The 72,089-nt window shown below is 42.9% G+C and overlaps 1 protein-coding gene and 1 pseudogene across 1 annotated transcript; both read right to left on the bottom strand.

Annotated features, from left to right (window-relative positions):
• Window positions 1-5,421: 5,421 nt before the first annotated feature.
• LOC141133918 (protein NYNRIN-like) lies at window positions 5,422-9,078 on the bottom strand. The gene has a single exon (XM_073623533.1). It carries the CDS (start codon window positions 9,076-9,078, stop codon window positions 5,422-5,424), a length of 3,657 nt encoding a protein of 1,218 aa, XP_073479634.1.
• A 20,961-nt stretch (window positions 9,079-30,039) lies between these two features.
• On the bottom strand, window positions 30,040-43,379 carry LOC141133917 (uncharacterized; annotated as a pseudogene).
• Window positions 43,380-72,089: the final 28,710 nt, after the last annotated feature.

Genomic DNA, 72,089 nt, shown 5'->3' with positions numbered 1-72,089 from the left:
CATGCACGGCGCCACACCACACTCTTCAAATCTGTTGCACACCCGCTTCAGTTCAATGCGAACCCAGTCGCACGGTCACTGTCGCAAGTAGTATTCGTTACCGTGTTTGTCATGTCAAAATTCGTGGCCACTCACAGTGTCGCCTGTACCATGTGTTTGGTTCCCGCAGTGGAACTTACGAATCATTCGTACACACTTCCCACGTTCTAGTTTTCTACACCAAAACTTGTTGTTTTGCCTCGTGCACGGCATCACGCCACATCTTCCCGATATGTTGCACTCCCTCTACAGTCCACCGCGAACAACTCGCATGGCCCACTGTTGCAAGTAAGATTTGTTACCATATTCCTTATGTCCTATCAATTCGTTACCATTCCTTGTCTCCCATATCGTTTGTTAGTTCCCCCTACGGAACCTACGAATCAAACGGACATTGTCCTTATCCCTTATACTGCTTGCTTAAGGGTACGGTAAGCTGCCAAACAAACCAGGTGTTTCTATCCTTTTTCTCAGTAATTCAATTCTCTTTTGTTGAGACCCTCGCAGCCATGAAAAACCATCCCAGCAGCCTGTCACTCTTGTTGAGACCCTTGCAAAACACAATATTGTCTCAGCAACCTCTACCTCAAAAAAAAAAAAACCCTTTGCCACCACGCAATTTTGGCCCAGCAACCTGACACCTGTTGAGACCTTTGTAACCATACAAATCATCTCAGCAGCCCGACACCCTGTTGAGACCCTTGCAAAACGCAACATCATCTCAGAAAACCTCTCACTCATCAAAAAACCTTTGCCACCAGGCAATCTCGGCCTAGCAGCCTCACACCTGTTGAGACCCTTGCAACCATGCAAATCGTCTCAGCAGCCTGACACCCTTGTTAAGACCCTTGCAAAACGCAACATCGTCACAGCAACCTCTCACGTGTCAAAAAAAAAAATGAAAATAAATAAATAAAACGCCCTTTGTCACCACGCATTCTTGGCCCAGCCACCTGACACCTGTTGAGACCCTTGCAACCACGCAAAATTGTCTCAGCAGCCTGACACTCTTGTTGGGATGCTTGCAAATGCAATACCGTCTCAGCAGCCTAACACTCATTGAGACCCTTGCAACCACGCAATACCGTCTCAAGCAACCTCCCACTCATCAAGACCTTTTGTGACCACGCAGTCTCGCCCCAGCAACCTTACATTCATTGAGACCCTTGCAGCGAGACAAATCATCTTAGCAGCCTGACACTCTTGTTGAGACCCTTGCAAACGCAATATCATCTCAGCAGCCTCACACTCATCGAGACTCTTGCAAACGCAATATTATCTCTGCAAACCCAACACCCATTGAGACCCTTGCAGTCATGCAATATTGTCTCAGCAGCCTGACACTTATTTGAGACTCTTGCAAAATGCAATATCGTCTCAGCAACCTCACACTCATCTAAACCTTTGTGAACACGCAATCTCATCTCAGCAACCTGACACCCGTACAGACCCTTGCAGCCATACAAAATCGTCTCAGCAGCCTGACACTCATTTGAGACCCTTGCAAAACGCAATATCGTCTCTGCAGCCCCTCACTCATCGAGACCCTTGCAACCATGCAATATCATCATAAAGAAAAAAGTATATAAAGAAAAAACCTCAATACTCACTGAGACCCTTGCAACCACGCAATACAGTCTCAGCAAACCTGACTGAGACCCTTGCAACCAAGCAATATCATCTCAGCAACCTGACTGAGACCCTTGCAACCACGTAATATCATCTCACACAACCTCATACTCATTGAGACCCTTGCAACCACGCAATACAGTCTCAGCAACCTGACTGAGACCCTTGCAACCACGCAATGCCATCTCAAAACAAACCTCATACTCATCGAAGCCCTTGCAACCACACAATATCGTCTCAGCAAACCAGACTGAGACCCTTGCAAGCACGTAATGTCATCTCAAAAACAAACCTTCATACTCATCGAGACCCCTGCAACCATGCAATATCGTCCCAGCAACCTGACACTCACTGACACCCTTTCAACCACGCAATATCGTCTCCAGTAGTATAAAACACTTTGCGACACCCCTCTTGACGTTCTAAACGTACATTTATGAATTATTAACCATAAGATATGAGGTTGGTTAAATAAGGATTCTCATAGCCAGAAGTGAAAGCTTAAATATAATAACATTTATTAAAGAAGTGTTAAAAGTCTACCTAATACACAGACAATATCTATAGTCTTAAGGGAGAAAATATTAGGTTATAGTACAAGAAGACAAAGTATAATCATTACAATACAAAGGGTAAACAAACAAGCATGACAAGCAGGTATACCTTTAAGTGCTGGAAGATGTTCTGATAATTACCTATATTATGAATGTTCCGGGGCCCAGGTCAGCTTTCATCTCCTCCACTACTCTCTTTGGAATACCTTCTTATAGGCCCATCTCTCATTGAATTGAATAGGGCCAATATGATTGGTTTATTCTGTTAGCCCTCTATTCCCACCAGGCATATCTCCTAATTTGGGCAACTTCCTCCTGTTGTGGTAACGAGCTGGGGATAAGTTGTTTGAAGAGGGATTAAGGTGAGAGTCATCACCTTCTCTTGAAAGGGGTACTTAACTTATGCATGGCCTTAGCCAGGGCAAAACCTCCTTTCCTGAACAGATGAAAGAAATATTTGTCATCCTCTCAAACACCCCTTTGAAATGGACAAATGGTTGATTAGCATGGAGGAATACAAAGGCCTTTATTGACCTAATGAATTTGGCCCTTTAACAATTAAACTTCAGATGGTATCTGTCCTTGACCCTTTGAACATCAAATATACGTAATCAGCTGATTGTCTTCCCAGCACATCCTTCTCGCATACTACAAGTAGCTGTTAAATGCATTAGCTCTTTTCAGCCAGATCCTGTCGCGTATCCACATCTAGCTAAATTACCCCTTTACTGAAACCCTGTCACATACACACAACTATTATTTCTTATCCAAAAATATATATACACATCTATATACAGATATTCTCAGTTGCTAATGGAGATTACTCATAAACTCCTCATAAGGCAACAGATGACCCCTTGTGGCAAGTTGAGACAGATGAGACGAGGCCACACTTAACTGAGTAATTGTTTATGTCTAATCTCCATTAGTGAGTTGAGTTTCTCCCTCTGCCATTTTAGAAGTCGGCCCAGATATATTACCATGCCCGTCATAAATAACAGTACCCCACACTGCAATATGAGAAGACCTTTTATCCCCATTTCCACCCAGGTCCTAGTGGTGACTAAGCTGAAATCCCCATCATGTAAAAGTTCATTTAACCTTTTCTCTGTTTTCACCATATCATTACTGATTTGAATTATATGGGTATCCTTCCTTGCAAGCAGATTGTGAAGGTTTACTGACAGAGTATCAATTTTTATATCAAAATGGGGTATGTAGTTTCTAGGATCTGGGACATCAGGGGGACTCTCAATGATATAGTCTTCTGTTAGCACTGGTATGGGAGTTACTACAGTTTCCCCAATAATAGAGTACTCATGTGGAATGAAGCAGAAATTTGGATAGGGTATCGGACATGACTGACCCCCATAGAGAAATGTCTGGTGGTTGGTAACGACACAGTACAGTCCATCCATGTGGTAGGTGACCCTTGTGCTGGGTGTTCTCCATTTTGACAACTTCACGGGGCAGTTAGCTTCCATCTTACTTGGACTAGTTTCTTGAGGTGGTTGGCGTGGACTTTCCAGTTGGGGGTCCCTGGCTACTTTGGCTGTGGGATCCGGGTCATTGCTTAGACCACAGACTGGAGTGTCAATTTCGAACACATCACAACGGCATAAGTACCTATTGTCTTTGACAGTGCAGCAGGCAGTGTGTGGTGCTTTCCATCGCCCTTGAACTTGAATGAGCATTTCGGGGAGGTGCAACCTTTCCTTGTACACGTCGTTTTCGAGGTACCCGAGGGAGTGTATGGACGCCATCGTGTTAAAGTAGTCGTCTTGGGGATGGAACACTGGCAGTGACATGGTGAAGGACACATACATTAGGTCACGGTAGGCGCACAGCGACTGGCTCTTCTTGCAAGCAAATGGCCCTCTATTGGGGTGTGGTGTCACTATCCCTATGTTTCGAATTGTGGAAACCGGCAAAGGTTTGCACTTGTCTCCAGAATGTACATTCATTCCACCACTAATATTAGTGTGAGTACAATACCATTGGGTAAGGTCTGTATCTTTTAATATATCAGGGATTTTACCTGCTTGAATATCTCTGATAACATTAGTGACTTTGGTTAAAACAAAATTCCCATATGCCGTGCATATCACCTCTTTGCCCATACCATCCTCTCTAGCTTTCTTATTATTTATATTTATGATTTCGTTTATTTTCTGTTGTGTTTTTTCAAACAACTGGGCAATGTCTTTCATGTTATAGACCGTAAACCTTTCCTCCTCTGCAAGCCCCTCAACACCCTGCAGAACCGGTTTCAGCACTTGCCGACCCTCTTTCTGTTCAAAATTTCCGATATGCCTGCGAATCGCTGACAAATCGGCTCGGTTCCAAATTGACATGCCAGATCCAAAAAGTCCTGGGATGGACCCAAGTATGTTGTCCAAGCCCTTTAACTTTCTGGATCTGAAAATGCCCCTGTGCGGAGTGAGGTTTGGTTCTGCAAATGGATCATGAGTTCGGCTTGCATGGGAGGCAATCAAATCTACCAGCAAGGAAGAATAAAACAAAGACACATTTGTCCGGGCACATGAGCCGAATTCAGCCATGTTCCACTGGGACAAATTAAGTACCACAGGTACATGAATGAACTTCACATTATTGAACAATATTCCCGGGATTGATGTTGCCGTTAGGCCACTAGGTGGTCCCTCTTGCAGTGATGGGCATTCCAATGATGTTGGTTTGTAATACGGGATTGCAGCTGTAGTTTTGGGCAAATTTGTAGAAGCAGGGGTGGTGTTACTCTTTGGGGACACATGCAAAGTAACTTTTCCTGGGACGTACTGAAGAGTGGATGCATGTGTGTTGCTGGCCAAGGGGATGGAGATAACAAAAGAATATTTCCACTCTCCGGCATCACTCAACCGTGTCTCTTGAATCAACAAGGATCCGTTTTGAAAGCTCATGACTCTATCCCGGTAGTCAGTGATATTCCCAGCAACGCCATTAACCCAGACTAAATGATTATCAATGGGACTCCACCAATAAACTTGCTTCCCCACAGTTCCTACAATGGCCACAGGCAATAAGACAGGTTCCCCCTCTATGCAGTAGACCGGATTCTTCTCCACGATCACGCTGATGAGTGGTCCAGTCTCCTCTCCCTTGGTATGTCCGAACAGATGGAGCAGGATAACAATCCACATTGACTTCATGGCTCTAAAAGGGAAGAAAGCAGCACATTTTAGTTGATTTCTTTGGCTCCATGGAACTGTTTCAGTTGGTTCGCATGAACCCATTTATCTTGTGTCTTTTTGCCCGCTTCTATTCTGATTTTATATACAGACGGACTTAATTTATCAATAATGTAAAATGGGCCTCTCCATTTTTGACATAAACTGTTATCCAGGGGACGTAGCTCCAAGAACATAACTCGGTCTCCTATGGCCCAAGTGCATTCTCGAACCCCTTTGTCAAAATACGCCTTGGCTTTCTTTTGACTTTTACCCATTTGTGCTGCTGCAAATACATGGATCTCTTTTAACGCTTTTTGGAGTTTAAGGAGGTATTGGTCCATTGACAGTCTGTCTATTGTAGGGGTATGCATCTCTAGCCAGAGATGTTCAGGGAGTCTCATCTGTCTACCTGTCAGCACTTCAAAGGGTGTCAACCGGGTAGCATATGAGGGAGTTGCTCGGATGGCCATGGCCAGTAATGGCAACAGATTATCCCAGTTCTTACCATTGATGTGGACAAATTTTTTTAGCATTGTCTTAATCTGCCGATTGGCTCTTTCAACCTGACCTGAAGATTCTGGGTGATATGGAATGTGAAACTTTTGCTCCACCCCTAACATCTCTAGGCAGGTTTTTACCATCTTTCCCGTAAAATGGGTCCCCTGATCTGACTCTATTGATGCTGGGAGCCCCCATCTACTGAACACCTGTTCCACCAAAATCTTAGCCGTAGTTTGTGCAGTGTTACTTTTGGTTGGGAAAATCTCTACCCATTTCGAAAATAAATCTGTGACTACCAAAATGTATCGGTTGTTTCTAGAAGTGACTGGCAAGGGTCCCATGTAATCCATTTGTAAGGCATTCCATGGCCCTTCTTTCAGTCGGATTCGTAAAGGGGCATTGATCTTCCTTGGTGCGGGGTTAACCTGTGCACAGACAATACAATTGTCACAATACTGCTTCACATCTGTCATCATGGAAGGCCACCAACCTATGTTCTTGAGCCGCTCACCTGTTTTCTCTGACCCTTGATGACCCCCAGTAGGCAGGTCATGCACTATGTAAATCATTTCATTCTGGTATTTTTCAGGAACCACCCACGTTACTTCATCTCCCTGATGCAACAATACCTTTTTATCTTCTGATAATTTGAGGTGTTTTATGTACTTTGCCAAAGTATTCCCCTCAGAGAGTTCCCCAGTCTCATTTTGCAGTTTTTGCATGATTTCCTTAATGTTATCATACTGCCTTTGTATGTCCGAAATATCCGGAACTTCTATGCAGGATTTTGTGAGGGCACAAACAATGGGGCACAAGACTGGGTCTGGCAAATTCGAAGGAATTTCCCAGATCTCCCCTCCCTGTGCTCCTTGTTTGGCCAAGCAATCCGCCACCTCATTTTGTTCCCAGTATGGGGCAGTACCTGAATGACCTTTTACTTTGCACACCCATGGTTTGACTGGCAACTTTTGCACCAATGATACAATATATTTCAACAGGGATGCATGTTTAAGTGGAGACCCATCTGAGGACATGTACTGGTGGGTGTGCCAGAAGGGCAGAAATTCTGTAAGAGCATTACAGACCCACGCAGAATCTGAGTATAAAACAATTTCTTGGTCCCCTTTCATCAGTTCTAGGGCATGAGCGATTGCAGCCATCTCAGCAAATTGTGCTGATTTGACTTGACATGACCGAAAGATTGATGTTTGGGTTTTTGCTTGTGGATTGATAAAGTATATTCCAAATCCTGCATGTGGGGACCCCTCCACGTAAAAACATGATCCATCTGTGAAAATTTGGACTGCGTTTTCAGGGACTGTTTCCTTTGCTGACAAAGGTCTAAAGAATTGTTGCGCAGATGATTGGGGGGTGATCTCACATTCATGTGGTACTCCCTGGTAAAGGAGGCCATGGGCCCTAGTGGACGGATTATTTGTGTGTTGGACTTTAATGTCTCGGTCTTGAAGCAACAGTGCCCAGTGGGCTAATCTGGCATTAGATACATTGCCATCCTTCACTCGGTCTGTAAGTAAAAATTTAGTGGGAGTGTGCGTTGTGTGCAGGATGACTGGGTTAAGCCCTATGATGTACGTGAAGTATTTCACTGCCCAAAACGTAACTAGGAGGTGTTTTTCACATAGAGAGTACTTCATTTCCACAGGAGACAAAAGTTTAGATGCATATGAAATGGGTCTCTGTTGCCCATGGATTTCCTGTGACAGAACAGCTGACATGGCTGTCTCTGATATGGCAGTCTCAATGTGAAAGGGCAGTTGGTACTCTGGGTTGGCTAACGCTGGCGCTTGCGCTAAAGCTTTTTTAAGCTCCTGCACTGCATTGGTGTGTTGCTCAGTCCAGTGCCATTGGGTATCCTTTTTTAACAAATCATACAGAGGTGCAGACTTTTGGGCAAAATCAGGGACGAAAGCCCGTGAATAATTTACCAATCCTAGAAAAGATCTCAGAGTAGGGATGCTCACTGGCAGAGGTAATTGTAGAATGGCTTTTACCTTTTCGGTTGCTATCTTACGCCCGTTTGCTGTCACTGTAATCCCAAGAAAAGACACAGATTCCTTCAACAATTGTGCCTTGATGGGATTACACTTCAGTCCCGCCTTTCCTAGGATCTGCAGAAGTTCCTCCAATAACCGCAAATGCTCTTCTTTGTCGCATGTGGCTAGCAACAAATCATCAACGTACTGGAAAAGATTCTTTGGAGAAGAAAAATCAATTAAAATATCTCTCATGGTTGCATGAAATAACGTAGGAGAGTTATGGAATCCTTGAGGGACAGAATTGAACGTATACTGTTTTCCCAGAAACGTGAATGCAAATTTGTATTGACATTCTTCTGACAAAGGTAATGACCAAAAACCGTTCGATATATCCAATACGGTGAAATATTTGTGTTTGGGATTCAACATGCTCAAGACATCCGGGACAGATGCAACTGTGGGGGCGCAATTGTTTGTAACACTGTTCAATTTGCGGTAATCAATTGTTAATCTCCACGAATTGTCAGTACTTTTGCGAATTGGCCATATTGGCGCATTTGTTGTGGATACACATGGCCTGATGACCTTTTGGTCAAGCAGTGAATCTATGGTTTCCTGTATGTAGCTGATAGCTTCCTGTGGAAAGGGGTATTGTTTTTGCGGAGGTGGGTCTGGCCCACTGATGTGTATTACCGTATTTACCTTTCCACAGTCATGTTTATGTGTTGCAAAGGATCCCTGCTGTCTTTCTATCACCGGCTGTAGAAGCTGATGTTCTGGGTGATCTTTAATGATCTCCAGTATGTTATATTTTGAATCATTGAGTTTGATGGCTGCAATTGTGTGAGAATCAGGTATCACTATGGTGCTACCCTGATCAGTCGGAGCCCCTTGCAATAGTAAAAGGTTGGTCAGATCTAACATACATCCATTTGGAATTAAGAAGTCTGAACCCAGGAGGCTGGTTTCATTTGGCAAACACATTAATGCTACTGGCTGTTTTAGGGATAACTCACCAATTTGGATTGTCAGTGGCTTGGACAAGGCAGACTCAACATTATGTCCAGCAAAGCTCTGGAGATTCAACGGCTTTCCTGAAGATAGTGATGAGTTTAAGGGATCTTTGTCATGAATAATTGAAATGGCCGCACCCGTATCTAGAAGCATAGTACATTGACGGCCCCTAATCAATGCTGACACTACAGGGCGCCCACACCTATCCAGAGAAATAGGTGCTAAAATTTTGGGGCCTTGTGGTTGTCACCATTGACGACGGTCAGCCTCTGTCTGAGAAGCTACCTGTACTTCCTTTCCAGGGCCTCCTTGAAAGGCCTGTAATTGTTGTCGTAACTCTGCATAAGTAGGAGCTCTTTGTGTCTCACTGACATGCTTGCCCTCTGATGGGTGGCTATAAGAGTTTCCTCTTCCTCTGCCTCTGCCTCTGTAACCTGACTTCCCCCTATATCCCCTACCCCTCCCTTGTAAACTTTTGTCCCAGTTAGGGTTGTATGGAGGATTTGATTCTCCAGGGGCGTGGGGGCCTTCTATGGTGGTAGTCCTGCATTGTAATGCAGCCACATTCTTAAACAGCTGTTTCTCTTCTCTTTCCTTAAGCCTGTGCTGTTTATATGCTTGAATGGCATGGAATGATCTATGTATTAATCCAATGACCTCCTCATAGCTGTGTTTTCTTGGATCTATCAAATGCTCACATTTTATGCGAATAGCTGGATGGGCATTATGAATCAATAAATTCTTATATTCCATGTCCTCTCTAGTGGTATTACCATTGTTAGTGTTATATGCTGCCCACAATCTATTGGCATACACTAAAGGGTTTTCCTCATTACTTTGTGTAATTTGATAGGCCACCATCAAACCTATAGCTGCGGGGTTTATGACTTTTTGCAATTCTGCTACGGTTGCTTGGTAGCTACCTTTGCCCTCCTTAATTTGATCTGGGAGTGCATTCCAGGTGTGGGCGTCAAGGGTTAATTGTAACACCTTAACCTGGTCACTAGGACTTTCCACACCTAAAAGCGCACACCTCTGTTGTACATTGTTCGCATGTGAAGTAATGTGTTCATTCGTTTTAATTTTGCCGATGAAATCAGCCACACTCATGAGGGTTTTTACAGGTTGAATTGGATATACTTTAGAGCTTACCTCATTCCCTTCACTATCAAACCCCAAAAGTGTTTGATTTCCTTCAGGAGAGGAGAAGATCTGGGTCCTACCCATGATGGGGAACTTGTCTTGCTCCTCACTTGTGGATAGCTGGTCCCCATTGTCTGGTGGGTCTGTGCCCATGGTGGCTTCTCGATTTTCCTGTGGCTCTGCGATTTCTCCCATCGCCACAGGAAAAGTAGAATTAGGACCCATATCTTCCTCTCCCCAGTACTCTTCATATTCCTCTGTGTCCCCAATCTCATAGGCACAAGTAGGTGCTGTAGCATTAGTATGTTCACATCTGCTAGCCACAGCCGCCTGTCCTTTAAGCATAGAAATTGTTTGTAGCAACTGTGACTCTGTTTGCGTGCAATGTGTGTGATCTATACTTTTTCCTTGCTTAGCTTCATGTAACTGATTTTGGACTACTTTGTATGCAATCGTTATGTGGTCCAGTTCAGTCTCAACTTTAGTCAGCATGTTTTTATATTGTACCACTTCGTTTTGAGCCAATTTGTAATTTTTAACATTTTCCTCCTGTGAGGCATTAACCATTTGATTAAGAGTGGTTAAGGTTTGTATTTGGTTATGTAAAGCTGTATTCTCCTTTCCCTCACTGAAATTGTAATATTTTTATTATTGACTATATCTTCCAATTGCTGTATTTTAGCATTCATAGCCATACAAGCCGCATACATGCCTGCTACAGCTAAACTTTTGAGTTTTTTACTCTTTTTGGTTGTTTTAAATTGTTCTTCAAATAATTCCTGCACGTATACCCAAGGGGATAAATGCAGTTTAGCATCACAGGCAAATTCATTGCTTTTATGTTTTAGAGTATACGTTGCTACAAACTTTTCTAGACAGGACATGGCTGCCATTATTACCAATTAATATGCACAAATTGTAAGGTAAATTACGTTAACTGTTCCCTTGTACTATACAGTCAATTTTGAGATTACCGTATAGAAGGAGGGAGAAAAAGACAATAAACAGAAACTCAAATACAATTCAGAAAATATAGTAAAGTTAGGAAAATAGCATATATTTTCAGATCTCTATAAAACAATCTTTTAGCTTAATGGAGACACGCTAACAATAGCCTGTAGCCTACACAGCATAGACAATAGCAACAATAGAATGGTAAACACAGCCGTGTTTACATCAATCTCTGTTAAAGGCAACTTAGTTTAAAGAGAAAAAAAAACAAGAAACTGCCAAATAAACAAAAAAAAACCAAGAAACAACAATTTGAGTTTGTCAAACTATTGAACAATAGCGCATGCTATACTATATTAATAATCTTTATCAGATATTAGATTCAGTACCAAGACGTCCACCGTTTTGTACTTTAACTGACAACAATGAGAATGTTACTTCTTATAAATTCCCACAGTTAAAACAACTAGCAAGGCAAACAAACAAATTAAAAAAAAAAAATGCAAAACAAAGCAAAAAAAAAAAAAAAACGCAAAATCAAAGCAAGAATAAAAAAAAAAAAAATTCCTTAGTAGGTTAGTTCAATGTCCATAAACCAATATCATTTCTTTTAGTGGACATACAATTTGACTACCGACCAAACCTATGAACCTGTTTCAAACTACCCACAACAGAAAACAAGCACGTTTTTGCACGTTTTTGTGTCTTAGACCTAAAGCATCAAACTAAACCAGTTCAAAAAAAAAAATTCAAAAACCAAATTAATACAAAAAATTATTAATTATGAGGAAAAAAAAAATTATTATATTTTTTTTTTTCACAAAACGAAGGACCACTCTTTCAGCGTCCTCTTTCCATAAAACAACAATATTAAAAAAAAATCAAAACAGAATATTTCCCAATCTGTACTTCCTCCCCCTCAAATTTTACCGGTTTCTAAGGGTACATCCAAAGTACTATTTTCAAGTATAATTTTGGGATATTAAACAAAAAAAAAAAAAAAAAAAAAATTCACAAAATATCTGTGGTGTATATTCTCTCCTTAGAGTTACCCACTAATAAAAACACAAAAAATATTTACGTATATTTTTCCCTAGATAGATTGGATAAGCTGACTCAGCTTCAATTCCCCCTCATAACGTTAATCTCCAATACAAAAATTTTGGTATTATATTAAATACTTTCAGTCCTGTGCTGGCTTTGTGGTCGCCACTCTTGACGTTCTAAACGTACATTTATGAATTATTAACCATAAGATATGAGGTTGGTTAAATAAGGATTCTCATAGCCAGAAGTGAAAGCTTAAATATAATAACATTTATTAAAGAAGTGTTAAAAGTCTACCTAATACACAGACAATATCTATAGTCTTAAGGGAGAAAATATTAGGTTATAGTACAAGAAGACAAAGTATAATCATTACAATACAAAGGGTAAACAAACAAGCATGACAAGCAGGTATACCTTTAAGTGCTGGAAGATGTTCTGATAATTACCTATATTATGAATGTTCCGGGGCCCAGGTCAGCTTTCATCTCCTCCACTACTCTCTTTGGAATACCTTCTTATAGGCCCATCTCTCATTGAATTGAATAGGGCCAATATGATTGGTTTATTCTGTTAGCCCTCTATTCCCACCAGGCATATCTCCTAATTTGGGCAACTTCCTCCTGTTGTGGTAACGAGCTGGGGATAAGTTGTTTGAAGAGGGATTAAGGTGAGAGTCATCACCTTCTCTTGAAAGGGGTACTTAACTTATGCATGGCCTTAGCCAGGGCAAAACCTCCTTTCCTGAACAGATGAAAGAAATATTTGTCATCCTCTCAAACACCCCTTTGAAATGGACAAATGGTTGATTAGCATGGAGGAATACAAAGGCCTTTATTGACCTAATGAATTTGGCCCTTTAACAATTAAACTTCAGATGGTATCTGTCCTTGACCCTTTGAACATCAAATATACGTAATCAGCTGATTGTCTTCCCAGCACATCCTTCTCGCATACTACAAGTAGCTGTTAAATGCATTAGCTCTTTTCAGCCAGATCCTGTCGCGTATTCACATCTAGCTAAATTACCCCTTTACTGAAACCCTGTCACATACACACAACTATTATTTCTTATCCAAAAATATATATACACATCTATATACAGATATTCTCAGTTGCTAATGGAGATTACTCATAAACTCCTCATAAGGCAACACCCCCGTGCAAACCCGCATACAAACTAACTTGCAAACACACCTCAGTGGCAAACAATCAGCCACACAAAAACGCAGTGGCACCCAGTTGGCCATTCATCCCCAGTGGCACGCGGGCCACTCATCTTTTCTCTGTCTTTCTCCCTGAGGTTAGTTCAGGTTTCCATTCATCATCAGGTTGGACTTTATCTCCACAGGTAAAAAAAAAAAAAATAGGAGGGGAAGAATGTACAGTTCATATCTTCACCAGGGTCAGTCACATGACAGGGGTGAGCAAGTTAATTTCAGGTAAAGTCACACCCGGCCCACCATCAGACGGTTATCCACCACCTCAATGAGTTCCTACTCATCGAACAACCAGGCACACCACCGGCAAATCTAGACAGGTTGAGAATGGTCTTTAGCAATCTCAATGTGCCCATAGCTGAGCATAAAGTGGAAGGCCCGGCACACTATCACCTCCCTAGGTGTCACCCTGGACACGCTTGCCATACAGGCTAGTATGCCTCCCGACAAACTAGCCATACCAGGACAGTTATCCACGACTTCACCCGGTCACAAGGGTGCACCATGAGGCAGTCGCAGTCCTTACTAGTGATGCTGAACTTCGCGCTGAGGATTATTCCTCAAGGACGGTCCTTTATATCACAGATTTTTAGTTTTTCTCACACCAGTGCAAGAACCAGACCAAGTTCTCAAACTAGACCAAGCAGCAGTAGCAGACTTAGCTATGTGGGACAAGTTCCTCACCAGCTGTAACAGCATTTCAAAGTTCATCCCGGCAGTGTCAGCAGAGAAACCACGGGTGGTCACCGATGTTGCTTCCACTGGCTTCGCGGCCATTTCCGTCCGCCACTGGTTCACTGAACCTTGGCCCACAGAAATTCTCTTAAATTTCTGCTTTCACCCAGTCTTCATCACTTTTCGAGCTGTATCCCATTGTGGCAGCTCCCAGGTCTGGGGCCACACTAGGACAGGACAGACCTTGCTCTTCACCACAGACAATCAGACCACGGCCAACATCATCAATAATGGTAGATCCAAGTCACTCCCCATCATGTCCTTCCTGCGCAGGCTCGCGCTGCTGTCACCAGTTTAATATCTTCTGTAGACATATTCCAGGCAAAAAAAAAAAATTGTAAAGAAATATTGGAATGTGTTGAAACAAGACATTCATCTCAAAGACCATCTGTCAGACACGCCCAGGATTATATATAAGAGGGCTCCGAATTTACGGGACCTACTAGTGCATAAAGTGGTGGAACCTCCCCCGTGCGACACTGTAGGGGTCGTCTATGTAATTAAGTGTCCATGCGATTTTCTCTATGTTGGCCGTACCATCAGAGCCCTAAAAGATCGGATGGAGGAACACGTTAGAAACATCTGAAAAGGCTTTGATAGGCATCACCTATTTGTACACTTTGGGGATGTGCATAACCAAAGTACAGCTGGTGTGCGTTTTTGGGGCATTGAAGCACCTAAACGCCATTGGAGGGGCTCCAATTATGTTAGAGACATCAGCAAGCGTGAATCTTGGTGGATACACCAATTGGGTTCACTAGCACCTGGGGGATTAAACAAAGATTTCGATTTAAAATGTATTTTAAGCAATTGCTAATGTATTTTAAAGCAACGATTGACCCTGCGTTTATTTAACTGTAAAAAAAACACAAATTCCGTTCTCTCTTTTTTTCTGCAATGAGATCAAACAGATCGAAGAGTACACATATATACATAAGCTTCTATTCCTGTAGCCTAGTTTACGGCTCTGATATTACCGTATATACTCAAGTATAAGTCGTTCCGAGTATAAGTCGAGGCCCCTAATTTACCACAAAAAACTGGGAAAAATGTATTGACCCGAGTATAAGACGAGGGTGAGAAATGCAGAGGGTCAACAATGCCCATCTGCAGCTGCCTGCCTCCCTGTGTCCTGTGCAGCCTACCTGTACCCTGTGCATGTGTCCTGTACATGTGTGTCCTGTACATGTGTGTCCTGTACCTGTGTGTCCTGTACCTGTGTCCTGTGCAGCCTCCCTGTGGCGATTTCCAGCCTTCCTGTGGAGATCTCCAGCCTCCCTGTGGCGATCTCCACCCTCAAACGGCAGCCGGCGTGTGATGATAGTGTTCGGCGGCCATTCCACAGTTCAAAAGCCGCGCCTCCTCCTCGTCTGTGATAGGCTGACCGCTGACTGCCTATCACGGACATTCTCTCATTCTCATACCACGGACGAGGATGAGAAAATTTCCGTGATAGGCTGTACACTGACAGCTGTTCAGCCTATCACAGACGAGCAGGAGGCGCGGCTTTTGAATGCTGGAATAGCCGCCGAACACTATCATCACACGCCGGCCGCCGTCTGCCTGCATGACACGCTGATCATGCAGACAGACGGCGGTGACTCGAGTATAAGTTGAAGGGGACACTTTCAGCCCACAAAAAAGGGCTGAAAAATTCGACTTATACTCGAGTATATATGGTATATATATTTTTTAATTAAAAAAATCTTTTTAACATTTTATTTTTATTATAAAATAACATTGCATTTTATATATATATATATATATATATATATATATATATATATATATATATATACACATTTTATTTTTTTCTCAAATGCTTGTAGGATACAGCTTGTAGTGGAATCTCTATGAAATTTAGTGCCTCTAATGAATTTTATATATATGTGTGCGTACCTATACACACGCATGTCTACATGCGTTTTATGCGTATTTTAATCTCTATTTTGGATCTAATGTTATCTTTGATTTTTTGTCATATTCATCTCTAATGTATTTTGGGGGGTGCATATAGGTCTTTGTAATGGGATGTTCCCATTTTGTAACAGATTGTTGCTACCACATTAGAACGTTGATTTTAAATATATCCATAGTACACACTATTATTAAGTGACACTACATATAATCAACATGGTATTAGGGATATGCTTAGAAGTCATTCATTACACATGAGATTTGATTGTGCATATTTACTGTTAGATTGCCTTGTCATAGGTCATACAGTAGCATTGGTATATATTGTATGTTTGGGATAATATGTGCTGAACATCGGTCTCCGTCCTGCACAAACATCACATTGGCTGTCTATATATTTCTATATATGTGGATATTTCCTTTGGGCTATGAGTTGGACTATATTAACTCGTTCCCCATATACACAGCTATAAATCCTAGTTTTGCAGATGCTTGTTGCTTTCTGCGGCGTCGTTCAATACACTGAGCAATAACACATGGAGCCTGGCACTAGAGTGTCTGCAAATCCGCGGCAAAATGGCCACGATGACTATATTTAGGCTGCAGAGCGTCCGTCCAATCAAATTCCCCTGATGAAGACACGTGACCCTGTGTCGAACACGTGTAGGGGAGGGGCCAGGATGGAGCACGGAGCCTTTCCCTCCACTGGAGATGCGATGCACAGCTTATCCCTCCTGACAGACAAACTTTGAGGCAAACTTTGGAGACTGTTATCAGATTGGTGCACTCACGCACCTTGCAAATGTGAGTACCCTAATGTGGGGAGCTTTTATCCTAATAAATATTTATGAATGATATCACACTATCCAGTTTTTCTTTTCCTTTATTCCTAACTGTGGAGTTGCTGTTGAAAACTGTGTATCTGGATTCCATCACTGAGCCGTGGGATGGCTCATAAGCGTGTTTAGATTCAGTCTCACAGCTGAGTCGCATGCTCTGAGGTGAGCGGCTTTCCCCGGGGGTCACTGGATGGCACTTGAGCATGGAATTCTGAGCACTAAGCACTAAGATTAATGCACGCACGTTGGATTTTTTATGAACTGTTTTTAATGGACTTTATGTGCATTTCTTTCATAAATTGGACTTTAATAATCATGGATCACATCTTGGATTTGATATTCACACTCATTGTGTGGCACTTGGCACGTTGTTGTAATTTCGCACTTATCACTGTGATATATTTATATATTTTCGTAAATTTAAGATTATATAAATTATTTTTTCATTCATTATATATACAGTTAGTAGTTTGAAAAAAGAGGGGAACCAGGGGAAGACGGGGCAGTTGGGACTTTATATGAAACACAACACTAGGGCAGGCTGAGTCATCAAGTATAGATAAAATACATTTATTTATTGATACCTCATGAGAGCAAAGTGCAATGGATGATACACACATTGAATCAATAAATATGGTACAAAGTAAATAAAACATGATAATTGTATCACATTATAGTAACATAGTAATATATTAAACATTGTAGCACATGATAAATGGTAGTAACAACAGCATTACACCCAATATGAGTATACATAATCAGTAGTTGTATTTAAAATAAAGTTGATGACTTAGACATTGAGATGCCCATGGTAGATGCATATTTTTTCTCTTTTCAAATATACAGGGATGGAAACACACACTATTTATTATATCTACTTCATTATTGCTGTTGTCCTGCATCAAGTGCCATTACATGCCACTTGCTATTTTGGTAGACCTTTGTTTCATTTGATTCATTCTTGTTCGGATAACCTCTGGTGGGTGGATCGCATCCAATCCCAGGAGCTGCGTCGCGCACCGTTGCTGTCCCCCTGTCCCCTGTATCCTTTGGGTACGGGATTGGGGGCCCGCTCCCGCTGCGCGTCGACACCACGCCCAACAAGCCGGCACGTCTGACGTCATATTGACGCAACGTGCTGACGTGTTGTTTGTCTACCTGCCGTGCAAATTGACAGAGGGGGAGGTTGCCTATATAGGTGCTAGTTGCCTGTATGTAGCTGCTTCCGGTTCCTCCCTCATAGCACAACCCAGCATGACATTGGCGGTACCTCGCTGGCTGACCAGCTGGTACTCTGCATTTCCAGGTAATCACGTACCTTTCATTCTATGCACTATGGCACTATCATCCCTCACTCCACTAGTTTTTCTTCATACCCTGGGATATTCACCTTGTCTTTACCTCTGTCTATTGGTGTTCTTGGTGGGTTGTCCTTTTCTTCTATTTCCCTCTTTGATGCACTGCTTTCCTTTGCTTACCTTGGATGGGTTCCACATGTTTTTTCAACTGTCCTTCCACCTCATTCCCACACTTTATCCTCCACTTTGTGGTCTTCCAACACATTACCCAATCTGTTTTACCACTATACACCCATATAATTTATATATTACAGTTACCCTGGGGTTCGGATTCTACACTACAATGTTGGAAGGGGGATTCTCTTGCTACCTATCCTTCTACGTGGGTCCTGGTTTGCCCCGCCTTGCCGCCGTTTGGTTACTTCCTCAGCTCCCGGGGGGATGCTATACTCACCCCTTATATTCTCCTACCACCATGAACATCATCATATATGTTTTACTTTCATTATACTACACATCCATAGGTAAGAATGTTAGGACTAGAGATTCTGCTCCCTCTCTTCCTGGTGTAATTAATTACCATTAATTACTATTTTATACCATACTCTAGGTACTTCCAGTTAGCTGCTCCTGATGAGTGGACAAACGTCCATGAAACGCGTCGAGCATTTACAATTGAGCATTTACAATTGATGTTATGTCACAGCAATCATGCATCTACCATGGGTATCTCAATGTCTAAGTCATCAACCTTATTTTAAATACAATTACTGATTATGTATACTCATGTTGGGTGTAATGCTGTTGTTACTACCATTTATCATGTGCTACAATGTTTAATATATTACTATGTTACTATAATGTGATACAATTATCATGTTTTATTTACTTTGTACCATATTTATTGATTCAATGTGTGTGTATCATCCATTGCACTTTGCTCTCATGAGGTATCAATAAATACATTTATTTTATCTATACTTGATGACTCAGCCTGCCCTAGTGTTGTGTTACATATAAAGTCCCAACTGCCCCGTCTTCCCCTGGTTCCCCTCTTTTTTCATATACAGTGGGGACGGAAGGTATTCAGACCCCCTTACATTTTTCACGCTTTGTTATATTGCAGCCATTTGCTAAAATCATTTAAGTTCATTTTTTTTCCTCATTAATGTACGCAGAGCACCCCATATTGACAGAAAAACACAGAATTGTTGACATTTTTGCAGATTTATTAAAAAAGAAAAACTGAAATATCACATGGTCCCAAGTATTCAGACCCTTTGCTCAGTATTTAGTAGAAGCACCCTTTTGATCTAATACAGCCATGAGTCTTTTCGGGTAAGATGTGTAAGGAGATTCCATATTACAATTCATTATTGATTAATTGATTAATTGTTGATATCACTCTGTTCATGATTCATGATTTCACATTGCTTATTTTGCTTTAATAATCAGAAACATATCTTAGTATATTTTTGATTAAGATCAGACTGTCTTATGATTTACTGAAATATCTCATATATGTCTTTTCCTCTTTTTCTGTGTTCATCTGAGGAAACATCTGCTTGTGGTTTTGTCTCTGTACTTTTTAGGGAAGCTGCGGTTGTCCAGCAGACAAGTGACAGAGGATGAGGAATGTTTTGACCTATTAACTTGAACTACAGGGGTCACCCTTTTTGATATCACAAGATGTAGACACTATTAATGTTTGGAAAATCACAAGATTGGGATATGTTTGGAAATTACCGAATATGCTAATATGTATTATCATTTTGATTGGCCCCCAAATTGTGGGCAGAGTCTTGTAAAGACAGCATAAAAAAGCGAATCTAAAAATAAAGAATTGTAATCATTTCAGCATACCTAGTGTGTGTATGTGTTATTGATTAACCGCCGGCGAGGACCTCCACTGAGCCATCTCCAAGAGCCTAGGCCACAAGGAGAAGACGAAGCACCTAACAGTTTTTGGTACCAGGAAGTGGTGGGGTGTTTTGAACAGGTAAGACATTCTGCTCCTTTTTACCTATTTTTGGTAACTGGTGTTGATGCTTGCCTTGTTCAAATAACCTTGTATATCCACCCACTTACATAACTGTGCCTTCGCAACGGGCTAGGGCTGTAGCCCCTTGGAGGGTTAAAGGGCTCGCAGGTTTTTTGGTTTTTTATAGTCTGACTAGGTTGGTCTGACTGCTGTGTTGAGTAGATATATGTGTGTTTAAAACTCGGGAAGTATAGAATACGCCCGTAGTATAAGGAGTGGCTAAGTGGACGCCCAATTTTTGGGGAAAATATTGAAAAGTGCACTTATTATACTTATTATAACATGTTCATATAATGTAACTTTATCTTGCCACTGTATATATAAGATTTTGCTTGTTTTTTCTTTTAAGGTACCACCGTAAGTATTTAGAGTGTATAGAGTATTAGAGAATTAGAGATAAGTGTATGATATATGTGTATGACAACTGAATGTAAAGTACTGTATTGATTTAGGGGATTTTTTTTTTTGTTAAAGTATTACACATATATGCACTAAATGAACGACCTAAGACAGGAGCCTGACTGTAGTGAGATAGCGCCCGCCTGCCCACATTGCACCTTTGGTTTACTGTTCCTTAGTGTTGACAGGACATGGATCCTGCTTACCACTAAGCCAAATATAAAACAGAGTATGTAACTAAAGCCCCCACACCAAAACCTGTAAATTCACCCGCCCTATCACAGCAACCCGAAGCACCCCCCCCTTATGTGATGGTTAAACAGGAGGATGGAACATTGGGTCCATGTCTTCAGCTGTATCCATCTCTGGATCCAGCAGTATTGGCGACCATGGTATATAGTGCAGCTGATCAGGCACAGGTTACACGATGGGAAAACGAAAGTAGAAACAAGGAAGAGGAAGTCCGGGTAGAAGGTATACGTAGGAGGAAAGAAGAGAGGATTAGGAAGTTGGAAAAGGAAGAAAGGGATGGAATGTCCCTGGAAAAGGGAGAAGAGGAAGGAGTCAGGAAGTTAAGCCCCAGGGAAAAGGAATGGGAGGAGAAACAGAAAGAATTTAATAAGAGGTAGAGAAAAAGGCAAGAAGGATTAAGGAAGCTGAAGAAAAGATAATTTCACAGCCATCCACCACACTCAGAAGCCAAACAAAACCGGCCATAAGCCAGAAACCCCCACAGGAGGAAAGGGAGCAGGGTGAATCCTCTACTGAGGAAAGAGAAATAGACATGGAACAGGAAAGTCTAGGTGCCGCCTTTAAAGCACCACTCATGCATATAGGGGAGACGGTAGTGCATATTCCCCTACCCCTAGGCACACTGTCAAAAATAAAGGAGTTATGCCCCAGCCCAAAGAAAAGCCCTAGGGAGGCTGGAGCTTTCCTTGCAAAATACAGTGCAGGGACTAGCCTGGATAAAGAAGATATAGCAGGGATCCTTAGTATAGTTGACCCTGACAGCCCAGAAGGGCATCCCGTAGATGCCTTATGGACAGCCCACATAGAAGAAGATAAAGATTGGGTATCTTTTTGGAAAGGTATGGGGAATCATTGGTCTACCATATACAAGGGTTCATCTGCACTTCAGGAACTTGTCCTAGCAAAACAGGGACCGAAGGAAAAGTTCTATGAATTTTGTACCCGGGTATATAGTCTGTGGAAAGCAGTAGATAACGCCAACCCCCAGTTGTTCACCACCACCATTATGGCTGGTGGCGATACGAAGGTGACACAGTTGCTTAAATTCACTAATCCAAAGTGGGCAGAACAACCCCCAGATGAATTTATGAAGGATGCTAGGTCACGAGAAACATCAGGGGTATTTGAGCAGAAGGGTGGCATTTTTCCCTCCCTGACACCAACCCAGACTCTGCCAACTGGTGGGACTCCGCCCACCCACATAATGACAATGCAACCTTATCCACCAATGCAATCTTATCCCCCAAATCAGGGTTACCCACCAGACCAGGGGTGCTTTAACTGTGGGGAACTGGGGCACTGGAAGTCCCAATGTCCCTACAGAATTAGAACAAACGCCCAAAGAGGAAGGGGTAGGAATCTTAACACCACCCCCCGTCGCCTTCAGGATATCAGGTATCCTCACCCACCACAACCCCAACCACCCCAACCACAACCCCAATACCAGCCTCAGCCTAACAGACCACCCCCACGCATTCCGGCGGACGCCACAATAGGGATGCCAAGAGTACGTCCCGTCCCTCAGCCTTGTGTGTTACAATCCATCATGGAAAAGTCTTCCACAGGTACTATTGCGGGTAGACAATCACCTGATATGTCTATTGTTGGATTCAGGGGCTACATTCAGTAGTTTGAATGATGCCATATATGACACACCGCACTGCACTGAGGGAAACTCTATTGGTATAAATGGGACATCAGTTACCCACCCCATCACTCCACCATTGCCCGTGGCTACTCCAGAAGGGCAGGAACTGTGCACTCAGAGTTTTGCTGTCCTTGTGGATTGCCCAGTATCTTTAATGGGGAGGGACCTACTCTCAAAACTGAATATCACCATTAAATTTGACAGAGGGGGCTCCCTCACTGCCAGCTCACCGTTCTGTGATTTACATGCTCCAAAGAGACACACTTTCAGGGGACTCTTTGCATCATTGCCACCCACTCTAGAAACACTTGCCATATGGGCAGACAACAAAGGGAGTGTGGGTTTTATCAACTGTACACCCTACACACCACAAATGCGTCCAGACGCTGAAGTACAATATCACAAGCAGTACCCCCTGCCACTTGAAAAAATTGAAGGCATCACACCATTAATCAATGATTACATAGCAAAAGGGATTCTGAAACACATCATAAGCCCCTGGAATACACCAATCTACCCTGTGAAAAAGGCAAATGGGGAGTGGAGGCTTGTACAGGACCTAAGGGCCGTGAACAAGCAGGTTATACCTCTGCCACCTTTGGTGGCAGATATTTCTTTCATCTTTTTGAAAATACCTGCTGATTCCCTTTGCTACACAGTAGTAGACCTGGCGAACGCGTATTTTAGCATCCCGATCGATGATGGGGTATCGCCCATGTTCTCATTCTCATGGGGGGGGAAAAAGCAGTTGACCTGGTCAAGATTACCTCAGGGGTATGTGGACAGTCCAGCAGCCTTCTCCATGGTCCTTAATGAGACAATTAAGTCATGGACTGCTGAGCGCGGGTCGGTACTAATACAGTATGTGGACGACTTGCTCCTGTGCAGTCGATCTGCTGAAGATTGTGCGGTCGATTCCACATCTCTGTTACATCACCTGGCCAGGTCTGGCCACCTAGCATCGCGGAAGAAGATACAATGGTGTCAAAGTCAGGTAGAATACCTGGGATGCATTCTGAAGGAGGGAACCAGGCTGGTATCCCCCAAACGTGCCGCAGCCCTGCAGGCTCTCAGTCCTCCAAGAGACAAAGCAACTTTGCTCTCATTCTTGGGCGCAATCGTATATTGCCGCCAATGGATCCCAGATTGTTCATATTATGATGGCATTCTGAGGGAGGCTACCTTGTCCACCGCCCCAAAGACAGTAGATTGGACAACAGAAAGGCTCTGTGCTTTTCAGGCCTTGTTAAAAAGTCTGACTCAGGCCCCCGCCCTGGGATTGATAGAATATGGCAAACCCTTTCAATTATACTGTGTGGTATCGGGAAATTCTTTTGCTGCGGTTTTGACACAGCAACATGGAACCGGGTACCGACCAGTCTCCTATCTCTCAAAAAAAGTTGCCTACCCAAGTACAGGGGATGCCATCCTGTCTACAAAACCTTGCTGCTTGTGCTATGGCAGTTCAGGAGGCTAACAAATCAGTATTAGGCCATGAATTGACTCTCTACACTACTCATTCAGTAACTCACCTCCTGCAAAACATGAACACGCAGCATATGACAGCACAGAGGCTTAGTGGGTATGAGATCACACTTCTGAATACTGATAACCTCACTCTCAAACACGCACCACCAAGTAATCCCACTGTCCGTCTTTTGCACTCATTGCTCAGGTTACCGCGAGACCCTGATCAGAAGCACAATTGTGTTGAACAGGTTGCAGCAATAACCAGCCCTCGCCCAGATCTCACTGACATTCCCCTACCAGGGGTACAGGACGTCTTCATAGACGGCAGTTGTACTCGCCCCTCTGATGCAACATTTCTGACAGGGTATGCCATTGTCCAACTACCTGATGTGGTGTTGGAAGCAAAAGCCTTACCACCCTCCTCGGCACAGGTAGCAGAATTGGAGGCACTCACAAGAGCTTGCATACTTTTCTCTGATGAGGAGGTAAACATCTACACAGATAGTAGGTACGCTTTTGGTGTCACGCACGACTATGGCGTAATCTGGGCGAATAGAGGATTTAAAACCGCTGACAACAAGCCAATCGCTAACTCTACACAAATTAAAGCACTCCTGCAAGCGATTCTTCTCCCAAAGAGGATAGCGGTCGTCAAAGTGAAAGCACATTCATCAGATAACAGCAGAGTTTCCAAAGGAAACGCTCTGGCAGACAGAGAAGCAAAAAAAGCCGCTGCCCTGTATGGTCAGACAGAGGACCTGCCTTCAGCTCCTCTGTTACACAGACTTTAGCTAAGCTACTAGGCTTACAGTGGAAACTGCACATCCCTTACCACCCACAAAGTGCAGGAGTAGTGGAAAGAATGAATAGGAACATCAAGGACAAGTTAAAAAAAGCCACGGGGGGCACCATGAAAGGATGGTTGGATTACCTTCCTTCTGTCCTATTTCAGATCAGGACAACACCACATGCTAGAACAAAACTCTCGCCCTTTGAGATTTTGATGGGAGTTCCTGCAAACATAGAGCTGCCCCTCTTAGATCAAAATACTGACATTAACATCTATTCTCAACAGGAAATGTACGTGAAAAATCTGGTAAGTATGCTACAGGATATGAACGAACAAGTCTCTGTCACCTTTTCTCCTCTTTCAACAGAACCTACTCATCCCTTCATCCCAGGAGACAAAGTACTGGTGAAACAACTGGCACACAAAAAGAAGGTCGGACCCATTTTCTCTGGACCTTGGAAGATAGAGAAGGTTTCCAGAACTGCTGTACTGACCGATCTAGGAAACACCTGGATCCACGCCAGCCGGTTAAAGAAGTGTCCACAGCAACCCCAGACCCCTGACCCTCCACCAGCATCCCAAGGCTTCTCTCTTCAGGAACAGCGACCGGATTTGGAGGACATTCAAGAAGGCATAAAACAAATCTCTCTGGACGACGAGACCAATCCCCCACCAACAAGAAGAAACGTGTAACAGAACTTTGCACGCAGTACCTGACAAAATGATTTCCACCTTTGTGTCAGGAAAAACATTATGCCTCTGGACATGTCTGATTCTGATAGTATTCATACCTACTTGGTTAATAACAAATTGTGTGTACCATCCAGAAGATTTAGGGTCACTAGAAGGGATATGTGGAAATGCACAGACAGCCAATACATCTAGTATAAAATATAAAAGAAGTATATCCCCCACTGAACCCCCTTCAGGTTTCACTGACAAGATGTTGTTGTTGAAGTTTAAGTACAGTTATGCACAGAAGTCTGGTTTTGAGAAATGCTGGATATGCAGCAAACTCCACCCCAGTACAGCCAGAATCCCATTAATGGCCATTCCCTTAAACATCACTCCTTTTTTGAATGGAACTCCCCCTAGTTCTTGCCAATGTCTTAGAAGTGGCAATGACAATTTTTACCATACTGCTTTTTATATTGTTCTTGTACGCATGCTTCATGTTACTTAAATGCCTCTACAAAAAGGGTAGCAAAGCACCTTCCGAAACCATGAAGCTGACTTCCATTACCAGAGATCCCACGGTATGGTACGAGAACCAGGAAAATGAGGCCGAGGGATATGAATCCTTAAGGCATGAGGGACAGGTAGCCGAGGAATATGACTCCTTGAGGCGTGATGAAAAGGTGGAATGACCATTTCGATGATATCGAATGGTCAAAGGGAGGATTGTAAGGAGATTCCATATTACAATTCATTATTGATTAATTGATTAATTGTTGATATCACTCTGTTCATGATTCATGATTTCACATTGCTTATTTTGCTTTAATAATCAGAAACATATCTTAGTATATTTTTGATTAAGATCAGACTGTCTTATGATTTACTGAAATATCTCATATATGTCTTTTCCTCTTTTTCTGTGTTCATCTGAGGAAACATCTGCTTGTGGTTTTGTCTCTGTACTTTTTAGGGAAGCTGCGGTTGTCCAGCAGACAAGTGACAGAGGATGAGGAATGTTTGGAAAATCACAAGATTGGGATATGTTTGGAAATTACCGAATATGCTAATATGTATTATCATTTTGATTGGCCCCCAAATTGTGGGCAGAGTCTTGTAAAGACAGCATAAAAAAGCGAATCTAAAAATAAAGAATTGTAATCATTTCAGCATACCTAGTGTGTGTATGTGTTATTGATTAACCGCCGGCGAGGACCTCCACTGAGCCATCTCCAAGAGCCTAGGCCACAAGGAGAAGACAAGTTTTTCACACCTGGATTTGGGGATCCTCTGCCATTCCTCCTTGCAGATCCTCTCCCGTTCTGTCAGGTTGGATGGTAAACATTGGTGGACAGCCATTTTTAGGTCTCTCCAGAGATGCTCAATTGGGTTTAAGTCAGGGCTCTGGCCGGGCCATTCAAGAACAGTCACGGAGTTGTTGTGAAGCCACTCCTTCGTTATTTTAGCTGTGTGCTTAGGGTCATTGTCTTGTTGGAAGGTAAACCTTCGGCCCAGTCTGAGGTCCTGAGCACTCTGGAGAAGGTTTTCGTCCAGGATATCCCCGTACTTGGCCGCATTCATCTTTCCCTCGATTGCAACCAGTCGTCCTGTCCCTGCAGCTGAAAAACACCCCCACAGCATGATGCTGCCACCACAATGCATCACTGTTGGGACTGTATTGGACAGGCGATGAGCAGTGCCTGCTTTTCTCCACACATACCGCTTAGAATTAAGGCCAAAAAGTTCTATCTCGGTCTCATCAGACCAGAGAATCTTATTTCTCACCATCTTGGAGTCCTTCATGTGTTTTTTAGCAAACTCCATGCGGGCTTTCATGTGTCTTGCACTGAGGAGAGGCTTCCGTCGGGCCACTCTGCCATAAGGCCCCGACTGGTGGAGGGCTGCAGTGATGGTTGCAACTTTCTCCCATCTCCCGACTGCATCTCTGGAGCTCAGCCACAGTGATCTTTGGGTTCTTCTTTACCTCTCTCACCAAGGCTCTTCTCCCCCGATAGCTCGGCTGGACGGCCAGCTCTAGGAAGGGTTCTGGTCGCCCCAAATGTCTTACATTTAAGGATTATGGAGACCACTGTGCTCTTAGGAACCTTAAGAGCAGCAGAATTTTTTTGTAACCTTGGCCAGATCTGTGCCTTGGCACACTTCTGTCTCTGAGCTCTTCAGGCAGTTCCTTTGACCTCAATGATTCTCATTTGCTCTGACATGCACTGTGAGCTGTAAGGTCTTATATAGACAGGTGTGTGGCTTTCCTAATCAAGTCCAATCAGTATAATCAAACACAGCTGGACTCAAATGAAGGTGTAGAACCATCTCAAGGATGATCAGAAGAAATGGACAGCACCTGAGTTAAATATATGAGTGTCACAGCAAAGGGTCTGAATACTTAGGATCATGTGATATTTCAGTTTTTTAATAAATCTGCAAAAATGTCAACAATTCTGTGTTTTTCTGTCAATATGGGGTGCTGTGTGTACATTAATGAGCAAAAAAATGAATTTAAATGATTTTAGCAAATGGCTGCAATATAGCAAACAGTGAAAAATTTAAGGGGGTCTGAATACTTTCCGTCCCCACTGTACATAGGGATGGAGACCTGTGTACTGGATGGTCATGGTCTCATATAAAGTCCCAACATTTTTTCTCTTTTCAAACAGTTAGTAGTTTAGTAATCGCTACTCTCACTCTAATGGTATACATCTAGTATATTATTTACACATTGCACTTTAAAATCACTTTTTTTTTATATATATCCTTTGTGCCTTACTGTGGCTGGATAAGCCGCTTATGTGGCATTTTCAGTATACCTCATATGCATTAATAATCTCCAGATTGATATTTTCACCTTAGCGCAGCGTATTTTTTGTATACAAATGCAAAATCGCAGCTGATGCGCTGTGCTGTTTCAACCTTACTTTGTTTTTCCAGCAGGAGCCTGGTGCTGACCCAACAACTACTCCTGTCCCACCCTGGTCATTGCTGATGATGGACTTAAGTCGCAACTCGCCAACCCAACCACCCAGCTCACTAACTATTCCTTGGCATGGCATGCAACACACTGAAGGCATATCGCACTGCTTGGAACACTTACCGCAAGTTTTTGGCCTCTTGCCCCCAGCAGCGATAGGCGACGTTAAACACGTCCTAGCCTTTATATCATATTGCCACACGCAGCTGGCCCTTTCTCACAATACTATCAGGAAATACCTAGCTGGCGACCAGTATTTCCTGTGTTTACAGGACCCCAGTAAACTGTCAGTATTCTTGGCCCATGCAATCAAGTCCCTTCTATGGGGCATACTGAAGCACCAACCCATAGTCTGTGGCAAACGCCTACCTATCACGAGTATCCTCTTCAGAGACATGTCTGAAATCCTTACTCGTTCTCCGTTTGAGGCTTTGTCCAGCCTAGTCATCCAATCGGCCATCTACCAGGCTTTCTACGGTATCCTACGACCTAGTGAACTTGCTGTCAGCGGCTCCGGCAGTCAGACACTACTCCAATGCCACCTGACTCGCTTTCGAACCATTACACCCTTCACCTTACAGTCTGCAAAACGCAACAAACCGGCCCCGGGGTTGACATCAAGCTTACTTAGACTGACAACGCCTGCTGCCCAGTGACGGTGCTCGACCAACTACTGTCCCATCTACCTAGCCAATCTGATGGTAGCTCGTTGCTACCCTTTGTAACCAGCCCCCTGAGTGGCAGCCAGTTTATCAAGCATGTCAGGATCCTCCTAAGCAACTTGGGCTTCAATCCCAGTCAGTTCTCTCGACATTCCTTCCGGATTGGAGCAACCTCAGCTGCCTCGCAGCATGAAGTACCAGACCATGTAATCAAGAAACTAGGCCGATGGAAGTCCGCTTGCTTTGCCACATACATCCCAAATCATCAGAAAGAAATGGCACAAACCTTCACCAAGCTGGCTCAATAACCACAAGAATCAATAAAGAGTTATCCCCTGAGTCTTTTGCCCCCTTTACTTGGCATACTGACCAGACCATCAAGGCACACTTCAGGTCTATTTATGCTGTCATAGGGCCACAACCATAAATAAGAAGGCCAGTATAGTGGCCTGAATTTATGGGAGGAGCCCCGAGGGTATTTAAGCAGCCCACTCGCCCATGCTCTTTGTCGGTTCAGTGCGCAATACCCTCCTGACCTTCCCTTTTTCAGGGCACTTCTTAGCTTATCCTTCTTCATAAACTACCCATTACTTACCTTGGTTATGCCCCCTTTTCTTGGCATACCGACGAGAGCACCGATGCACACTTCAAGTCTATTTATTTTGTAAGTCTTGTCACATGTTTATGTGATCCACATCTCTCTCGGTCATAGGGCCACGACCATAAATTATATATATATATATATATATATATATATATATATATATATATATATATAAACTGTATATACAAACACACACGTGTGTATTTCTGGTGGTACTGCTGCATTCCAGCAATCTGCTTTTTGCAGTCAATTTATTTTTAAACTGAAAGCTGACTTACTTTTCTGCAGTGTAAGACATTTACTTTCTATTTATTTGAATGTTTTAATAGAGTAAAAGGGCAAATCTACATTTCACAAATAATTAATGTGCCTGCAGCATCAAATGCTTGTATTGTATAAATGGTCCTTCTCTACATGATTAATGAAAGGACAACTTCAAGTTAAGGCAGCAAATCAAGGCTGAAGGCATGGAGGAGGTAAATGTAGTACAGCATATTACGCTCAAATATTATGTCCTCATTTCCAATCTCATTCAAAGCAAACCTGTCACAAGAGAAAAAACAACAAGAGCTACCATTCACAACCTCTATTAAAAAATGCTAGTTGTCAGGTTATTATGCTGACCCACAAATCAGAAAAAAATCAGACCACCTTATCTACACAATTATTCTGGATCATTAACTCAAAGTTTTGAAGCAAGAAGGTCACCATGACAGCCAAGTAACAAGCATTTAGAAGGATAGGTAACTATTAGTAGCCCCCATATTTCTCTCAGGACAGGTTTACTTTGAAGCTCATCTTAAGTAAAACCAATAAAAAAAAAATCCTCCTACCACCTTTATCTAATCATCATCTTTAAACGAAAACCCTAGCTAAGAATCCCACTTTTGTACACAAATCCATGATCATGTTACACATCAGACCTGAGTTTTCTTTCTTCTGCTTTAGTAGGGGAGTATCTGTTCTGTAGTGCCGACATGACTTCATGGTGACATGGGCGTTGCCCATGGGCTGCCACAACTTTCGGAAGAGATGCCTGGAGATCATGTGACAGAAGAATCAATAAGCATTTATGGGTTTCTCAGTGTCTATTTTCAAAAACAGATTAGCTAGGTGGGATGGGTCACCTTTTGCTTTTGCTAGGAGTTGGGCTTTAAGTCCCCAGTTCTAAAGCATTTTTGCATCCTACAGTCTGCCATTGTGCCAGAAATTTCTACATAGACCTCTACCTCCTAAGGTTTTTTTTCTAATTTGTGGTCATTACATTAGAAAAATCTATTTTGCCAATAAAAATGACACACAACTGCTGTTATGATCTCACAGAGAAATAAACAAAGTAAAGAAAGGCAATAAAAGGTTTAAAAAAAAAATGATGTAAATGAGAAAAAAAACAAAAATACCTTCAACCCAGACCAAGCTAATTGTTGTAGTCATGAATGAATATTTTACACAATATATGCATCCTGTAGATATTTGGCAGGCTCCCCCATGGTCAACAAAAGAGGATAAAAATTACATAATGGCTACACCTCTATTAAGTAGTGATTGGGCCCAGGAGGAAAAAATTGTGATAATAATTCCTCACAAGAGCTCCCACATGCCCTCACCTCAGAAAATGTCTTCATGGGAAGTCTGAGATGTGTTCCCCTGAATTAACCCAGCATACAAAAAAGAATGGGAAATAAAGAAATTCCCAGAGCAATTCTTCAAAAAGGAACCCGCAAATTTGTCAAAAAATATGAAGTATTTATTACAAAAATTCACTTGGCACTAATCAAAAGTAGAACATACCTCCACCAAATACACTAAAATTAGACAACGTTGCCTAAAGACTCAAATGGCCACCACACTCAGACATACACCCCTCATTAGTATCATTATTCACTTAATGAATCACTTGGAATTACTATGTTGGTGTAAATAATAGTGTTATTAAGGCAATTTGCTTATATTACATAAATACCAAACACAGAGTAAGGATCCTGTCTGTGACTCTATTAAACCATGACAATAGGCAGTAATGGGAGCAGTTGGCTCCGGTAACATTAAGTAGTAGATCATAGACAGTTCATGGGTTAATGACGGGATGAAAGAAAAAGTTACTGGTAATGTAAATTGGAAGATGGAAAGGAGTTGTTCACAGTTCCCTCAATAAGCTTATATATCTGGCGGCTATTCAGGCTATTAATAACATAAGCAGGGCGGGTTAGTAAATCTCTAGGGGGCAGGTGAGTGTATATGTGTATAGACGCCTCTCAGCCGGGAAGTGAGAAAGAGTACAGCTCACCACTCTCCCGATAACCACCTCGTCCAAAGCATTAGTGTAATGCCAGTATTCTGCTTGTCAATGGCTTAGGAAATGACCTCAGTCTGTCCCTCCAGGTCACTTGGATGCAACCAGTATCGGTGGATATCCTTCTGGTTATAAAGAGCCTACACGTGGCCCGGGTACTCCAGTGGCTTTTTCGGATCTCCCGGGAATTGCCAAGGGAAGTTAATCAGCTGGTGGGTGGGTCTGAGTCTTCGCTACAGGGAGCGTGATGGCGTCAACTTGTGACTTTCACTCGTGACCCAAGTTTTTTCAGAGCGCCAGATATATAAGCTTATTGAAGGAACTGTGAACGACTATCTCCTTTCCATCTTCCAATTTACATTACCAGTGACTTTTTCTTTCATTCCGTCATTAACCCATGAACTGTCTATGATCTATGAGGGTTCTTTTTTGAAGAATTGCTCTGGGAATTTCTTGATTTCCCATTCTTTTTTGTAGGCTCCCCCATGGTGCTTTTCATGCCCTTCTATTTACCTGCCTACATTTCCTTTCCTATAGTCAAAAAGTCTGGTTGTTTTATGACACTGCCCTCATAGAAATGTTGTGCAGAAGCACTATCAGGAACCATGAACCAGACTGAGACAGAAGTAAAGTTAAATTACACTTATTTAATAATAATAATAATAGTAATAATAAGGTAAACAGAGTGAGCGTAGTCAAAACAAGCCAGAGTTCAGTAACCGGATCGGGTAGTTAGCCAAGCAAATTTCAGAAAGCCAGAGATAAATGTAGTGGTACAGCAAGCAGGAACAGGAGCAAGAAGGAACGTGAGCCGAGCAAGTCTTCAACAGGAACGCAGGAGAAAGTCTCTGTGATGTTAACAAAGGAGAAGGCAGAGATCAAGTGAGCTGGACGACTTTAAGTAGGCAGGACTGACAAGCAGAATCAACAACAGCTGAGTAATGGTGGAGAGAGATGGGAGCTGGCAATTAGCCGACAGCTGAGTGGCCAGCTCAGAGAAGGAAGGCCTGAGCCCAGCCCTGACAGTACCCCCTCCTCAATGACCCCTCCCCCTTGGAGGGCCACCGGGCTTGAGGGGAAAATGTCTATGGAAATCACGGAGGAGGACAGGGGCATGTACGTCCGAGGATGAGACCCAATAGCGTTCCTCTTGACCATACCCCATCCAATGCACCAGGTACTGTATGCAGCCACGGAACCTACGGTAGTCAAAAATGGATTATACTTCATACTCCTCATGGTTCTCAACCTGTATAGGGTGAGGACGTGGCACCGAGGTGGTAAAGCGATTGCAGACCAAAGGTTTCAATAAGGAGACATGAAACACATTTGAGATGCGCATACTAGGAGGAAGCTCCAAGGCGTAAGCCACTGGTTTAATCCTGCGATGGATATGGAAAGGCCCAATAAAACGAGGTGCAAACTTCAAAGAAGGAACACGAAGTCGGAGGTTGCGAGACGACAGCCAGACTCTGTCCCCAACCTGGTAGGAAGGTGCAGGCAGGCGTCTGCGGTCAGCATGAAGTCTGTACCTATCGTTAGCGTGTTGCAAAGCCTCCTGAACTTGTGCCCAAGTGGAACGAAGACCACAGAGATGCTCCTCTAACACAGGAATACTCTGCGGAACAAACGAGTCAGGCAACATGCAAGGTTGGAAGCCATAATTCGCCATAAACGGGGACAATCGGGAAGCAGAATCCAAGACACTGTTGTGAGCAAACTCTGCCCACGGTAATAGGTCTGACCAGTTGTTATGATGGTCAGAAATATAGCAACGTAAGAATTGCTCCAAGGACTGATTGGCTCGTTCTACAGCCCCATTAGACTGCAGGTGATACGCAGAGGAAAAAGCAAGCTGAATTCCCAACTGTGCTCAAAAGGCTCGCCAGAACCGGGAGAAAGATGTCCCGAGCAAAAATGGAAGCCAGTTCCTTAGCACTTGAGCACTTGAGCAGGTTCTCAAGTGGAATACAATGACACATCTTTGAGAACCGGTCAACCACCATAAGGATAACAGTGTTGCCTTGGGAGTTGGGTAACTCCACAATGAAATCCATAGACAGGTGAGTCCAGGGCCTCTCTCCATTGGGTATGGGTTGTAGGAGGCCCACTGGAAGGTGTCGTGGAGTCTTACTCTGAGCACACATGGAACAGGCAGCTACGAAGGCAGTTACATCAGCCCGTAGACTAGTTGTTTGGAAATGGCCCAAACGAGTTGATTTTTCCCAGGGTGGCCAGCTGCCTTGGGAAAATGGTAAGTCTGGAGCACGGCAGTACGGAGACTCTCTGGGACAAAGCAGCAGTCACAAGGTTTCTCAGGAGGAGCATGGATCTGAGCAGCAAGAATTTTGTCACCCAAAGGAGAAGACTGGTGCGAACCGTAGCCAGAATACAATCAGGAGGAATCACAGGAACTGGAACCGACTCCAACTTGGAAGAGGAGGAAAATTGTTGTGACAAGGCATCAGCCCTTACATTCTTAGTACCGGGTAAGAATGAGACAATATAATTAAAACTTGACAAGAAAAGAGCCCATCACGCCCTTCTGGGAGAGAGGCGCTTAGCCTCTGACAAGAATGTGAGATTCCTATGGTCAGTAAAAATGAGAACCGGCACAGTGGTACCTTCAAGGAGATGTCTCCATTCTTTCAGGGCTAAAATGATCGCCAACAGCTCTCTGTCACCAATCTCGTAATTGCACTCTTTAGGTGACAATTTCTTTGAAAAGTAGCCACACGGATGCATAGCGCTCTTAGAGTTAGGACACTGAGACAGAAGGGCGCCAACTACAGTCTAAGAAGCATCAACTTCTAGGATAAAAGGCAATGTAGGATCAGGATGTGCCAACACAGGAGCAGAAACAAAGGCAGCCTTCTGATTCTCAAAGTCCTTAATGGACTCCGGAGACCAACTCTGTGGTCATATCAGTCAGGGGCTTGACCAGAGACGAGAAGTTACGAATAAACTTCTGATAATAGTTGGCAAAGGAAACGCTGCAGAGGACATAAACCCACGGGTCGGGGCCACTGTAGGACTGCTGAAAGTTTCTCTGGGTCCATCGAAAAAGCAGCAGTGGAAATGACATAGCCCAGGAATTTAACCTGTTCACGATGAAACTCATACTTCTCCAGTTTACAATAGAGACTGTTTTCTCTTAGTTTCTGAAGCACAGGACAGACATCTGTGTGATGCTCTACCAGCCCTCTACTGCAACTGTCTTCAGTTTCTGCTTGTTCTTGGGGCATTTTCCCTTCAGTTTTGTCTTCAGCAAGTGAAATGCATGCTCACTCGGATTCAGGTCAGGTGATTGCATAACATTCCACTTCTTTCCCTTAAAAAACTCTGGTTGCTTTCGCAGAATGCTTCGGGTCATTGTCCATCTGCACTGTGAAGCGCCGTGAAGTGTAGTCCAATGAGTTCTGAAGCATTTTGCTAAATATGAGCAGATAATATTGCCCAAAACACTTCAGAATTCATCCTGCTGCTTTTTTCAGCAGTCACATCATCAATAAATACAAGAGAACCAGTTCCATTGGCAGCCATACATGCCCACGCCATGACACTACCACCAACATGCTTCACTAATGATGTGGTATGCTTTGGAGCATGAGCAGTTCCTTGCCTTCTTCATACTCTTCTCTTCCCATAACTCTGGTACAAGTTGATCTTGGTCTCATCTGTCTATAGGATGTTGTTCCAGAAATGTGAAGGCTTTTTTAGATATTGTTTGGCAAACTCTAATCTGGCCTTCCAGTTTTTGAGGCTCACCAATGGTTTACATCTTGTGGTGAACCCTCTATATTCACTCTGGTGAAGTCTTTTCTTGATTGTTGACTTTGACACACATGCACCTACCTCCTGGAGAGTGTTCTTGATCTGGCCAACTGTTGTGAAGAGTGTTTTCTTCACCAGGGAAAGAATTCTTCGGTCATCCACCACAGTTGTTTTCCGTGGTCTTCCGGGTCTTATGGTGTTGCTGAGCTCACCAGTGCATTCTTTCTTTTTAAGGATGTTCCAATCAGTTGATTTGGCCACACCTAATGTTTTTGGTATCTCTCTGATGGATTTGTTTTGTTTTTTCAGCCTAATGATGGCTTGTTTCACTGATAGTGACAGCTCTTTGGATCTCATATTGAGAGTTGACAGCAACAGATTCCAAATTCAAATAGCACACTTGAAATTAACTCTGGACCTTTTATCTGCTCCTTGTAAATGGGATAATGAAGGAATAACACAAACCTGGCCATTGAACAGCTGAACAGCCAATTGTCCCATTACTTTTGGTCTCTTAAAAAGTGGGAGGCACATATCCAAACTGTTGTAATTCCTACACCGTTCACCTGATTTGGATGTAAATACCCTCAAATTAAAGCTGAAAGTCTGCAGTTAAAGCACATCTTGTCTGTTTCATTCAAATCCATTGTGGTGGTGTATAGAGCCAAAAAGATTAGAATTGTGTCGATGTCCCAATATTTATGGACCTGACTGTAACTCTGTAATCAATGGAATCGGGTATGCATTATTAATCGTGAAACGATTGAGACCCCTATAATCAATACAAGGTCTCAGTTCACCGCTCTTCTTCTTCACAAAGAAGAAACCAGCACCAGCAGGAGACAAGGATATGCGGATGAAACCTTGAGAAAGTACGTCTGCAACATACTCCTCCATGGCCTTATCCTCCAAGACAGACAAAGGGTAAACCCGGCCACGAGGGGTTATGGCACCAGGTTGAAGGTCAATTGCACAATCATAAGGCCGGTGTGGAGGCAAACTACTGGCTTGACCTTTGTCAAAGACATCGCTAAAATCGCGGTACTCCTCCGGCAGGGAGGAGAGTGAAGAGGTGCACAGGACCTTGGCTACCTTCTGGAAGCATGTCACTGCATTGTGGTGACCAGAAGAGAACCTCAGCATGGAGCCAATCAAAAGAGGGGTTGTGCCTCTGTAACCAAGGATAACCAATAACCAGCGGAAACCTAGGTGAGGAAATAACTTGGAATTGAATTATCTCATGGTGAAGAGCCCCTACAGCCATGGACAAGGGAACCGTCTCATGAGTCACATAGGCAGGCTGTAGAGGTCTCCCATCAAGAGCCTCAATGGCAAGTGGAGTGTCATGCAGCTGCAGCGGAATCGAGTGCTGCGATACAAAGGCAGCACCAATGAACAGGCCTGCAGCCCCAGAGTCGATTAGAGCCTGTATCTCGATGGACAACTCAGCCCAAGAAAGGGTGAGCGAAACCAGGGACTTATCCTTCTGGATAACTGGGGACGAAAAACAAAGTTACCTAAGGTCTTTCCATGACAGGACCTCAAGGTTCGGGCATTCCCTGGACGGGTAGGACAACACTTCAAAAAGTGACCTGCCTGGCCACAATAAAGGCACAATCTCTCCCTCCACCTAAAGGCTCTCTCATCCGCAGAGAGACGCGTGAAGCCCAAGTGCATGGGTTCATCTTCACTGACCGACTCAGTACCAGGAGGCATGGGAGGTGAGGGAGGCATGAGTGGGACTGCAAAGCTCGGAGGCAAAAATACAGGAGGCTTCTGCAAGCGCTCCTTAAAAGAGAGTCTTTCTCTAAGTCTGGAGTCAATGAGGATGGCAAACGTGATCAACCTCTCCAGCTCAGTGGGTATATCTCAGGCTGCTATCTCATCCTTGATGGAATCCGAGAGACCATGAGAAAAAGCAGCCATGAGGGCCTCATTGTTCCAAGCAATCTCTGCTGCCAGAGTACGGAATTCAATGGCGTAGTCGGCAACAGTTCTCGTACTCTGATGGACATGAGGCACTTGGCAGCAGAAGTGGAGTGTGCGGGAACGTCAAATACCCTTTTAAAGTAGGCCACAAAGTTAGGGTAACTCAAGACAACAGGTTTTTGCGTCTCCCATAGAGGGTTTGCCCAGGCCAAGGCTCTTTCAGAAAGCAAAGATATCACGAAAACCTACTTTGCTTCTGTCCGTGGGAAACGCCTGGGGCAGCATCTTAAAGTAAATCTCAACCTGGTTAGAAACCCTCTGCATTGAACTGGATTGCCCCCAAATCACTGGGAAAGCGGAGCGAAAGCAGACATACCTCTTATAGAGGTAATACTCAAGGCGGATGCCTGCACAGAGACTGGCGCAGCAGCAGGGACGGCCTGCAACTCAGGTTGTACCGGAGTAGCCACAGTGGGAGTTTCCAGGCGAGCCGTGCGACTCAGGAGCGTTTGTAACGCTATGGCAAACTGATCCATGCGGTGATCTTGCTCATCCAATCTGGAAAAAATATTACCAACAAGTGGATTGACTGTATCTTCTGAATTCATGGCCTTCGCCTACTATCAGGAACCATGAATCAGACCAAGACAGAAGTAAAGTTAAATCACACTTGTTTAATAATAATAATAATAATAATAATAGTTCAGTAACTGGATCGGGTACTCAGCCAAGCAAATTTCAGAGAGCCAGAGATAAATGTAGGAGTACAGCAAGCAGGGTCAGGAGCCAGAAGGAACGTCAGCCAAGCAAGTCTTCAACAGGAATGCAGGAGAAAGTCTCTGTGATGTTGACAAAGGCGAAGGCAGAGATCAAGTGAGCTGAATGACTTTAAGTAGGCAGGACTGATGAGCAGAATCAACAGCTGGGTAACTGTGGAGAGAGATGGGAGCAATTAGCCGACAGCTGAGCGGCCACCTCAGAGAAGGAAGGGCTGAGCCCAGCCCTGACAAGCACATGCTAACCATTGTGTCAGTGCATTGGAGCTGGACACTCACTGTTTCTCTAATCCTTCATCAGTTATAGTTCTTGTCACTGCGCACGACGAGATCTGCTTTTTCTATCTGGTCATACATTTTGCTTTTCAGCTAGAACAGGTTTCTGTCTGTTTTATCACTGGTCATTGCTGATGAACTTTTGGGGCTTATTCACACCTTTTGCATTTGCAAATGTACATCTTTGGTGCACTGCATTAAGGCAGCACATTTATTTTAAATGCGTTCTCAATGTGCCTCAACACACAAAAAACACAAAAAGAAAACACACCTGCGTTATTTTTGAGAAGTGATTGCACCACAATGCACAAATTTTGCATATCCTTGCATAGTGGTGTGCTATTACACAGGTGTGTTTTTTTATTGTGTATGTACAAAGGAATCATAGTTGTGCGCAGCCTATTGCATTAGGATGTGCACCCCAAAACTCAAAGACACATGCCTTTCTCTGCAGCCTCAGCTGCATTAGACAGTGAATGAATCAGAAGTGCTCTGTGCTGAGTGACTTCCTGATCATTCACAAACTGAAACATAGTAAACACAGTTTACTATGCTTCAGTTATGATTGAACACACTGAGTGTGTTCACTGTGTTCATTTAGAAAAGGAAGAGGCCGGTAAATTACATTTATTTATTAGAGGTACTTATATAGCACCATAAATCCATAAATTTACGCATCGCTTTACACAATATTGTACATTCATATATCAGTCCCTGCCCTCAAAGAACTTACACTCTAAGGTCCCTAACTCACATTCATACATATACTAGGGCCAATTTAGGCCCCTTTCACACTTGTGCGACCTGAAAGTCATGCGACCTTGCCGCGACTTTGATGCGACTTGAAGCAATGCCTGTGTAATCTTGAGGTCTATGAACCTCAAGTCGCATCAAAGTCAGACCAAAGTAGTGCAGGGACTACTTTGAAGTTGCACAGATATGAACGGTACTCGTTGGAAATCATGGGGTACGACTTGTCATGCAACTTTGCAGTCCCAAGTCCCAGGACAAGTCACACAAGAGTGAAAGGGGCCTTAGACAGATGCCAGTTAATCTACAAGCATATTTATTGACTAGCCCCTTCCCTCACTCTCTATCCTGAAAAATCCCCCGTAGCAGCCAGGGCAGAGGGGAGGAGGGAAGCCAGCAGCACTGCGGTGGGTGAGCACAACACGGGGAGAAGCCCGGGCAGTAGGGGGAATCGGCACCACAAAGAGTGATTAGGGTGTGCCCAGGCACACTCCCTGCGCACGCCTATGGAAGGGATGCAATTCAGTGCGATAAACACACCTAAAAAGCTGCAATTGATCAAACTTCAACACATGGGCATGAAGCAAGTTTATAGCAAGAAAGTACTCCAGTTCCCAAAATTGAAACAAGCTATGTCAGACTAAAATTTCTCGCCATCAATTTTAAACTGTGTTTTGTTATATTTTCCCCAATAATTAAGGAAGCCTTATCTTATAGTGTTTATTATGGATGTGAATGTTGCATGAGCAAACTGGAGCTGCATGAGGAAGATGTAAATAAGCAAGGCACCTCCATACCAGATCTCAAGATAGGTTTATCCTTAAAAATTTAAAGCTGGTACAATGCTTGTGCCCCGTTACAGAGACACCCTTTAATTCCTGTTCTGGTGATGAAATTGTTCTTGCCTTCATCCTCCTACTAAACATTTTTATTGCCACATTTCTCTGTTAGAAATCTTTCCCTTCACTTCCTGTTCTGGTGAAAACATTGTCACTGGGACAGGAAATGATGGTAACTCTCCCAAATAGGGTCATAGACATCAAAAGACTTGACAAAGGTTCTAATCATTCCCTACTACACATAAAACAATCTCATCATCTGAATTACTGGGAGGAGCCTCGCCTTTAAAGGCATGCCCCTGGTCCTCCTTTTCCTGTCGGCGTGTCAGGCTTGTGTAGTTCCGGTTCAGTTGTGACGTCAGCGGCTCGGGTTTTCTTTCCGACAGCACAGTAGCTCACGGTTACTCTAGGGGGGGGCTTTTTTTTCATTTGAACAAATTTCTCATTTCTGTGTGACCTTCAGGACACAGGGGGTTCATATTTTTCTCGCGGTTTCAGGTTGTTGCAGGTAGGTATGTTATTAAATCACCAAATTTTCTTTTGTTCACAATCATGTGTAGGTCAAGATTTCTCTTGTCAGCTATCACAGCGTGATACCATCGCTAGCTTACCTGTCACGTTTCATGGGTTACAGTGGGGGTGATCAGTTAATTGTCTTACACAATGACAGGGCCTCTCACCCATTACTCGCACATCATTTGTTTCGAGGTTTCATTTCTCTCAGGTCTTTATCTTTGTCAGGACGGGGTTTTTGGTCTGTGTGACCTTTCGCCACTTACCACCCTTTGTGTCTACTATCGGCTGGCACGCTTTTCACCGCATCACTGGGGGAGGGAGGTGTCACCACCCTACTACCACCCCAACTACCAGGTTACACCTAGGCATCCCATGGTGCCTGGACCGCCTCCACCAGTGTCCACTCACGGTGTCCACTACTATACAAGTCCGTTTTGTCTCAGTCAGGTTGCGGTTCATTTCTTGAAACCTGTGTTGTTCATATTCTAGCATTTGTTCCCGAAGAGAAGCTTTGGTATGCTCATGTTCCTTTTGTTCCGTAGTTTCATTTCTACATATCCGCAAGGTTTCACTGCGTGTCTATCAGGACCCAGGGGTTTCATTTTTTTCTTCAAGTTCCAGCGTGTTTCAGGTAGGTATTATATTGTTTACCTTAGCTACATTGCATCACTACATGGCTAATTTAGGTTTCACGGCATCTTTTACCGTCACTTGGTTACCTATCACGTTCATAGGTATGAACGGGTTGAGATGATCGTATTTAATTGACTTGTGCGGTGGCAAGTTCACTCATCCGTTTCACATATGTCATACATTTGCATTTCACTACTCTGATTTCTTACCCGACACGTTTTCAGGTTTTCGGGGCCTGAGTGTACGTTTTTAAAAAGGGGGGGTTAATATTTCATGGGTTAAACCACTCGTTCATCATTTCAATGTCACATACCGGCACATTTTCAGTCCGGACGTTTAATTTACTAATTCACTGTCATCTTATGTCAATTAGGTCATGTCTCAGGCGGCAGACATTGAGGATTTTGCATCCATCCCTCCTTCTCTGGCTAGGGGTTCCCGAACACGGCAGTACGCCTTCCCTGAGGTCCTGGACCTTTTCCAGATTGATGGCTGAACTACAGCACAGGGGTATCTCTTACACAGCATCAGCGCGCAAAGCGGAACTTTTTAGACTCTTGTTCCCTAGTGCATCAGGCTCCATTCCTGAGCAAGTCACCCTTCGTTCAGTTCGTTTTGTCGCCATTTTGCCGAGTTAAGGTCTCCTGTATGTGCCACGTGTCAGTGATCCACACATACTACCTACTAGTGCCCTCTCATTGGACCCCCTGCTGTTCCAGGTACCTCCAGGGCACCATCAAGTTTGTTAACAACCTCAGCTCATTCGACTCCCTTTGACAAACTTGGCCGCCCATTTCAGTTTCTCGGCAAGTCACAGATCTGTAATAATTTTAATTATGGCTCGTGCAATTACAGCCAGTGCCGCCTGCTACATGTCTGTGCCAGCTGCTATAGGGCACATCCCAAATCTGCCTGTTCACTGAAGCAGATGAAACCCTCGTGACTAAGCCGCATCAATGTCCTTTTCTTACAGGCCTGTCTGTCTTCCCATATTTCCCCCTCATTTTGTCAATTTTTGGTGGAAGGGTTCACTCAGGGTTTTCACACAGGTTTCATTACATTACCTCAGGGCACGTTCAAGTGTAAAAATCTGTTGTCATCAGTGGCAGACCTGGAGGCGGTGGACATGCTGCTCCAGTCCGAGCTGGACAAAGACTTTTTCCACACCGCCTTTTCATAATTGGAGGGTCAACCCCCTTGGCTTGGTTAAGGGGAAATTTTCTAATAAACTTTGTTTTATTTATGATTTGTCAGCCCCTCATTGTTCACATGTACCCAGTTTGAATTCCTTAATTCTGTCAGAGGAGTTTTCACTCAAATATGCATCTGTGGACCAGGTAATCCAACGTATCCTCTGCATAGGTAGGAATGCTTGGTTGTCCAAAGCTGATATTTCAGATGCTCTTAAGCTTCTTCCTATTTTACCCTCTCTCTGGCAGTGGCATGGCATCAAGTGGAGGGGGGTGTATTAATTCGCCACCAAGCTCACTTTTGGGTCCAAAAGCAGCCCTTGGCTTTTTTTATGTCTTTGCAGAAGCACTCAGTTGGATTCTCATGCATAGGGAACTCTGTCAGGAAGTTATCCACTATTTGGATGATTTCCTTCTGATCGAAAGTTCGAGCCGGGCATCCACTGATCTGCGGAAGCTCATGGCCACGTTTTCTGCACTTGACGTGCCTTTGGCAAGTAAGAAAATGGAAGGCCCAGCTACCACTCTTACTTTTTTGGGGATTGTGTTAAATTCCCGATCCATGCAGGCAAGTCTGTCAGCAGATAAGTTGGCAAGGATCAGGGATTGGATCCATGGTTTCACAGTTTCACAAGCCATTTCTAGGAAAGATTTGCAGTCACTGTTGGGCATGTTAAACTTTGCCACAAGGATCATTCCCCAGGGCAGGTCTTTCATTTCCCAGTTGCTGGCATTTCTACCCTCAGCTCCTGACTCCGATTCCAGGGCAAAGTTAGACGCAGCGGCCTTGTCTGACCTGCGCATGTGGGATGAGGTCCTTCAGCACTGGAACGGCATTTCCATGTTCATTCCTGCCATTTCAGTGTCTTCTTTTCAGGACATCACTGATGCTGCAGCCACCAGAGGCTATGCGGCTATTTTTGGCACACATTGGCTGGCAGGACCATGGTCAGACGAGTGTCGGGCAATTCCCGGGTTCACACAGACATCTGCCTTGTTCGAGGTCTACCCCATAGTCGTGGCAGCCCAGGTGTGGGGTCACTTGTGGACGGGCAACACTGTGGTGTTCTGCACAGACAGTCAGGCAATTTCCGAGATCATTAACAAGGATAGGTCGTGTTCTCTGCACATCATGTCTTTCATACGCAGACTCGTTTGGTTATCTCTTCAGTTTAGTTTTCACATTCACTGCAGGTTTATCAGTGGTGTACAGAATACAGCAGCAGACGCTCTATCTCGGTTTAATTTTCCGTCTTTTTTCCAGCAGGTTCCAGATACAGACAGCTTTGCCACACCATCCCCACATTGCTCGCTCCTGAGGATGGATTAGAGGCACACTGGGCGGGTGCTTTAGGATTAATCGATAGGTCACTGTCTGCCAACACGAGAAAGGCTTACAGCACAGCCTGGAAAACTTTTCAGGTTTTTCAAACACTGTACCCTAGGCCGGATTGCTTCAATAGCCAATACTTTTTGGCTTTTGTGGTCTATGGTGATTCCCAACTTAAACTGTCTCACAATACTATCAAGGGATACTTGGCAAGTATCCAGCATTACATTTCCCTACGACTTCCCGGTAGGCCTTCAGTGTTTGCAGCTCATTCCATTAAAGCCATCTTAAAAGGTATTCAGAAATGCAACCCCCCTAGACCTACTAACAGGCTTCCAGCTACACGGCACGTTTTCCGGGGCATGTCAGATATGTTGTCTAGGTCCCCTTTTGAGCAGCTGCCTAGTCTTGTGCTCAAGGCAGCTATATATTTAGCCTTTTATGGGTTTCTTAGACCGGGTTAATTTTCTTGTACTGGAGTTAAGTCCCGTACGCTTTCCATTAGGCAGTTAGTCAGGTACCCCGACCATTACCTGATACACCTGGATGCATGTAAAACGCAGCAAACAGAAGCTGGTACCGATATTAGGTACTTCAAGATTGGTACTGGTTGGTGCCCTCTTTCAGTTTTGGACATACTCATGGCCCAGTTGGCAGACAAACCCAGGGATAGTCCACTTTTGCCATTTCACGGGGCCCCTCCCACCTCAGCGCTTTTCATCAAATATTGTCGCACCCTCTTAGGGAATCTGGGGTTGGATCCCAAGTCTTACTTGGGTCATCCTTTCAGGATAGGGGCCGCTTCTTCTGCTGCATCTGGCCAGGGTGTCCCTGTCCACATCATCAAGAGGTTAGCAGGTGGAGGTCATAATGCTATGCCAGGTACATTCCGGAGCCACTCATTGAGATGTCTCAGGCATTTGTACATTTGGCTAAGTAACTGTAATGTTTTTGTTTCAATAAAATCTCCTTTGCATACTCATCCTACTCTCTTTATTTTTGCCCCTTTTAGGCATACTGACCTCGTGACCACGGCACACCCCAGGTCACTTTCCAGCTCTCTTATTTCCTTTCCCTAGTTATCCACAAGAGTCTCCGAGTACAAGTAGGAAGGCGGGGCGCAGGATTTCTAATCACCGCAGGTCACTTTCCAGCTCTCCTATTACCTTTCCCTAGTTATCCACAAGAGTCTCTGACTACAAGTAGGAAGGCGCGGCGCAGAATTTCTAATCATTTGTTGGGTATGCCCCCTTTTAGGCATACTGACCTCGTGACCACGGTACACCCCAGGTCACTTTTTATTTCCTTTCCCTAGTTATCCACAAGAGTCTCTGACTACAAGTAGGAAGGCGCGGCGCAGAATTTCTAATCACTTCTTGGGTATGCCCCCTTTTAGGCATACTGACCTCGTGACCACGGCACACTCCAGGTCACTTTTTATTTCCTTTCCCTAGTTATCCACAAGAGTTTCTGAGTACAAATGAAAGATTACTCTGTTTCACTGTCACAAATAATCTTGCAAACTGAAAATCTTTGGCCAAACTGCAATCCTTTTCAGTCATTACATCATAAATAGGCTGGCACTGTTCTGTACAGTTTTCTATGTTGCGTGTAGTGTTAATGGAGTGAGTAAATTTAGAGTTTACCCCCCTATTAATCTGCTATTTCTCAGCCAGCATTTCATCTTTTCCCCAATACACCCCTTTGTTTCACACTCATTTATGTGTTATGTAACCTCTGGCAGTATGGGCGTACTGAGCTACCTAGATTATCTTTTATTAAATGCCATGCTTTAAGTCTTCTCATTTATATCCAGCAGCTTAACCCTGTGGAGAAAATGCATCATAGAAAAAAATGTAACATACACTAGATCATTTTTACTGCTGTGCATTTAAAAAAAAAAGTTTCAATGTATTTAACAGCATAACAAGGAGAAAAAATAACAAGGGGCGCAGTACACAACACACAAATGTGTGTATAATATATATCTACACCAGTATAGGATAAAATAAGTTGGCAGGGGAGTAGAGATGCATTAATTAAGTTGGTTAGGTCAAAACTGGTCATATCTGTTTAGGTGTCAGGTGCCAAGTGGTGTAGTCAGGTGCCTACAAGGGGTTAATCTTTTTCTGCCGTTCTGCAGCTATTTGGGTCAAGCTGGCTGATTTTTCCTGTCTGTGCTCATGTCCTCAAGTTTATTGAGCCAGCCAGGTGCAAATTGTTACAATGTAGATAAGTAGTGGATCTGAGGAAATGATTTGCTAGATTTTCCTGCCAATTTTCCGGTGATCCACATAAAAAGGGCTCACGCTTTCTGCTAGAGTTGCTGCCAAAAATGTAGAGGTTACTCTGCTGGAGTGGTCACCCTCCTTGGGGGGGGGGGTGTTAATGGGAGCCCAATCTGGGTTCCTGGTGAGGGTCTGGAGCCTGGAGACCCTCGTGGTCTTGTAGCTGCTAACTATGGAGTCTATGGACTCTTTGCTACCTGTGGATTATATGCCTTAATGGACACTTGCCATCTGCCTAAGATACAGTCACAATGTCTTTGCAGCTCTCTTCTAAGCCCTGGAGCCTCAATGTTGACTGTTACATGAGCTCAGTTCCAAGCTTGAAGCTCAGGCACTAGTGAGTGCAGTTCCACTTGTCCCCATATCGGGCGATAACACCCGCTCACAGGTGTAAAAGCAAATATGATAGACAACAAATAATGCATAAACAACAAATATGATTCTCTTTTTTCTGTTACTTTAATGGTGGAGGAAGAGTTAAAAAACTTTGCCGCTAGCACAAAGGAGAATCAGACCATGGCCTTCACACACAAACTCTACAGCATTCTTTTAAGTGGTATTAAAGCTTCGTCTTTTTTAAAACAAAAACAAAAAAAAAAAAAACATGTTATACTTGCCTGTTATGTGTAATGGTTTTGCACAGAGCAGCCTTATCCTCCTCTTCTCCGATCCCCCACCGGGACTTCTGGCTCCTCCCCTTGACCAGTGCCCCTAATAGCAAGCAGCTTGCTATGGGGGCACTGGTGCATACTCGCTCCCAAGCCTCTCGTATCGCTATGTCTATTCATCTACAATGCATGAAGGTAAAAAAATCTACAGCCTTTAATACCACTTTTACTTTTTAGCCTGCTAACTGTTGCAACAGGGGTTAAAAACCCTGTGTTGGCAGCACTAGGAGAGTCAGACTGCCACTCTCACAAGCAGCAGCCCAGCTCTCCAACATGATGCCAACATACTGCCCTAATCAACATGGTTTTCAATCAAGCAGCAGACGTGATAATTAGGAGGAGAGTGTTCACAGAAATATGTCAGAGACCAGGGCTGCTGCTTGTATGTGAGAGCGGCAGTCTGACTCTCCTAGTGCTGTCAACACAGGGTTTTTTTAACCATTGCTGCAACTTTTAGATATAAAAGTAAAAAAATACATATTTGTTACTGCATATGCAGTCTGGCTTTATTACAGCAATACAAAAGAGAGAGTTCAAATGAGTTTTACCTTTCTAGAGTGTAAGCTTGTACAGGCAGGACTTCCTCCTATGGTATCTTACTACTGCTGTGTGTTCTTACCATAAAACTACACATGGTGATTTTAGGTTTTCGCATTATCTGAATTATATGTATTACTCATTTTTAATTGCATCTATTATTTTGATTAGATAGGACAATAGTGCCATTCAAACAATAACATAAAATAATAATAATGATTACTCTCATTCTCTTGAGTGTGAAGTGGGAACATCTAAAGTTATGTCTCAGGACAAGATGATTTTCAGTATCTCATAAATATCGGTGCAGCCTTTACATGAATGTCTAGTGAGTTGAGAAAAAAAAGATTTTACAAGACTTACATGTGACCTATGCCCCGCACTCATAGTGGTTTGGGGAGAGGTTGATATATCCCCAGTGTCATGGAAAAGGTGCTGCAGAGGGATGATATTTAAGGAAATATATAGTGGTTTTGTATAGTGCTTGCTAACTCGGCAACTAAAAATTTAGGATTTTCCCTAAGGTATAGTTCTTTTTGTTCCGACCAGAATGTTTATGTATAGACAAAAGATTTTTTGTTAGTTCATTTTTGCTGTCCGTGTCTCTTTGGGGAGTTCCATGGTCTTCCTTTCCCAGAGGTGCAACAGGACGTTAGAGGAAATCCCCCAAAGTGAGAGGAATTCCCTTTTTAGCCAATTGTTCCCATTACATGTGTCCCAGTTGTTTTCCCTTACCTCTTGTTCTGGAGACAGCTCTGAAAATCCGATTTTTTTTCCTCAGTTTATATTTTATTCTTAGGAATTGTGCAGGAGCGTATATACAGTCATAGCCAAAAATATTGGCTCCTCCTGTATTGAATTGTATTGTACTTGTACTGTCTGCCCTAATGTTGTAAAGCGCTGCGTAAACTGTCGGCGCTATATAAATCCTGTATAATAATAATAATAATATTGGCACCCCTGCATTTCTGTCAGATAATGCACCACTTTGCCCAGAAAATTGTTTCAATTGTTGTATTGGTAGGACACAAAAAAGTGGAGAAACAAAAAGCCAAATCTAACACACTCCATGCAAAACTCTAAATATGGACTGGACAAAATTATTGGTACTCTGAATTTAAAATTTGGTAGCACACCCCTTGGAAAAAATACAGTAACTGAAATAAATTGCTTCCTGTAACCATCAATGAGTTTCACACCTCTCTATTGGAATTTTGGACCACTCTATATTTATATAGCTCCAAGGGTAGCCACAGCACTCTATGCTTAAGTAAAGTTAAGTAAATGCCCAAGTGCTCACCCACAAAGAAATCAATATAAATCCAAAACTTGTTTAGAGGCACACACAAGTCTTGCAGAGGAGGAAGATCAAAAACAGCAGTGTTCTTATTGTCAACATTTCGATGAAGCTCAGTCCATCTTTCTCAACACGGTCTTGAGGAAAAGAACAAATGAAAAAGGGCACCAGGTCATTGTGAGTAAAAACAAACAATTTATTAAGTATCCACTTACATAGAAGACTCTAGCGTGCTGTATGCAGAGGCAATGTGGTATGCTGTACCATCAAAGCAGTAGGCAGGATGGACTGGAGGACAGCTGTTCGTACACAGGCACGGACCCGCTGAAGACCAGAGGTCGGCGGTGCCAGCAGACTCCAAAGTGCCACTGTTAGAGTACTGGATGGAAGAGGTGACTGCTCGCATAGACCTGGACCTGCCGCAATGGAAAGCTGGAATCCGGCAGCGTCAGCAGGCTCTCACACACCGCTGCAGACACCAAGAGATGAGACATGAACTGGGGAGGGGGCGGGCCACAACACGTTTCTGAGGCCCTGCCTCCTTCTTCAGGCTGCTTGAGGAAGATGGACTGTGCTTCAAGTCATCTCATAAATTTTTAATGGGTTTAAGTCTGAGCTCTGATTGGGCCATGCAAGGACATTCAAGGTGAATGTCCTTGCATGAAAAAATAGTGGCGCTAATGTCACAATATTACCGTGAAACAAATACTAAAACAATTTAAGTGACACCATGTGATAGTGACAACATGAACTGTGGAAAAATTATGAATAATTAAATTAAAAATTAAAAAACAGAAAAAGTGAAAAAAATCCAATTAAAGTTCATAAAAGTCTCCTTATAAAGACTCCTCTATAATTTATACTCAAAATGAACTTCCTTCCACCACACCGTTTGTGACAGTGATTCCGCTACCTTAAGAAACTCACTCACCAAATTTAAATGCCTTGCACTCTCATGCTCGGCATCAACACTTTTAAACCCACCAGGGTTAACAGTACTTCCAATATCCGACCATGCACAACAGAAGAGGATTGCTCCACAAGTAAATAAAAAAGGTGCTTTCAATAGTGTAATAACTTAAAAACTTGGTCACGGCGGACCCACGATGCAGCCTCTATATCTCACCCACACTCGCTCACTCGTCAGTATCGATACGTCACATCTGGTAAGATGTCATGAGTCACAGATGGTTGCCGTACAGCCACATCCCATCTGTGACGCATGACGTCTTACCGGATGTGACGTATCGATACTGACGAGTGAGCGAGTGAGGGTGAGATATAGAGGCTGCATCGTGAGTCTGCCATGACCACAATACACCGCTACAGTTTGCTAAACAGGAGTTTGCCTTTGATGCTTTTTTTGTGATTGAATTGATGTGAGTTTAATGGTTGAAGAATTCGTATTTTACAATAAATGGTTTTTATGGTATTACACTATTGGAAGAACCTTTTTCATTTACATGTGGAGCAATCCTCTTTTGTTGTGCGCGGTCGGATATCGGAAGTACTGTTAACCCTGGTGGGTTTAAAAGTGTTGATGCCGAGCATGAGAGTGCAAGGCATTTCAATTTGGTGAGTGAGTTTCTTAATGGAGCGGAATCACTGTCACAAACGGTGTGGTGGAAGGAAGTTCATTTTGAGTATAAATTATAGAGGAGTCATCACCAAGCTAATGACTTGAAGATTGTCACTTTTATGGACTTTTTTATTTTATTGTTCATCATTTTTCCACAGTTCATGTTGTTGTCACTATCACATGGTGTCATTTAAATTGTTTTAGTATTTGTTTCACGGTAATATTGTGACATTAGCGCCACTATTTTTTCATTTAAATACGTTTACACTTTATCACTATTTCAAGTGGCAGCTCTAGTAGAGTGTATTTGCATGAGCGCAGTGGTGGGACATCAAGCATAGGAGCATGAGACTTGCTGACCAACAGTTGAATGTCCTTGCAGAGCCCAGACTTAGTGCCGGTTCACACTGATGCGAGTTCATTCCGAATGTGATGCGTCAAAAACATTCTAAATTCGCATGTCATCCATAAAGTCATTGTTTTCAATGACCGTCGTTCACATACATGCGTTGTGATTCCCCTACGAATGCGATGCGATAAAAAAAGGGTCTTGTGCGAGTTTACAGCGTTGCGTTGCGAATTTAGCCTCCATAGACATCAATGTAAATCGTTCTGGAATCGCATTGATGGTTCAGATATGTGCGAATTCCACCACACTACTCTCCACAAAAACCAGGAAATACACAGGAAGTTAACACCTTTTTTCTTTTTCCATTATGATTCCATTGGCTAGAACATCAATCGCAGCTATGACCAACTCCTGAAATTCGCGGTAAAATCGCGTTAAAATCAATGTAAATTCGCAGTAAAATCGCACCTCACACAGGTCAAAAAAACGGAACAAATTCGCAGCGCAGCAGTGTGAACCGGCACTTAAACTCCATTAAAAATCTGTGGAATGATTTGAAGACTGCAGTCCACAAATGGTCATCATCAAATTTAACTTGGGTAAATATTGCAAAGTCTAGATGTGCAAAGTTACTAGAGATGTATCCCAACAGATTAAAGGCTGGAATTAAAGCAAAAGGTGGTTCAGCAAAATACTGACACAATGGGGTGATCTGTTTTTAAACTCAGTGAATGTGTTTTTGAAAATTTTTTTTTTTTTTTTTGACATGTTGGTGTTATAGCTTTCACTTGGATGTTATAAGTTGCACTGAGTAAATACAGCTGGACAAAACAAAAATTGTGTCTGTCTTAATTTCAGGCTGCAAAGCAACAAAATGTGATTATTTTAAAAGGGGTGATTCTTATTTATACTCACTGTGTGTATGTGTGTGTGTGTATATATATATATATATATATATATATATAAAATCATGCGTCAGCAGTTTGTTCCGTGTTAAGTCTACAATATGCAGTAGGAGTTAACCCCTCTGGAAAATGCTGCTAACGGAATGATAAAGACCCAACTGCAGTCAGTTGTAATAGAACTAAGATGTACATACAGCATGTCAAAATGTCATTAGCAGGCTTTTTTTTGAAGACCAGCAGTTAAGACTAATCTAGGGTTACTTACAAACTGGTTGCTAGGCAATATGTTCTCTACTTCAGAACACTGACTGCTCTTTTAACAGAGGCTAGCAATTAGTTGTCTGCAGTATACAGCCTCAGCTTTTTGTCCCCAAATCAATATAAAATATATGTTTGAACTAGCCCATAAGGTCAAAGCAAACCATCCCAAATTATGGTGAGAAGACACAATGAAATCATAACATTTTAAAGGGACTTTTTAGGTGGTACAGTGATGAATCACAGACTTTCATGGAAGTATAAATGTGTTAAACCAAATATATTTTATATGTACAACAGCTAAAACTCTAAACTCTAAAATTCATGACAAAATAATTAATACCAAAATTTAGTGCATAACATAGTGTGGAATAAAAGCATGTAATAACTTCAATCTTTGCTCCAACGATAAAGGAACTGCATTATACAGCCCCCAATGAACCTTAAGCTGAACCAGACAGCAGGATGGGGGTCATACTCAACATGATTCTCAGACTTCTGTGTCAGCTTCATCAGGGGATGCTGTGAGCATATCTAAAAAGACCATAAAAAACATTTAGGTACACCCCTACACTGCACTAAAATATACATGTAAAAAACGTGATACAATGAAAATTAGAAAAACTGTCTTATTATGGATCAGATAAAACAACTCACTGCTTCTACATAAAAAATCCCAAATAAAAAATACACACAAAATATAAAAAACACATTGTGGAAGTCAAAGTGCCTTTTACAATGCAGCGCTGTGATAAGAAAACACCCAGTGTTTGAAAGAAACACTAAATAATACACACAATGCCCATATTACAGTTCATATATCCATATATTAAAATATTAGTAGAGAACGCCTTGAAACGATCACCCACGTTTTTCATGAAACACCTCACACCCAAGACAGGAAACAATGCATACACATGACTTTCATATCATAGACTTTAACTAGGCTTTAATGGAGATCACTGGAAACTGTTGGTTACCTGGTGTGCTCCTCCTCCACTTATCTTCACCTGTATATCCATGAATATTGGCTTTAAAGTGTAGAAGAGAAACAACTCCATTGGTGAAGCAAGTTTACTACTTAGGTATTTATTTAAAAGAATCCTACGTACAAGCATAAACCTCTGACATGCACATGAATATAAAACAAAATGGCCACACAGATCATAGGACCCACAGCATGGCGCTAAACTGTATACTGCTCGGGATCTCACCGTTCCCACCTGAACCTCACTTCTGGTTTTGTCACTTCCTGTTTCCTCTAAGCCGTACTCCAATGCGTTTCGTCATATCTGACTTTAGCACTGACAAGGGAGCTTCCACTGATCAGCTTTTATTTATTTATGTAAAACCCTTATCCCAAAAGGAACAAAACTGTTTGCTGTAAAGTGTTAGCTGGAGTTCAGCTTCAATTTGTTAGTGTATTTAAAGTGATACTAAACACACACACTGTTTAATTTGTCCCTTCTATTTCTGTATGAAGTGCCAAACAATCTCTTTAGATGGGACTTTTTTAAAGGCAACCAAAACAGCAGAACATACTAATATAAAATGTTGATTTTATTGTTGTATATTAAAAGGCTCCTCACATGAGGGGCATGTTTAAAGCTAAACAATGTATACAAACATGTTCACAAAACATATGAGAAGTGGTGATACCCAGACCCATGAGTGGCTGTATGATCCAAAGTTGAGTAACAGCAAATACATGGAGTGGGCTATCCAACGCTGTTTCGATTACCTTCCTCAAGGATGTAAATCACCACTCTGAAATGAGAAAATTCTACCATAATACGTGTTTTTACAACCATATGTTACATTACAACTATAGTTGTCATACATCCATACTTACAAACATTGAAAATGTGTCAGATTCCCTGTAGAGCTCTATGGTTTCTCATTTAAAGGGGCACATAGGAAGACATCCAACAAGACCACATTAGATTTTTAAACAATATATACAGGGATTAATTAGATGGTCCCCCCATATATACATATCAGACTGTGTTCTGGAGCAAAAGGAAGAAATCCTCCTCCAATTGGACACTGTAAACTGAAGGCATGAATATAAATGATCAAAAATGGAAATAAATTGTGAGATAAAATGTGAAAAAAAAAAACCTAATGTGATCTTGTTGGATGTCTACTTATGTGCCCCTTATGAAAGCCGATCGGCAGACCTTTTTTGGTCATGCCCCTTCGACAGAAGCCGGCCGTTCTACTGCATTACGCACCAGCCAGCTGCATTACACATGGCCTGATTGTTGGTCGGTTTCTATTGAACCGGCTGATGCCGCCCGACATTCGGCCTGTGTACAAGGTTTTAGGCAAAAGTTTCCTGCATATCACCACAACATGTCCTTAAAATTTATAATTAGGTGAAACCCAGAGGTGTCAATTTCCCATGGAGGTGCAGTTGGAGGCAAATATAGAGGGAAGGATCACATCAATCACCCCAGCTGTAAGCACATCATACAGGACAGCCCAAGTCAAAGTTATTTTGCTGTTATTTTCTGTCAGGGGATACTCACTGCTCTCTACATAGGAGTACTGAAAAACAGTGTAATTTATAACTTCCATGTTCCCACTTCCTCCAGGTGCAGGGCGTTGCGATGTGGACATGTTGTGCCCCATCATACGCCAATCTGTACCGGGGGGAGGGGGTTGTAACTTATTCAGTAGGGAGGGGTTGTCCATATGTAACCAGAGGAACATATGTTTGGTGCTCAACAATACGAATGCGGTATACAGGAAAACGCAATGCAATCGACAATGAAGTGCCAGTAAACCTGCGGCAGGAGATAGACAGCACAGAGTGAATATAAAACAGTCTGAAAATGTCAGTTTGTGGCTGAATCAAACTACACTTACAAGATCTGCGATTTAAGGCAAGTCCAAGCAACGGTGCATGGAAGCCATCAAGGGAAGAGAAGGTTACACTATAATTCGCAGGTTCTGTAAACCAGATCTGTGAAGGATCCAGATCCTTGTAAAGGAAAACGGAGTGACCAGAGTGCTGAACTAGTAAAGTGCAACAAAGTTTATTTGTAAACATAATATCCTCACTTACATCAAGGCAAGGAACTAGCAGCTTCCAGAGTAGAAAGATAAGTCCATACACTGTGATATGGAGCAGAGTACCTGGGGCAGTGTGGAGCCAGACCTGCCAAAGCAGAGAGACTTCGGCACTGTCTGATAGCCTCCTTCTTGCTCTGGGATTGCAACCGAGATTGGGATGTGGGCAGGCACAACATCTTGGTGGACCGGCCTTCTTTATCTAGTTTATTTTACCTTTCTTGCCTACCAAATAAAAGTTCTGAATGTGCTTTATTTGCAGCTTTTTGATAAGCTATTTTTAAGAAATTCTTGCTGTAGCCTTGCTTCAGTAACTGGTCCCATAAAGCCCCATACATGCGGGCCAAATATCAGGCGGTATCGGCTGATTCAATGGAAACCATCCGACATTCGGCTTGTGTGTACGGCAGCCGGTCCTACAGAAGCTGGCCGAACATCTGGCTTAGGTCGAAGTGGCACGACTGAAAAAGTTCTGTCGTTCAGCATCTGATTAGCACTCTCAGCCAATGGCTGACAGCATGGACCATTGCATTCTGGTGGGGGGACCACCCCCTCCCCTCAGACTGCCAGTGCTGCTGTCCAAAAGGTGTCTATGTTGCTTCTTTATCAAGAGTGTGCAGGCTCTCTGATACCAGAGGTGTGTTACTGGCCAGATCACCAGGTGAAAACAGAGGGGGAAAAAGCCTAAATAAGAAAACTAATGCAGGCACAACATCTAAGGATATTACATTTTTGGTTTTGGGTTTATTAGCATTTTATTAATTTAGTAATATTAGTTTCTGTTTAGTTTAAGAGTTGATAGTAAGCATTGGCTTGGCAACATGGCACAATACTCAGGTTTTTCTTGGGAAGGATTTATTACACAGTTACAGCAAAACTGCTCCTCCCCAAACTCATCTAAATCTGCTTTAAATGTTTTATTTCTAATTAAGAAAACTTTTAGAATGAGATCAAATATTTTATGCCACATAAGGTATTTTGAGAGATACATTTACCCAAATTATAAACCTTGGGGACTTAAGATTCCAAAATTTTCTGAATGTAAATCCAGACTTTAACCACTTAATGAGCCTCTTTATGAGATTTGTTGTTTACAAGTTAAAAACAGGGTTTTTTTTTTTGCTAGAAAATTACTTAGACCCCCCCAAATATTAGATTTTTTTTTCAAACACCCTAGAGAATAAAATGGTGGTTGTTGCAATACTTTCTGTCACACCGTATTTGTGCAGCGGTCTTACAAGCACACTTTTTTTTTAAAAATACACTTTTTGAGTTAAAAAATAAGACAACAGTAAAGTTAGCCCATTTTTTCTTTATATTATGAAAGATTATATTATGCCGATGAAATTGATACCCAACATGTCACGCTTCAAAATTGTGCCCACTCGTGGAATGGCGACAAACTTTTACCCTTAAAAATCTCCATAGGCAACGTTTAAAAAATTCTACAGGATGCATGTTTTGAGTTACAAAGGAGGTCTAAGGCTAGAATTATTGCTCTCGCTCTACCGATCGCGGCGATACCTCAAATGTGTGGTTTGAACATCGTTTTCATATGCGGGCACTACTCACGTATGCGTTCTGCACGCGAGCTCATCGGGACAGGGCACGTTTAAAATTTTTTTTATTATAATTTATTTTACCTTTTAATTTTTATTTTTACACTGTTCTTTTAAAAAAATTATCACTTTTATTCATATTACAAGGAATGTAAACAGGAATGTAAAGCATGACAGGACCTCTTAAATATGAGATCTGGGGTCAAAAAGACCTCAGATCTCATATTTACACTAAAATGCAAAAAATAAAAAATAAAATGTCATTTGGAAAAAAATTAAAATGGCCCTTTAAGAGCTATGAGCGGAAGTGACGTTTTGACATCGCTTCCACCCTCACTCGTCTCCATACCTAACACAGAAGAGGACCTGATCGCATCCGCCGCTGCCGATGGCTCCGGTAAGTGGCGGAGGGCAAGGGAGAGCGGCAAGAGGGGGGGCCCCTCTCCCGCTGCCTATAAAAGTGATCTTGCGGTGAATCCACTGCAGAGACCACTATTATCGGAAACCGGACCGCCCTCTGAAGAAGAGGATACCGGGGTTATGGCAGCTAGCTGCTGCCATAACAAAGATATCCCTCTTTAAACAGCCAACGTATATCAGCGTGCGGAGGTCCGGAAGTGGTTGAAAGTAACAGGGAAGCTAGTCTCCAGATGAACAGTCTAAATATGAATCAAGTCAAAATCTGAATGAGACTCTAACCAGACATTCCAAGCAACAACTTCTGCATGACAAATAATGAAAGATAATGAGATTGAACTTTTATTACCTCAAAATTGTAACCTGTGGGATTTAAAGGATCAGTTGGAAAGTTATAAAAAAGAAATCAGCAAAAAAGATAAGAAATTTCTGAGCGATAAACTAGGTTTTGGTGAAGGTAAGGGCTACAAATAAGACAACAATTCCAGAACATGTAATTCCCATTATTTTGATCATTGAAAATTATTGTAGGTGATGGGTAATGATGATATGGAATCTAAACATCTTATATTTCATTTTTTTCTACACAGAATGTTTCTTACACCGATGGGACTATGGGTACATCCTCATGTAACAAGTCATAAGAGGTCGAATGTGGGTGTAGGTATAAAACCTGGTTTGAGGATAACAAAAGAAGGAATCTACCTCATAAGCACACTTCTAATCAGGTTTCCAAATCCATGGTGGAGGGTTTCACAAAATCTCTACATAATACAATGCAATACCTGCTGAGAAAATTTGACAGCTGTGATATGTTTTTGGGGATTATATACATATGGTATCTCACAAAAGTGAGCACATCCCTCACATTTTTGTAAATATTTTATTATATCTTTTCATGTGATAACACTGAAGAAATGACACTTTGCGACAATGTAGTGAGTGTGCAGCTTGTATAACAGTGTCAATTTGCTGTCCCCTCAAAATAACTCAACACACAGCCATTAATGTCTAAACCACTGGCAACAAAAGTGAGTACACCCCTAAGTGAAAATGTCCAAATTGGGCCCAATTAGCCATTTTCCCTCCCCGGTGTCATGTGACTTGTTAGTGTTACAAGGTCTCAGGTGTGAATGGGGAGCAGGTGTGTTAAATTTGGTGTTATCGCTCTCACTCTCTCAAACTGGTCACTGGCAGCATGGCACCTCATGGCAAAGAACTCTGAGGATCTGAAAAAAAAAATTGTTGCATGTGCTCAGCATCATATCCAGAGGTTGTCTTTGCTAAATAGATGTATCAATGCTGCCAGCATTGCTTCAGAGGTTGAAGGGGTGGGGGGGTCAGTCTTTCAGTGCTCAGATCATAAGCCACACACTGCATCAAATTGGTCTGCATGGCTGTCATGGCTGTCGTCCCCCAGAAGGAAGCCTCTTGTAAAGATGATGCACAAGAAAGCCTGCAAACAGTTTGCTGAAGACAAGCAGACTAAGGACATGGATTACTGGAACCATGTCCTGTGGTCTGATGAGACCAAGATAAACTTATTTGGTTCAGATGGTGTCAAGTGTGTGTGGCAGCAACCAGGTGAGGAGTACAAAGACAAGTATGTCTTGTCTACAACCAAGCATGGTGGTGGGAGTGTCATGGTCTGGGGCTGCATGAGTGCTGCCGGCACTGGGGAGTTACAATTCATTGATTCATGAATGCCAACATGTACTGTGTACAGAGAGAGAGAGAGCTCATTTGATATAGCTCCTATTGATAAAGATCAATTGGAATATCTTATTGTAAGATTTCCTCAGGTCCCACATTCTACACACTTCCAAAATCCATATAAACCTAAAGGTTCCAGCTAAGAGGCCAATTGTGCCTGGGATTGGATGTTACTTAGAAAATGCTAGTATACTAGTGGACGATCGTCTACAACTCCACATTGTTAGTCTGCCATCATACATAAAAGATACAATCGATGTGCTTAAAATTATTGAAGGTATTGCTGGGCCTTTTTTGTTTGCTTTCACATCCACAGTATAGCTATCTACTGTAGCATTTCCCATGATAAGAGTCTCTCTATGGTTGATATCTTTTTGAAGAATGGGCAGTCTAGCTGACCATATAATCTTGGAGCTCTTAAGACACATTTTGTCTTTGTTTTCTGAGGTTTCAGCAACCTCCAGGTGCACACCCATCATATGCAAACCTGTACCTACCTGGGGGAGATGGGGACGCTTCTGTCACATACCTGATAGTTACTGAAATTATGAGGGTGGGGTCTAATATCTTCCGCCCAAGTGCTACTGGAAACGAGACAGAAAATTGTAAGGGATGGGGGAAACATGAGTGCTGGAAAAAGTTGCTTGCAGGACTGTAGAAGCCAACTAGGAAGATCCAGAAGAAAGTGTGGGTAGAAGTATTGGGTCAGTGGATATATTGGGAGAGCCAATAAAAGTTGAAGTAGAACTCAGGCTTGGTTATAGGCTCATGACAGCAGAGTCTACCAATGACACCAGCAAGCAGACAGGCAGCAGGAGCATACAAAGAAGTCTACAGCTGATTCATATAGTAGCCCAGGACTTGAGAGTAGCATGGAGCAGAGGCAATAGCAAAGTCACAAGGCAAGCCAAGAGCAGCAACAAGCAAGAAGAGTGGTACCAAACCAAAAGCTGGATCAAGGACAGAGACAAACTGCTAAAGCAACTACACAGAACAGGATCCAAAATCAGGTCAGGAGAAAGCCGAGTCAGTAAAAAAGAATCATAAGCAAAGCACAGGTCAGGACACAATGCTAAAGACCTAGTCAGGCATCCCTTAAATAGGCTGTTTGGTGCCAATGCTGACCCTGGGCATGCATACACGTTTATGCATGCACTGAAGCACATGCCTAGCCATGATTCCATGACTCTATAACTCCATTGTCATTTGGGCCACCTTACTTATTGAACTTCATAAATGTATGCCTCTACTAAGTATTAACGACTTTAATCACATTTACTATGCACAAAGATGCTCATCAAATCTCATTCCTGGATGTAATTATTAAAGTTCTTGAGGATGGTACATTGGCTACGAATCTTGACTGTAAACCAATTGCCAAAAACACCATACTTTACATTATCAGTGCTCACCCCTGACAACTAATAAGAAGTATTCCATACAGTCAGTGCCTCAGCATACAGTGCAATTGTCCAGATGACTGTTTCTGAAATCAAATCTAAGGCCCTTTGTGATAGACTGCTATTGAGGTGCTATATAAAAAAAAAAGCCTGTAAGGAATAAAGAGAGTGGTTGTTATTTAACCCGCAAAAACCCTAAGAAAGCTGCTATCAGAATTATTACCAGACAGCATACAGGCATCATCAAAGTTTACGTATACTTTTGAAAAAATACCGGAATCTGCTAACCAACAACAATAAATGTAAAAAAAAACATTGGTAACCACTTGGGGCTTGTTTTCAGGCAGTCAACATCGGGACTTGCCACATACGGCACAGGGCTCTAATGGAACGGCACGGGTGGCTGTTCCTTCAGAGCGCATGTGCCAGTGATGTCACTGGCTGCATGTAATGTAAATATCTCCTAAACAGTGCCCGTTTAGGAGATATTTAAACTACCTATAGGTAAGCCTTATTATAAGCTAACCTGTAGGTAAAAGTTACTGATCGAACTTTACTTCTACTTTAAGAAGACCTACTTATAATTCTGATACTACCTATCAGTGGTGGCTGGTGCCCAAAACCGGCCGCTGTTGCCCGTTCGTCTCTGCTGTTTTAGTGTGGCGCCCTTAAGCGCCTTGTTACTGTACAAACGGGACTGCTGTGAGGAACAGAGGCACCAGTGCAAATCTATCCAGGACCCTGCATATAACATCGAACCCAGAGAGGTTCTACGGAGCATTCTGACCAAGCTTAATTGCAAGATCGCACGCCCTAAGGTGAGGGGCTATCACCTGGAGGCGAGCACTTGTATGAGCGCACACCACTTTAGTTTGTGTTCACCATAACACATGAATGGATTGTGGAAGATCTGTGGACTGTTAATTTGATCATTGCACAGAAACACAGCACTGAATTGCATAGAATCACATGGATGCAACACCAAATCGCATGGATGCAGTTTTTTGTATTTTTTAACTTTTTATTGTTTGAACATTGCACTAACACCATGTTGCATAGATGCAGTACTGATATGCTTGGATGCAACACTAAATCGCATGGATGTTTGTGTTGAATTATCTATTAATGTTTGAAAATTGCACAAGCTTTGTGGAATATTTGCAATACACAGGCTTATTGGAGCACTTTTACCTATTTATTAATTCGTTGAAATTTATTGTACATTAACGTATAGTATTAATAGTTATTAATAGATTTTGTATATGTTAAGCACAATATCACTTTATTAATATTTTAGTGGAAATTTCTTATTTTTTATTTCGTTCCTGATAGGCGTCCAATCACAGCGCCTGTCGTTTCAGCCAATCAGGTGACGGGTAACAGACCCAAGCACCTGATTGGCGGAGAGGTGGTTCAGTGTTAGGAAAGCAAATATTAATTTGCTTTTCTAACACAGCTGGGTGTACTGCGAGCGCCAAGCATGGTGCTCGCTGTTTACCTTTTTTGATGCCTATTAGAGCCTATGGCTCTAATCAGGTGCTTAAAAAAACCCAGCCGCTGCATGAATCTATCTATTGGTGATAGAGGGGGTGGCTGGAGAGAGGGGGCAGCGCCCATGTGCCCTTATGGACGCACCGCCACTGCTACCTATGTTCAGTTTTCTGCTTTAGACCATACTCATAAAGATCCTATAGGTGGGGAAAGGGATAAATGTATCTTGAGAAGTGAATGCAGATAGATATACTTGCTGAAAGCGATAGAATCTTAAAGTTTAAGCAAAGCACGTAGCTTTAAACCATTTTCCTCACAAGGATACTCTCTGCAGGTACAGCCCTCCTAAATTGTGCCACAATTTCACTTGTGACTATTACATGTGATCTATTTGTCTAACCGTATTATTATTGGGTTGAACTATACAGCATATTATTCAAGGTCTATTGTTTCTTAATGAAGGCAATAATAGCCTTGTTTGCATACTTTTTGTAAGGTGTACATGGATTAAATGATTATTATATGCCAACATTATTAATTTGAAACCCAAGATTTTAGTGTATTTGTGTCGTACATTTGATTGCAATTCCTTGACCTGTTTTATGGGGTATGAGGAAAATATGTTTGCAGGCCCTGCTCCTGATTTCCTCACTCTATACCCTCATTTTTCTCCCTGTGATGAGGTCCTCCTCCTCTATTCAAAATGTTTGCCCCTTTTACAACATGGTGACAGCGCTATATGCGTAGTTGTCTCCCATACTGCAGACCTGAGTCGGATGAAGGGCTTTGGAGTGGTCGCACTCTAGTGGGCAGGTGCGGGGGTCGCATGCACATTGTTCGCAAATCAGATGTTGCAGTAGCTGCGGCAGATGATTGCTGATACAGCGGGAGATTTAAGGGGGGTTGCACCCTCCTCCAGCTTACTGGGGGTTGCAGTGTTTTTTCCCCCAACTACTTAGAGTTCATTGGAGGCTGGCAGTTGGTTATCAAGTATATATTTTTTGAAAATGTTTTGCAAACCTTGACAGCACAAGTTATAATTTGGATGGATTTAATTTGGGGCAGCTCACACTGATCTGCTGCGCTTTGGTTGCAGTATAGGGTAACCGCGGTTTTCTTGCAGGTTAGCTGCACTTTCCCATAGACTTTTATTATGCCCCGTGATTTTGGTGCGCTTTCTGAAAACACGCCAAAACCGCAGGGCATAATAGAAGTCTATGGGAAAATGCAGCTTATCCACACGAAAACCGCAGGGACACTGCTCTGCTCTACAGCTGGAGGCAGCATGAAAGCACCCTTATGCCCCGTACACATGATCGGACATTGATCGGACATTCCGACAACAAAATCCATGGATTTTTTCTGACGGATGTTGGCTCAATCTTGTTTTACGTGCACATGGTCGCACAAAGTTGTCGGAATTTCCGATCGCCAAGAACGCGGTGACGTACACCACATACGACAAGACTAGAAAAGGCCAGTTCAGAACCAAGCGCGGCACCCTTTGGGCTCCTTTTGCTAATCTCATTTTAGTAAAAGTTTGGTGAGAGACGATTCATGCTTTTTCAGACTCGAGGCTTTCAGATCGTTTTCTGCTGTTCAGTTTGTGCTTGTGGGTTTGTATCTGCTCTTCAGTGCGTGCAGCGAGTACCATTGACTCTTGTCATTGTGTTCTTGTTCGTTTGTTACTGTTTTTCATGTCGCTCTTCACAGGCCTTGCTGTTCTTCAGTGCGTTCTGTTACTTCGTTCTGAGCAGCCGACCGTTTTCTAGCCATGTTGCGTATACGTACTCCTCGTAGAGTTCATGCTGTGCGGGAGCTTGGTGTTGGGGTCCTTACCTTGACACAAGTCCAGTCCATGAACAGGGTGGGGAGGAGTTCATGGACCAAGAATTGGTTGCTCCAGCATGACCAGTTCTGTCATATGCCTTTGCTCCGTGAGATCCGTGAGAATAATCCTGATGATTTCAAGAACTTTCTCCGGATGACGGATCCCATATTTCACCGTTTGTTGGCTTTGCTGACCCCCTATATCAGCAGGCAGGATATCTGCATGAGGCAAGCCATCACTCCGGAGCAGAGGCTCGTCGCCACCCTGCGGTACTTGGCGACGGGAAGAAGCCTGCAGGACTTGAGGTTCTCAACAGGCATCTCCCCCCAGGCTCTAGAAATTATTATCCCAGAGACCTGTTCTGCCATCATCCAGGTCCTGCAGAAGGAGTATATTAAGGTAAGAGTTATCCTTTAATATCACATTTTATTGTATTTAATGTTTGATAATATATTGTATTTCTTTCCACATTCCCTAATGACCATGATTGGAATATGCTGTGAATGTCCCCTTTGTCCTCATGCATGCTGGATTTTTATGTAATTATTTTTTTGTCCTTCATACATATTTGCCTTCACTTACCTCCCCAGCATGGTCTACAGGCCCTATATTCACCTCATGTAGTCACTTAACAATGTATTTTATCAGCTCCATAGTAGTGCTTTACCCCAAACACCCCCTAAAATTTTTTAAAATGTGATTTGTGCTTTAAATTCAGGCAGAGTGCCAGAGGCTTTTTTTGGGGGGTCCCCAAATCATTTGGAACCCTCCCTCCCCCAACTGCTAACTCAGCTGATAACAATTCTCTATCTATCCTCAATCATCTATCTGCTGACTGTGCCAAACCCATACACACTATACCCATCTCTTTTGTGGTCAGATGTATGGATGAATTCCCCAAAGCAAGGGCCTGCCTGTATACTTTCAAATGGTACTGTTTAAAGTTTTTGTATCCTATTTTTATCTTGATAGGTAATAGCAGAATGTCCAAATGTGCTTAAATGTGTACAATGTGTATTTATATCTTTGTATTATGACACTTCTTACCTGTCCAGGGGGCTGCCAATAGTGTAAGTAAGGAGGGGCTGGCCAAAGTAATACCCATTATTTAGGCATTCATCTCTCAATGAAGTGGAGAGGGTTAACTGTCCAAGAGCTCCCCCCCCCCCCAAAAAATGTTAGAAATGGCCCATGAGAGGGGGTGGGGGAATCTGATAGGTGTACCTTATACTTTGGTCTTTAAAAACTCCCTCAAATAAATGTTATCTTGATGTTGGCCAAGAATGTTTGTGTCTAATCTGCTTTCCCTTTTTATGTGCAAAATGACTAATTTCTTTTTCTTGTTTGACTCCACAGTTTCCTTCCACGCCACAGAAATGGCAGACTGTGGCCTCCCACTTTGCCCAGCGGTGGGACTTTCCTAACTGCAGAGGGGCAATTAATGGGAAACACGTCCACATCGTCCCACCACCCAACTCGGGGTCATACTATTTCAACTATAAGGGGTTCAATAGTTCAATAGTATTGTGATGTTGGCGGTGGTGTCGGCTACTTACGAGTTCTTGTATGTGGACGTAGGGAAGAATGGGCGGATGTCCGATGGTGGAGTCATCGCCCAGACGGAGTTCTACAGGCATCTCCAGAATGGCAGCTTGGACTTGCCACCTCCAGAAGACAATGTGGAAGGACTCCCATTCGTCTTCATTGCAGATGAAGCGTTTGCGCTGGGGGACCATCTTATGCGGCCATTCCCGATGAGGACCTTCACCCCGGACCAGAGGGTTTTTAATTACTGGCTGGCCAGAGCCAGAAGAGTGGTGGAGAACACGTTTGGAATCATGGCCAGCTGGTTCCGCCTAGTTCTTACACCCATACACATGGCGAAGTACAAACTGAATCATATCATCCTGGCGTGCTGTGTTCTACAAAATTTTTTACGGCAACATTCTGCCAACTATGCTGGCTCAGTTGGGCCTGAGGCTGGAATTCAAAATGAACCAACCCTGATGGCGCTTGAAAGTGGCCGTCCTGGCTTGCCCCCCCTGAGTGCCCGTGATGTTCGGCTAAGATACCTTGAATACTTTGCGGGTAGGGGGGCTATCAATATGCCAGACAATGTCTGAAACCTTTTTCAAAGAAAAAAAAAATGTAACTACTGAAATCTTTGGTGACATTTACTGCTTGTGTTTCTTTTAGCTGACCCTGACAGAAATGTGGTGAGTCCTGAAAATGGTGTGATTGTGTAACATTACAAAGCACTGTTGGGTGTTATTTACTAAAGGCAAAGACACTTTGCACTACAAGTGCAATTGAAACTGCACTTGTAGTGCAAAGTGGATTTTCCCTTAGGAAATAACCCCCATTGTCACAGAAAACACCAATTAGAGCACAACAAAAGTTTTGGAGCGTTGAAACAATAATCCACACATTCTTGATTAACAATCTTTTTAATACCAGCACAATCACATGTGCATTTAGAAAAGGTTTTTAAAACAAACCAACATGTTTGTTGCATAACAATTTTTGGGGTCACATTAGAAAAAGTAGAAATGTCCATTTAAGATAAAACAGGCATGTTTAAAAACAACAAGAAAGACACAAATCTTGAACTTACAAAGTTCACATTTGGTAGAACTTGAAGGCAATATCAGACATGAGTATTTACAAACTGTGTTTGATATTGCGTTCAGATGGGGTGAAGTCACCCCTAGAAAAGCCAAATTTTGAAGATGCACACCAATTGCCGAATGTCAACATGTGCTAGCTGCCATCATGGGGGATCAAGGGACGTGTTTTGTGAGTGCAACCCCTTTCTCATAGCTACTTTATTATTGGGGAAGGGGTTGCCCCCCAAAACGCGTCCATTGATCTCCCGTGATGGCAGATAGCACATGTTGACACACTGTGTGCCTCTTCAAAATTTGGCTTTTCGCAAATATGTCCAAAAATGGTAAAAAGTTTTCGCTCACAAAAAGCGCCAAAAAATAAGGGATTTTGAGGGGTTTTAAACTCTCCCTAAAACATCAACGATGTTCTTCATTTTTTGTTGAACATCATTGATGTTTTTCAGGATGTTTTCCAAGTCCCTATTACACCCCATGTTCTCCCCAATCAGGATCTGTGCACTTTCCGAGGTGAAATGCCCTGGATCCAGAACATCACGATCACCTAAAAAGATAGAAACAAAAAAACACCATGTATTATAAATATGCCGGCATCCATCTCTTACCTGAGCCTGTGGTCGCAGACACTCACCTGTTGTGGTGACAATTTTCACCACGTTCTCCTCCTCCTGCTCTGCTTGGCTTGGGTGGATTTCACCTTCTTCCAGAGGTGGGGGGTCTGTGATCTCCTAGATGAGGGGTGTCCTCCGAGTCTTTTCTCCCCTATGTAAAAAAAAAATAGGTATACTTAGCACACAGATATTTGATGGCAGAACTATAAATATGAAACATTGCTTGGAAGTGGGGTACAATTGTCTATTTTGGCTGAGTTCCAAGATGTAGAATTTGTATTGTCCTTTGTCAAGCTTCTATACTTTACCTGTTTTGTACAAGCTTTAAAGATGGAGACACCCCTATAGTATACAATGGAGCACCTGTGTGGGACCCCCTAATAAAAAGGGTGTTCTGGTGTCCCACACTAGTGCTACAGAGTCCAGATGTGAAAACTGCTGAGTGTCCTCTCCTTACACAGAATCTAGTTAGCATTTCATTCTAGTTACAAACCCATCTACACAACCAAATTAATTTCAGACAAGTAGGCCCTAAAAAATGTGGGCAAATGCATATGGTCAAAACAATGGTGTTTTCTAGGCCGAACAAACAATGTTTTCTACGAACGAATAATGTGCCCATGAACATGAAAATTTACATTTTAAACTGGATAACAGTTAAGAAAAGCACATGGAGCAGCACGAACGTAATAAACCTAAAGAATAGGAACACAGCACAACTACTTACTTTTTTGCAGCACTCTCCGGATCCTTCTGTACTGCTCGTGCTCTCTTAATTTGAGGTCCGACCACCGCTTCCTGAGCTGATCTTTCGATCGTCGTCCCCCGAAATTCCGGTGCAGACTCTTGCCCACTTTCGCCATGATCTTGGCCTTTCTGACGCTGGGGTTGGGGTAAGGTCCATACTTCCCGTCATAGTCGGCCTTCTTCAGGATGGCCACCATCTCCAACATCTCCCCAAAGGACATATTTGATGCCTTAAATCGTCCCCTTCTGGATCGTGACATTTCAGGCTCCGGGCTTTCCTCCTCCTCGTTGCTGTAATTAGCACGCACCTGCTGTGTCTCTGCCATGTGCTCTTCCCCCACTGCGCCGAACGAGAAGGGGCGGGGAATAGAATAGAAAGAATGTCAGGGGCGGGTGGAGTTTCACGCATGCGCAGTGTGTATAAAGCGTAACGCGTGCGTAGTACGTACGATCTGTGAGCGGAGGAAGGAGTATCGGAGGCCCCGATCATGATAACGAAGGTAAGATCTAAATTTGGGCCTAGACTGCTTCTAGATTGAGGCCTATATTGTAACAAGATTAGGAGAGTTTTGCCTGACATTATGGTTTGTCTTGTGTTGTGTCTTGCAGATAAAATGGATGGCTTCAATGACCACAACTTCCTTCCCCTGTTCATAGACAAATACAGGGAGCAGCCCTGTCTGTGGCAGGTCAAACACCCCCAATACAATAATAAACAAAAGAGGCAGGCAGCACTGGAGAAACTGCTGGAGTTGGTGAAGCCGGTGGTCCCCACGGCAACCATCCCTTATTTAAAAGCCACAATTGGTGGCTTGAGGAGCACTTATCTTAGGGAGCGCAAGAAGGTCACGGATTCCCGGAGATCAGGAGCAGGAGCAGATGACGTTTATGTCCCCAGACTGTGGTACTATGAGAGACTGCGATTTCTGTCAGACCAGACTGGAGTCAGGGAATCCCTCTCAACCCTTCCTTCCACTCTATCTTCCACCCCAGCTGAGGCTTCCGATGTCCAGCCTGGGACTTCCAGCCAGGAAGAAGTGGAGGAGCCCAGCTTGAGTCAGGTATAGCATTCTTCGACAGATTTCCGATCAATAAATAAATGACGTTTACTAGATGTTATTAATGATCACTAATTGCTGATTTAATAAAATGTTTTACATATCAATAGACAGTAGTGGGCAAACATAATTGGGACAAGAATGAAAAATGCTGGGCTCAGAATGATAGTCTTTTATATTTGTTAACATTCAATTTGCAACAGTCATGAGATGAAAATTGTGTGTGATTGATGAAGATAAAACTAAAACAATGTCCCTTTTTCATACACAGGAAGACCTCAGCCAGGACGAGGCTCTGGAATGTGGCACACAGGAGGAGGCTGTGGAATGTGGCAGCCAGGAGGAGGCGGGGGTTAGTGGCAGCCAGGAGGAGGCGGGGCTAAGTGGTAGCCAGGAGAAGCCTGGGACCAGTAGGAGCCTGACCGAATTGCAGGTCCCTCCCCTCCGCCTTCCAAACAAAAGACCCAGGAAGGGGAGTGCAGGATTCAGCACTCAGGCTCATTCAGGAGGCTTCTGCGTCCCTCAGAGCCACCCCCACTCCTGAAGAGGTCTTTGCCTGCATGGCTACCACCAAACTGCAGGGCATGCAGGAGGGCCAATGCCAGCTGTGTGAGGACCTTCTTTATAAAGTCTTAACTAAGGGGATGAGGGGCGAAATCACACCCAATACCCACCTGAGTGAGTTGGAACATCCTCCTCCTCCCCCTCCTCCTCCTGCCACAACGACACCACCACAGCCACAGCGTGGAAGGAAGCGTGGAAGGAAGACAAGAGAGTGAAGGCCCTGGGTTCAGTCTGAACTGACAAAAGATGCAGTCTCTTGTATGACCACAGCCTGGGGACATACATGTCATCTGCTGCTTTCCTGATCTCTGGGACTTCTGGACCAGACTGCACTCCCTTAGACATGGACCACCAATTTTGCAGTAAGATAATTGATGTGTGCCCTGGGGGCCAAAGGCTTCACCAATTTCTGTTGTTTCTCCACAGCTGCCTCCCTCTTTGGTTATGAGCCCTTAATAAAGTTTTTTTTGGTTTCAGTTATACTCACCTATGTGTGTTTTCCTTCAAAAAGGACAGTTTGTTTGTGAGGAGGCAGGTGCATTTCTAAAGTACAATGTGAAATTAACAAGAGACACCAACACCAAGCAATCTCCTTGAGATTAAATAATACAAGATAATAATGGTGTTGTGGTAAAAATATTCTGGATGTTAAATAACTAAAAAAAAAAAAAAAACAAGATCAGCCTTGAAAAAAATACAAACCTAAAAAAAATCACATAGGCTTGAAAAAAACAAAAAAAACACAAAAAAAAATTATATAGATTTTTGGTCAGATGTGACAAATCATAATATATTGAAGGAATCACGATAAATAAGAAAGAAAGAAGTTTGTGAGAAGTATGTGTGAATATCAGCAGCAAAACTACTTTGTTCTTCCTGCATTATAAAGAAGAAGAGAGTGCGCTGTATTAAACAATTTAAAACATTGCAGCGTGACGAAAGTGCTCTATCCATTCCGAATGCTAACTTTACCAGACCGAGCTGTTCCGTCTCGGAATTTCTTCTGAGCATGTGTGGCACTTTGTTTGTCGGAATTGTCCACACACGGTCAGAATTGACGCGATCGGATTTTGTTGTCGGAAAATTTTATAGCCTGCTCTCAAACTTTGTGTGTCGGAAAATCCGATGGAAAAAGTCCAATGGAGCCCACACACGGTCGGACTTTCCGACAGCGCGCTCCGATCGCACATTTTCCGTCGGAAAATCCGACCGTGTGTACGGGGTATAACTCTGCTTACCAGTTCAAACCATTTTTTGGGCTCTGAAATGTATTTCTTTGATTGATTTCTACTGAAAACATTTATGATTGTTTTAATATGCTATTTTTAAATATACTCACCACATCTCCTGATGAAGCAGATGCATAAGTCTGGGGAACGTATACTGCGTACCCCACGCTCACCAGTGTAATACATGATTATTAGACTTCTTCTATTAGTAAAGTTCATTAGGAGCTATATGGTAGAGTTTTTGGAGGGTTTTTGTGGAGGCAGCATTGACTGATGTTAATACATACTTTTATTCCGAACTCTATTATTGCACTGGATTTTGATACAAATTATTTTGTCATGTATTTCTGACTTTCAGCTTTTTGTACGAATAGAAGATATGGTTTTACATATACTTTTGTGTAAGTCTGTGATTCATCTTTGAATCACACTACTTAAAAGAATGATTTCATCTTTATAAAAAAAAAAATAATAATAATAAATGCACATCTTTTTGCAGGCAAAAAAAATATACATTTATTATTTCTTTATTATATTGTAAAGCAGGGGTGCTCAACCTGTGGCCTATGGAGCCCTCTGATGTGGCCTGCAACCTCAAACCAGGAAAGTGTATGTCCAGACTCTGGGATTGTGGGTCGGCAGATCGTGATCAACAAATTACAGACCCACCCTCCTAGAGCATCAGAGAGCATGGAGCCAGCACTGGTAGCAAAGGAAGCAGGCACCACATTGATACCAAATGCACTTCACCTGGGACCTTTCTGGCAGCCTGGAGAGCGATACCAGCAGAAGCTGGGAGAGGAAAAGGTCATTGTATTAAACACCACATACACTGCACTTTTGCAATGGGCATATAAACACTTAGAAAAAAAGGGTTATTAGGCTGCTTTTACATTGATCCCCAGGTGCAGTGGGGTGCACCTGTGGCTTTCGTGCACGTTAGCTGCCCTGAGCCATAGACTTCTATTATATCCTCTTGAATGCAGGAGTTTTAGTGCACTTTCAGAAAGTGCACCATATCCGCAAGATGTAATAGAAGTCTATGGTTCAGTGCAGTTAACCTGCAGGAAAGCTGCAGGTGCACTGCGCTGTAGCTAAACAGCAGCGCATCAGTGTGAAAGCAGCCTTATAGGGGGCTCAGGACAGTAAGGCTGATTTACATTTGTGGTTTAGGGGGGTGTGAATCCCCCATAGTTTATTGTGGCCTGCGACCGGTTACCAAATCACTTAAGTGGCCCTTGCTTTTCAAAAGGTGGAGCACCAGCACTTGTACTGTAAAGCATTGCACCCATGATCAACAGGTCATGGATACAATCTCAGGCTCCTGCAGACTGTCAGTGTAGCTATCTGCCCGTACCTCGTACGAGCAGGCAGTTACTGAATGACAGGAAGAATCAATGAACTATTTAGAGCACCCTCATAGTTCATTGAGAACTACAAGCCGACAGCCGCAAAGTTGCATTTTTCCCGTTTACAGTACTCTGTAAATGAATGACGCATCCAGATGGGTGGAGCACCGCACGGCAGCTGTTTTTAAATTGAGGCAGTGGGTGGGGGGAGAAGATGCCTGGCCTGCTGTCACAACAAGGACTCAGGAGGGTACTTGGGGTGCTCAGTTAGTAACATGTTACATCCTAAATATGGGTGTAACATGTTACTAAAGGTGAACTTATTCTTTAAATGTTGTGTTTTCTTTCATACTTTTTTTTTTCTTGTGTGCATCATACATTATCTCACAAAAGTGAGTACACCCCTCACATTTTTGTAAATATTTTATTATATCTTATAATGTGACAACATAAACAAGAAATTACACTTTGCTGCAATGTAAAGTACTGAGTGTACAGCTTGTATAACCGTGTAAATTTTCTGTCCCCTCAAAATAACTCAACACACAGCCATTAATGTCTAAACCGCTGGTAACAAAAGTGAGTACACCCCTAAGTGAAAATGTCCAAATATCATTATTTTCCAGCACTGCCTT

Source organism: Aquarana catesbeiana, linkage group LG03 (assembly GCF_042186555.1).
Source record: "Aquarana catesbeiana isolate 2022-GZ linkage group LG03, ASM4218655v1, whole genome shotgun sequence".
Classification (NCBI taxonomy): domain Eukaryota; kingdom Metazoa; phylum Chordata; class Amphibia; order Anura; family Ranidae; genus Aquarana; species Aquarana catesbeiana.
This window is presented reverse-complemented; position numbering and strand designations above follow the sequence as displayed.

Coding starts and splice junctions, on each gene's coding strand:
- LOC141133918 (XM_073623533.1), bottom strand. CDS start 9,078: ATGCTTCTAGATACGGGTGCGGCCATTTCAATTATTCATGACAAAGAT.